The 72,089-nt window shown below is 37.7% G+C and overlaps 4 protein-coding genes, 2 long non-coding RNA genes and 1 pseudogene across 6 annotated transcripts in view; 3 read left to right on the top strand and 4 right to left on the bottom strand.

Annotated features, from left to right (window-relative positions):
• The first annotated feature begins 7,460 nt into the window (after positions 1-7,460).
• Positions 7,461-10,442, top strand: LOC142526291 (putative disease resistance protein At1g58390; annotated as a pseudogene).
• Positions 10,443-11,589: 1,147 nt separating this feature from the next.
• On the top strand, positions 11,590-12,085 carry LOC142526292 (uncharacterized). The gene is made up of 2 exons (XR_012815217.1): positions 11,590-11,675; positions 11,959-12,085. It is a non-coding gene; the product is annotated as an uncharacterized LOC142526292 (long non-coding RNA).
• Positions 12,086-33,358: 21,273 nt separating this feature from the next.
• On the top strand, positions 33,359-34,872 carry LOC142527320 (uncharacterized). The gene is made up of 4 exons (XR_012815445.1): positions 33,359-33,457; positions 33,555-33,610; positions 34,380-34,610; positions 34,758-34,872. It is a non-coding gene; the product is annotated as an uncharacterized LOC142527320 (long non-coding RNA).
• A 15,759-nt stretch (positions 34,873-50,631) lies between these two features.
• LOC142527166 (uncharacterized) lies at positions 50,632-52,381 on the bottom strand. The gene is made up of 2 exons (XM_075631892.1): positions 51,349-52,381; positions 50,632-51,236 (listed from the first exon to the last, which is right to left on the bottom strand). Exons 1-2 carry the CDS (start codon positions 52,379-52,381, stop codon positions 50,632-50,634), a joined length of 1,638 nt encoding a protein of 545 aa, XP_075488007.1.
• Positions 52,382-53,982: 1,601 nt separating this feature from the next.
• On the bottom strand, positions 53,983-55,149 carry LOC142527165 (uncharacterized). The gene has a single exon (XM_075631891.1). It carries the CDS (start codon positions 55,147-55,149, stop codon positions 53,983-53,985), a length of 1,167 nt encoding a protein of 388 aa, XP_075488006.1.
• Positions 55,150-59,597: 4,448 nt separating this feature from the next.
• On the bottom strand, positions 59,598-60,830 carry LOC142527164 (uncharacterized). The gene has a single exon (XM_075631890.1). The coding sequence runs from the start codon at positions 60,828-60,830 to the stop codon at positions 59,598-59,600; it is 1,233 nt and encodes a 410-aa protein (XP_075488005.1).
• Positions 60,831-69,505: 8,675 nt separating this feature from the next.
• The window catches only part of LOC142528001 (root phototropism protein 3-like), a 3,009-nt gene continuing 425 nt past the window's right edge, over positions 69,506-72,089 (bottom strand). The window contains exons 2-4 of the mRNA XM_075633031.1: positions 71,931-72,000; positions 70,572-71,837; positions 69,506-70,323 (exon numbers count right to left, since the gene is read on the bottom strand). Of these exons, the coding sequence (XP_075489146.1) occupies positions 69,778-70,323; positions 70,572-71,837; positions 71,931-72,000 (1,882 nt within the window). The 3' untranslated portion in view covers positions 69,506-69,777. The remainder of the gene's footprint in view (positions 70,324-70,571; positions 71,838-71,930; positions 72,001-72,089) is intronic.

Here is a 72,089-nt window from a genome sequence, read left to right as displayed (position 1 = left end):
ATATTTTATCTAAGAAAATCAATTATTATGATTCAGGTAATTTGAATCAGTTTTTTTATCAACCAATAATGATTCCTCACGCGATATTGTATTGTTTTTTCAAATTTTTCCAAACAATTAAACTTTAACATGTGTTAAAATTATCTCCCCGAGATTGTATATGTAAAATTGTTTAATTTATTTTCAATTATCATTGTGTTATATTGATATTATTTAAAAAAACTATATATGACTCTTATAGTTTTTCTATGTTTCAACTTTTTATTAGATTTCAAATCATATTTTTTTCTTTTTCATTCAATCAGAAATGTATACATAATGATTATCATTTATTATTATTAAACAATTATACGATTGAATTAAATATAGAATTGTTAATAGATTTTTTTTAATATCGTTGATTTGATAAAAATATTGAGAAAATGTGATGTATTTGAAAAAATAAAAATATAGTTATTTATTGATTCTTAATTATCTTCGTTCCTTCCTTTTTTCCTCTCATTTTATTTTCAAACATGATTGTCAATCAAATTTCGTAACGATGAATACTTGGACTGTGACGTCGAAGTGAATTTCGTTTTGTGTGAGTTTTCATTGTTTATTTACTAAATTGTCCTTGTGTCATATGTGCTAACTATTAGTGTCACGCCCCGAAACTCGGGATTTGACACCGGCGTTGTTCATCAATCGCACAATCGAAAAACAACCAGCCTCGTAGCACAGTATAAACCGAAACCAGTTTATTTCATAAATTCGCAAAAACAATCATTGTCTTTACAACTGAATAAATTGAATAAATTGCGGAAGCGTTTACAATTAAAATAAACCTACTAAAATTCTTAAATTCTTGCAGCAAAATTCTCGAAATTTAAATAATTTCACCAGCCCCAAAATTGATCCGACTCTTCTTCCTCAACATGTTCCTCTGTTTTATCTTCGGATTTATCTGGGAAGGTTGTAAGGGGTGAGTATTTTGGTAAATACTCAGCAAGTGGGGGCCGTTCGAGTACACAACAACATGCATATAAAATTCGAAATACGTACACACACACACCATGCATAAATTGACTCATACCACATTCGTATCCTTGACCTGACACTGAGATTTCTCTACTTTCAATGGTTTACTGACGTCAGTCCCTAATTTTTATTCCTCTAAGGGGGCGAGGCCGGATCGGTTATATCCCCACCGTATGAGGGTCATATCATAGTTGGGATTCCCTCCCATATCAATTTGAATCCTCACAGTGTCAACATAAAACTCATGCACAAATCGTAGCCAGAAGGGGTAGAAGAAGAATTGTACTCGACCGAAATTTCGAAAATACGAAAATGCATACACCGAAATTGCACATTTAAAACAAGCCCACTTACCTTAGATATCGTAGAAAACGTGAATAGAGGGAATTCCTACACTGGAATTTCGAACCCTAGCTTCGGGGTTGGACTGCAGCAGCGCTTCGCTTCTTCGCACACTGAGAGAGCAAGCTCTCGAAAATCCTAAGAAAACTAGGAGAGAAACTCGAAAAACTGGAGTAGAAAATGGTGTGAATTTTCGAGTTATAGGCCCTCCTATTTATAGGGGTTGGCTGCTATCTCGATAGATGTCATCCGCGCATTTAAACTTGAATCAAATCTCCATCCAAAATCGTAATCAAATCTAAATTTTATTCTTTATCCTAGACCTAAATTTCGAAATTCATGTATGTATCCCAAGGATAAATTTCGAAATTTATGCTTTGCCCAGCCTGCAAAGTTTCAACTTTTTGTGTCTAATTCCCAATATTCGGTAGACTTTTTATTTCCTAAAATAATAAAAATTATATTTCTTAAATCCCACAAATTTGCTGACTTAAACCCGAAATTTAGTAGTATTTTTCCCAAATAAGATTTTGATTATTTTCCTAAAATCCTGGTAGTTAAATCTTTCCCAAGCTGCATTTATCGTGTAAACTTTTCCCTTTATCTATGATTTTCGAAAATTCCCTAATATTCTTTCAATATTATTTTCGAAAATCCCATGATAAAATCCTCAAGATTTTTAGTTCCAAGATTGGGTTATCTTCTTGCTTAAATCTTTATCCATGTATATCAAATCTTAGATCTATATCCGGTAAAATTCTGCATATCTCAAATTCCGAAAAAAAATACACGATATTATTTAAATTCTTGAGTTCCAAAAAATGCCACATCACAAATTCCGAAAATCTCGCAAATCTTGGTACAAAATATTATCATGATAAAAATCTAAAATCCTGGATTTTACAATTAGAGGTATGAATATATTTGCCTTTTGGTATACAATTAATGTTGGATGTTTGTCCATATATATTCCACATCTACGATTATTTATCATCTTTTATCTTTAATTATTATTATTATTATTATAAAAGTGTGAGTTTTCATTGTTTATTTACTAAATTGTCCTTGTGTCATATGTGCTAATTATTAGAGGTATGAATATATTTGCCTTTTGGTATACAATTAATGTTGGATGTTTGTCCATATATATTCCACATCTACTATTATTTATCATCTTTTATCTTTAATTACAATTAAAAATACGAGCAAATCAAACTATATTGGATAAGAGACAGTTCATGGATTTAGGGATTGAAATTTAATTTTTAGAAATACTGCTAATTATTAGAGGTATGAATATATTTGTCTTTTGGTATACAATTAATGTTGGATGTTTGTCCATATATATTCCACATCTACTATTATTTATCATCTTTTATCTTTAATTACAATTAAAAATACGGGCAAATCAAACTATATTGGATAATAGACAGATTCATGGATTATATTTGGATTTTTTAGAAAAACAACAAATTTATTTATCACCATATGAATTATTGGATTAATGTGTTATACACTGTTATACCATACTTTAATAATTTTTCTATTTTTCGGATATTAAAATTTGCATTTTCTTCTTTCTTCATTTTTGGTTGGACGATTTAATTCCATAATTACATCTCAAATCTCGAGGTTCAATAGATTTCTTCATTTTTGGTTGGAACGATTAAAATTCATTATGTTTAAAAAAAAATCACATTTATACAATGTATAGTTTCAATTTACAGCTTTAACTTAAATAAATTTTATAGACAATGATCATTATTTATTACAAAGAGCAAATCAAACTATATTGGATAAGAGACAGTTCATGGATTTAGGGATTGGAATTTTAGTTTTTAGAAATACAACAAATATATATATTTATCCCCATATGAATTATTCGATTAATGTGATATATACACGTGCGTAAACATGCTTAGAATACAATGTGCATAATTTTTTTCTTTTTCTTATTTTTTTTTGTTTTTTGTTTTTGTAAATTCGACGTGTACCTAAATTATTGAAGAAAATGTAATAAATAATTAAAAAGTTATTGAAATGCATGGTAACGAGGGATTGATGAATTATTAACGAATAATTTATATTTCTCTAACCCAAAAGTTTTTGGGATGCCGCTATAACCAACGGATGACAAATGTTTTTTCTTGTACAGGATCCTATTTCAATGGAAACATGATGAGTCGATCCACTTACACATTATTTTTACTGTTATATCGTACTTTTGTAATTTTTCTATTTTTCAGATATTAAAATTTGAATTTTCTTCTTTTTTCATATTTCGTTGGATGATTTAATTCCATAATTACATCTCGAATCTCGATGTTCAATCTCTTTATTTATCTATTGCTTTGGAGACTTGGAAGTTTTCCGATTTTCGTTATGTTTAAAAAAACTCACATTTATACAATTTATAATTTTAATTTACAGCTTTAACTTAAATAAATTTTTGTAGACAATGATCATTATTTTCATTCTCAAGTGAAGGTGTTGAGTTTTTTTGATCCAAATGAGTTAATATACTTCGATTTCACAAAACAATCAAAATGGACGAAATCATATTAGTGTTAATATAAAGTTTATTACTTTGATTGATCTATGTATAATTAATGTGTGTTCTTCAGTTTTTAATCTAAAATGTATTACACATATTACTTTTACTGCTATATCTTTTGTAATTTTTCTATTTGTCGGACATTAAAATTTAAATTTTCTTCTATCTTCATTTTTTGTTGGAGATTTAATTCTATAATTACATCTCGAATCTTGGTGTTCAATTTCTTTATTATATCCGTTGTTTTGGAGACTCGGAAGTTTTCCGACTTTGGTTATGTTTTAAAAAAATACTCACTTTTAAATAATGTATAGTTTCAATTTACAGATTTAATTTAAATATATTTGTGTAGACAATTATCACTATTTTCATTCTCATGTGAAGTCTTGAGTTTTTTTTTTTTTTTAGCCAAATGAGTTAATGTAATTCGATTTCACAAAATAATCAAAATGGATGAAATCATATTAGTGTATATCTAAACTTTGATTAATATATGTATAATTAATATGTGTTCTTCAGTTTTTACTCATCTACTTTTTATTTGTTAGATATATAAATTTTTATATTAGTAAATATAGTTTAAATTTTTCGTACAAAATTTGAATTAGGAAGTTGCATTCATATGCATTAGATTCTGCTATATTTCTCATCAATAATAAATTTATCCCTATATATGTCTTCTATTATTTTAGTTTGTGTATTTTTTTTTAAATGTTTAAGAATTCAATCTCTAATATTGTCCTTTAGATTCAAGTAAGTTGAAATATAATGTCATTTAAATTAAAACATATTCAATGTAAATTATTTATCACAAAAATTATTATCTTCGTAATTATTGGATTATAATGATTTATATTACTTCATTTCACAAAAATTGTAATTAACACATTTAATTAGCGATAAATTTTTTTTAAAATCATATTTTAATTTCATTTGGATATGTAATACTTTATCAATAAAAATTTTTTGGTTTTTTATTCAACTATAATGCATGTTCTTCTTCTTATTATTCTTATAACGTAGATATATTCGTTCATGTTTTTTCTACTTTATAATAATTTCATTTTCGATTCATTTAATTTGAATCAGTTTTCTTTTGTCAACCAATAATGAATCCTCAAAGAGAAATTGTATTGTTTCTTCAATTTTTTCGAACAATTAAACTTTATATAACACGTGTTAAAAATTTTTCCCCGAGATTTTATATGGAAAATTGTTTAATTTATTTTCAATTATCATTTTGTTATGTTGATATTACTTAAAAAAACTATATATGATTATTTTGGTTTTCTATATTTTAACTTTTTTTTAGACTTCAAATCATTTTTTTAAAATTCAAATATAAATGTATATATAATGATGTTAAGTGCAATAATTGTCCCTGCTTGGTAGAGCGATCGAACCGTGGTGCTTGTGCAGTTTAAAAGATTTGGGTTGCACCATTACCACTAGATATAGCTTTTGGTAAAGCGGTAAGCACTCGATCCTACAATTGATATCAGAGCCAAGGTCACGGGTTCGATTCCCATTGATTGCAAGGAGTGCAATTATTGGGAGAGAGATTGTTTGGTGCAATAATTGTCCCTGCTTGGTAGAGCGATCGAACCATGATGCTTGTGCTGCTGAGCGGTTTAAAAGATTTGAGTTGCACCATTACCACTAGCTATAACTTTTGGTAAAGCGGTAAACACTCGATCCTACAAATGATTATCCTATATTATTAATAATAAATTATACGATTGACTGAAATATTGAGTTGCTAATTGATAGATTTTTTAATATCATTGATTCGATAAAAAATGTTGAGAAAATGTGATGTATTTAAAAAAATAAAAATATAGTTATTTCTTCATTCTTAATTTTTTTCATTCCTTTTTTTTTTCTCTAATTTTGTTTTCAAACATGATTGTAAATCAAATTTGTACCTATGAATAATTGGACTATAACGTCGAAATGAATGTCATTTTTTAAAAATAAAAAATATACAAGTAAAAAAAGTTAATTTACATTTTAGATTTGATTATGTGTTTATCTTTCTCACTTTTTATTTTTTGTATTTAGACATAAGATGATGGACTTCTATAATTATATTTTAAATACTTGATTTGTTTGTTTCGTTTATGATGATTTATTGTTTATTTATTCACATTTTTATTATTGTAAGACATGATTATCCAACATCTTTTTTTAGGAAAAACTTAAATTACTATTATTTGATTTAGAGTGATGCATAACCTAAAATACAATGCAATGTAAACCAATTTTGAGGTTGTAGTGTTTGTCATTTGTCTTTTGAAAGAACAATTAAATATGGAAATAACATGTTTTTTGGGTGGAATATAAATATGTTAGGGTATGAAATAAATTAGAGTTGTGTGAGCATAATATTTGACTGAAATGTTTTTATTATTGTAAATTGTTTGTATGTATTAAAAAGATAGAGCTGAAAACTTATTCAAACATGAGTTGAGTTAATTTACAGAGAAAATATATTTCTAAACATAAAGAGAGCCTAATTAGAGAACTAAACAAGAAACATCACAAGTTTCATTTTAAATTAAAACTATTGAGAACAATAATAATGTGTTGTCAATGATGTTGAAAAACCAAGTGAGACTTAAAAAAAAGAAAATAAAATGAAGTAAAATCTGAAGCGTGAACGACTCAAATAAACAAAATATAAAGTCCATAAGAAAAAGAAACAAAGCAAGTATTAAATATATTAATCAACATCCAATCCGATAATGAAAAAGAAACATGTAAATCAGATGTGATGATTTAATTGCTAAATTTAATCGAACGAAGAAGCAAGAAAAATAAAAAATAAAAAGATAGAAAAAATATTGAATGATTCAAAAATCAAACTAGGAGATTATTGAAGAAATTAAACTATGGCTTTTTGAAATGATAGATAAACCGTGAAATAACATTTGTTCTCGAACAATATGTGAAAAGATTACGTGTCTACACTAATTTACAAATTTACAACCAATATTCGTAGTGCACTCAAATTCATTACTCACGTACAACACACGTAATTTGTTACTAGTACGATGAGAAGTATAAGTATGTCACGATATTTTATACGATATACAGTGTAATGATATTCATAATGAGTTGTTAACATTTAGTTGACTATGCTTTACAGGTTGTAACTTCAAATAAAAAACAGGAGCCAGCTAGCTTTTTTAGTATATTTTATGGAAAAGATTCTTTCGGATCATGTGTTGCATTTTATTCGTATTTTAATTTTATTTTAATTTCTAAAAGGCCAATTGTTTAATTATTTTGTAACTATCACATGGGAAGTAGTCATAATTTTGTAAAATAATTTGATATTTTATACTATATACTGCTAGTTTTTTTAACTAAAAAAACGCATTTTAATCTTATAATAATAATAAAATACAAATAAGTCACTCATTATACATGTATATATTTTTTACATTTTTCGACTTTTCGTTTGATTCTTATCCTTCTCAATTGCAAAAAATGCAGAGTCAAAAATGGACAAGGTCATGTGCTCGTTTATAAAAAAATTCAGAGTCAAAAGAAGGTTAAATACTAAAATTTTTCTGTCAAAAATACCACGTGATATACTATCTTCTTCCAAAAACTCTTGACTAAAGGATGGTTGACGCTGCTGCAACAATGGCTTTGGAAACGCTGCGTGATCTATTGATTGAAGAGGTGAAGTTTTTATCAGGTGTCGAAGGTCAGGTAGAGGATGTCGGAAGGGATCTTCAAAGCATGCGCGATTTCTTGAAAGATGCCGACAAGTGGCCGGACAGACACGACTCTGCCATCGTGCGTGATTGGGTTTCAGAACTTATGGATCTGGCAACAAGGGCTGAGGATGTTCTTGAAAAATATGCTGTTGAAGTTGCATCAAAAAGAGGAGCCAGGAACTTGAAAAAAAGGCTCAAAAGATTCACTTGCATATTGGGTGAGTGTTTGGCTCTTCACGAGATAGGGAAGGAAACTGCAGGTATTATGTCTCTCATGGCTGAACTCACTAAAAAATTGGAGTCTAAAACTAAAGGGGAGGGCTCGTCAAGTTTCGGATGCAATGATGATCAACGATTGCTAAGGCAGACATACGGTCATGGGATTGAAGAGCATTTTGTTGGGATGAAGAATGACATAGATCGTCTTGTGTTGCCTATGAAAAATATGGACGATAGATCATCTCGAGTGATTTCTATATGTGGGATGGGTGGTTTGGGGAAGACCACTCTTGCCAGCAAAATTTACCAAGACAAGGATATACTATTCTGTTTTGAAGCTCGTGCTTGGGTTTGCATCACGCAGAAACTTCAAGCAAAAGCTATTTTGCAGGAAATATTGAGGCAACTTCTTCCAGGAGAAAACAATGACGGACAGACAATCGAATTTATGGTGACAAAACTATTCAATGTACAGAAAGAGAAAAAGTGTCTGGTGGTTCTTGACGATATATGGGAAATTGATCATTGGAATATCTTAAAGAATGCATTTCCGCTTGAAGAATCGAAATCCAAAATTTTGCTCACTACTCGAAACCAAAGGGTTGCAGAGACGGGATTTGTCCACAAACTAGATTTATTGACGGAGGATGAAAGTTGGGATCTGCTCCAAAAGATAGCTCTTCCCATCCATCAATCTGAAGGTTAGTTTTATTCTGTTGGTTTACCGATACTTATAATAACCAAAATCCAAGTCCAACAAAATAGATCTCTCTTATATATTTTTTTTATTTGTTTAGTCAAGAATCACGTTGGGAAACTAATTGCTTCCTTAAATATTGAGATTTTGACAATATTTTGTAGCACAAGACTTTTTCTTTTCTTTACACGGCTCACCCTTCAATTTTTGACAATATTTTATAGCCAACTCGAAACAGTTTGAAGCTATAGGAAGGGAATTGGTAGGCAAATGTGGGTGTCTACCCCTAGCAGTATCCGCTATTGGTGGAATTTTGCGAGGACAACAAAATCCAGGGGACTGGAATGAGGTCCTCAAGAATATGGATTCGTACCTGAAGCACGGGGAAGGTGTTGATGCCAATGATAAAAGGGTAGAACAGGTGCTAAACTTGAGTTACAATGTATTGCCTTACTACCTAAAATTATGTTTCCTGTATTTAGGATGTTTTCGAGAGGACGAGGATATTGAGGTGGATGATGTATATTTGATATGGATGGCAGAAGGATTGATTTCATCAGACGAAAAAGGACGAAATGAAACTCTTTGGAATGTTGCTGAGCGTTATTTAAATGAGCTAGCAAGCAAATGCATTGTTCAGGTGAAAATGAATGGGAGATTTAAATCATGCCGTCTTCATGATTTGGTGAGAGATCTATGTTTGTTAAAGGGAAAAGAAGAGAAGTTTTTTGAGGATTCTTAAGGAAAAATTCGAAGATTGGCAATCAATTTGGGCGATGACGACGCACAGTTTAAAAATGCAAACTTACGATCTCTTCTATTGCTATCCAAATCGAGATCTCATTATCATGATATTGCTAACATTTGGAAAAATCTACTCAGCAACGCATTGCTCAGATCTCTTAAAGTTTTGGTATTGGAAAACTGCATATTTGAGGATGACAAGTTACCTCGTGCCGTGAGAAAACTAGTGATGCTCAAGCATCTGAGTATAAGAGATAGCATAGTCGTGGAGTTGCCAGAATTTGTGTGCAAACTACCATGTTTACAATCAATGGATCTGCGAGTGGCAAGAGAGATTACATTACCAAGTTTGATTGAATATATGGGACGATTGAGGCATCTCTTTCTGAATCGGAGAGGAACAACGACAATTGATGGTGGGAGACTGAGACTCGATTGCTTAACGGAGTTGGAGACATTTATTGGGTTCAGTAATAAGCTCTTTGATACTAACCATCTCCTCAAATTAACCAACCTCCGACGTTTTGATGGGATTGTTGAGGATATAGAAAGCTTATTTGTGGTTGTTGATCACATCATTAAACTCAAGGATCAGCTTCGGGAGGCAAGTTTAGAAATTAATGTGTATCATGATTTATGTTCCGAACAAGGTTCACTTGTCATTGATTCGTTAATGCATTGCCCACTCAATCATTTGAAAACTTATGGGCTATTGAGGAGATTGCCGACTTGGGACCCTCAGTTACTCCAGAATCTTGTTTCCTTGTCGCTTTCTAATTGTGAAATTGTGGAAGATCCGATAGAAACACTACAACATCTTCCCACGCTACAAAGCCTTTCGTTGGTCGAATATGCATTTGCTGGCTCGGAAATGGTCTGTAAGAGTAAAGGATTTCCTCAGCTCAAGAATCTTACACTTTGGGGATTGAGGAATTTAGTAGGATGGAGAGTGGAAGAAGAGGCAATGCCAAATCTTTCGGATCTCTCGATCACTAATTGTCAAAAACTGGAGAGGATCCCAGAAAGAATAATTTCCACGGCTTCCATCACAAGCCTGATCATATCTAACATCAGGGACGGATCCAGAAATAAAAGTTGGGGGGGGGGCTTGAAGTCAATATGATAAGTTATATATTATTTAAAAAAAATTTACATTATATCGTTCAACGAAGTTGTGCCCTACGAGATTTTAAAACATAAAATTCATCAATAATAGAATTTACATCAATATGTTTAGCTAAATCTCGTTCAATATAGAGTGTCAAACAATCGGCAATAAAGTCATCCTCCATTTTATTGCGAAGTGCCGTCTTCACATGCTTCATAGCTGAAAAAGCCCGCTCAGTAGTGGCAGTAGACACAGGTAATGTCAAAACAAGATGAATCAATCTAGTCAACATAACATAAACACTTGACCGTCCACTCTCGGTCAATTGCTGACACAACTCAACAAGTGTAGAAACCTTTAAATTCTGCATCACATCGTTACCTCTAAAAGCACAACCTTGAAGTGCTAGCCAACGAACATCTACAATTGAGGTGCTCAAACGCAGACGATTTTTCTCTTTTTCCTCTTTAGATTGTGCATGCATCACTTTATCAATATGTTGTGAGGGCCTCATCAAATTTTCAGCCCTTCTCTCACACATAGTATGAGGTGAAGAAGCTGCAGAACCAATATGGGCAAGAAAAGCACATGTTTTTCCTTGGTTTACCCTTTTCCAATTGTCAAATCCTTCATTGACCAATGCCGAGATATTAGATGAATTAACATCATTCAGGAAAAGAAAACAATAGAAACAATATGCCTTATTTGTTGAAGGCGAATACTCCAACCAATAAAATTTCTGAAATCATTTTTTCTGAAAACGACGATTCTGGCTTCCAAATTTTGTACCTGGATACTCCAACATATCTGGTTGATAAGGCCCCATATTTAGATATGAACGTCTTATCTCATCTCGTACATTAACATGATATTCACATATCTGTTTTCTTTTTCCCGGATCTCGTTCAATAAAAGTAGACGAAGACTGATGATCGTCTCTAGGGAGAGAAACATGAAGGAATTTGGATATTGAGAAAAAGAAGACTTTCACTGGATTGATGTTGCATTGTAAGGACCGTAGGAATTGAAGTATCTTCACTAGCTTGACGATCTCTCTTCTTAAAGAAAGAGGATATCAATGTTTTTCCTTTCTTTGCAGCAGATTGATATTCCATTTTGAAATAGTTCAATTTATAATCCTAAACAAGAATAAAATAATTATTAAACAAATAAACAAGTAATAGTCAATCAACAACTCAACAACAAACAATCAAGAAAACACAAATCACACACAGAGAAGCTATAAAAAACAAAATAAAAAATGTATAGCCGATTCTTACCTGGATTGTTGCCTTGCCGATGAGCAATTCGATTTCTTCGGGAGTCCGCAATTCTATTCTGTCGCTAAAGGGCTTGGGACTTGGGAGAGAAATTTTGTAGAATTGAGGTGGGGCGGATCAGAGGATATGGGATGAATTTGGTCTCATCCTTGTAAATGGACGGGACTTGATTGGACTAAGACATTGATGTACGACGGTTTTTGAAACAACAGTCGCTATTAGCAACGGTTTTTCAAAAAACAGTCGCTAATAGCGACTGTTATTAGCGACTGTTTGAATAAACCGTCACTAGTAGCGACGGTATAATTAAAACCGTCGCCGATCCACATCGGCGACGGTTTTACTAAAACCGTCGCAAATATTAGCGACGGTTTTTCAAAAACCGTCGTTAAATTATTAAAAAAGTGGGCTGTAGCTCTAGAATACATCCGTCTCTGTCTAACATGTCCTCTAAATTCATGGAGCGGTTGAGAATTGGAGGAGAAGATTACCCTAAAATCAGTCATATACCATTCCTTCGTTTCATTTGAAGGATTCGTAGCTGCATGCTTAGATTCAATGTCCAAGTAATTTTGGTTTGCTTCTTTCCTTTATAAGTGGTTTGAAAGCTTTTTGTTAGATAATTTTTTTTAAAAAGAAGTTACAAACTTTCCAAATAAGTTGTTTGATAGCTTATAAGCTTACAAAATTTGTTTTATAGTTTTTTTTTTTTAAAAAAGAACTTTTAAGGTATCAAAATGAGTTGTTTGACCACTTATGATAAGCTTTTAAAAAAAAAAATAAAATAAAATTGGCGACCCCAACTTATTTAAAAATGTCTTATTTCAATATTTCAACGGATCAAATTATCTTTAACAATTTAATCATATCTCAAATTTATCATCGTATAATATGTCATGCATTTTAATTTCAAAAACTAATGTAGTAATAATAATTATTAATATTATAACTATTATAATCTTTATAATAATAATTTATGAAGAATAACTTCGTATTATTTTCAAAATGATATCATTTTTGGTAATTATAATATAGAAAAGATTTTTATAATTCCAATATCTAAATATTTTAAAAATTATTTTTAAAATAAGACATCATATCTTTTAAACTCCTAAAATAACTCATAAGATATAAGAGTTTATAAGTTATTTCAAGTAAGTTTAGCAGTACATAGAGGTGAATACAAAAAATTCTTCAATTTTAAATGACAACATTTCAGAGGATTAATTGTTAATTCGAATGCTTGATACAACTACACATAATTGATTGACTTTGGATATAATGATTTATGTTTAAAATAAAAATTCAAGAAATACTTTTCAAAAGATTTAATTTCGAGAGAACTTGAAATTCGTTATATGCTAGATATGACTCAATAAATTGATATGAAAAAAAATGAAATATATCTAATAAAAAAAATCCAAACTGATTGAACTTAAAGCCCAACTTTAAAATCGTTTTATTTCAAATACTTCGATATACTAATGTGCTTCACATGGATTTGGATTGAAGTTGAAGAGAAATATAATTTCCATATGAAATATATTTCTCAAGATATATTCTTCCTTGTTGATGTGATATTTAATATTTAATTATGGTTTTGCCTTTCTAGATAATTATGTTAAGATTTTGTTGTGATATAATATCTTCCTTAAATCTAATTTCATTCTTGATAAGATTATGTGGAATATTGGGTTTGCCTTTTCTAAATATTATATTTATGATAAAGATCTTGAAGATATGATATTATTGATTTAACTCTTGATTTCTTTATTTTGTAGATTTCCTTGTGAGATGAAGTGAATTATAAATAAGAGAGATGGAGATTAAAAAGAATTGAGAGAGAGACGAAAAAAAATTCAGAGAGTTTTAGTGGAAGAGATTTTCGTGGAGATAGTTTTTCGTGGAGGTGATTTTCGTGGGAGTTCTTCGTGGGAGATTTTCGTGGTGGTCTTCTCTCTCGGTCAATATTCACTCACGTGTTCACGTTCAGGAATTCAGAGAAAACCTCATTCAAGAGACGTGCTGTGAAGAGTGTGATAGAGTGTTGCTGTGAATGTTGAGAACATCTGCGGACAACATCTGGGAAGAAGTTGGCCGAAGATTGCTTCTCGTGGATCTACTTTTTAGCAACACGTTTTTGCTTTCTTGTTTTAGTTTTATTCTGGTTATTTGTTTTTAGAAATCATTTGTTTTCTCAACTTGTTGAGGAAATTGATTTTTGTCATAATCACTAGTGTTAGGTTTTTGTGAACGATTGATTTTTCTATTGATTAATTTTTGCCATAAGGCACCGCACAAGTATTTATACTTGTGCATATTTAATCTCGTCCATGTATTTAATTGAAGTCAATTTGTGTTACAAAATATAATATTCCGCTGCATGTTGTCCGAGATGTTGTAACATCTGGCACAACACTTAATTCTGATAAAACACAAATTCACGATTTTACATCCTATTCTGATATTGTTATTACCTTGAGCATCTGTCGGACAAAATGATTCCTAACAAGTGGTATCAGAGCCTACTCTTGATATACTAAGTGCTGATTCTGGTTTTTGTTTTGTTTGACAGAAAATAAATCAAATGGACACCTCACTTGCAAGCGCAGCACTTCGACCACCAGTCCTAGATGGTACCAATTACAGCCTATGGAAGGTCAAAATCAGATACTACATAAAATCCATAGATGAACGGGCATGGCAGCGTGTCATCAATGGATGGACTTCACCAAGCATGACAGACCGAGATGGTGACAGCTTGCCAAAACCTTAAACTGACTGGACTACTGATGAAGTGCAAAGTTCGAACTACAATTCAAAGGCCTTAAATGATATCTTTACGTCTGTTGACGTGAATATGTTCAGTTTGATCACAAACTGTACTTCTGCTAAAAGTGCATGGGATATCCTCCAAAGACACTGTGAAGGTTCTGAAAGTGTGCGACGAACCAGATTAAGGATGCTCACTTCCAAATTTGAGATGATGAGGATGGAAGAATCTGAAAACATACTAGACTATGATCGTCGCCTACGGGAAATGGATAATGAGGCGTTCAGCCTTGGAGACCCTATATCCAATGAACGTTTGGTTAGCAAGGTTCTTCGCTCCCTGCCCGAAAGATTCAACATAAAAATCTGCGCAATAGATGAGGCTAAGAACACTTCTCAAATGCCTTTGGAAGATCTTATTAGTTCACTTCATACATTCGAAATGAACATGGACATGCAAAAGAAGGACAAGGGGAAGACAATTGCATTAAAAGCCTCGAATGACTCATACAATGAACTCCTTCAAATTTCCAAAGAAGTCAATGATTCTGATCTTTGCGAAGACTCTTATCTCCTTTATCAGAAAGAAATTCGGTGATTACTTGAAAAGAATCCGAGACAAGAAGAAGGATGCAAAACCATCGAAATTTCCAAGTCTTCCACCCCTTGAAAGGCCACAAAGGTTTCCTGTCAAGCAACAATTTCAACCAAGGAATGATGGCAAGGGACAATCTAATGCAAGGAAGTATGATTCGGTGCAGTGTAGAGAGTGCCAAGGTTTCGGTCACTATGCTAATGAATGTGCCAACAGATTATGCAAGAACAAAGGCTACAATGTTTCCTTAAGCGATGAAGAATCTGATGAGGAGGAGAAATCCAATAATGAAGATAACCACACCTCCTTGAATGCACTGTTGACAGAAAGACAATGCCTGCAGGTGAATCCTTTAGGTGTTGCCCTAGGTGTTGCCACACCTGGCCGCAACATCTGCGAAAAATCAATCTGTCTGAAATCTACAGCTTCTGAAAATTCAAGTGGAGATGATGAATTAGAAGATGATGAAGAAATCACTCTCGAGAGTGTTCAAAAACTTTATGAAGAGCTATTTGAAAATTGAACCAAAAGAAACAAGCTAAATTCAACTCTTACGAAGGAGAACGTCGATCTAAAAGCCGTGGTTGCCAAACTTGAAGTAATTTTGAGCAAAAAGGACTTAGAACTTGGCAAGACCAAAGAAGAGCTTCACAAGGCAACAGAAACTTTGTCCAAATTCAATTCAAGCACATCCAAGCTTGAATCCATACTTTTGATGGGAAGAGATGACAAGAAAGGCTTAGGCTTCAAAGAAAGTGTGTTTGAAATAGGTGAATCTTCCAAGTCTACTGTTTTTGTGAAAGAAAAAGCTGATACATCTCCACAACCACAATCCAAGTCACCAATCAAAAGCTCTCCATAAAAAAGACAACCTTCTGCACCCATTCCTAAGAAGAAACGCAGGTATGTATGCCATTACCGTTTTAAGCCTGGTCATATCAAGCCCTACTGTTTTAAACTCAGGAATGACTGCTGGAATCGAAAGACTAATCGGATGTTGCCCCGAATGTTTTCCAACACTTTCCGCAACACCTCCCACCATCGACCTACTGTAAGACAAATTTGGGTCCCAAAGGCAAAAACTCACTGTAAAATTGTCTATACTTCATTGAAAACTAATACTGCAGGTCATTGGTACTTTGATAGTGGAAGCTCACGCCACATGACGGGATCACGAGAATATCTCACCGATTATGTTGAGCAAAAATGTGGTAGAGTGACATATGGAGGGGGAGCTAAAGGAAAAATTGTTGGAAAGGGTACTTTGAAGGTTGAAGGACTGCAAAGCTCCACAATGTGCTTCATGTTGAAGGATTAAATTCAAATCTTATAAGCATAAGCCAATTGTGTGATGATAATTTGCTTGTTAAGTTTGATAAACATAATTGTGAAGTTTTTGATAAAGCTAACATGTGCATTATGACAGGTACAAGGTCCTCAGACAATTGCTACCAAATAGGTGAAGAACATTCATGCAAACATGTGCAAATCACCGAACTTGACCTTTGGCATCAAAAACTTGGCCATGCAAACTTCAAAACCTTAAAGAACCTGAGTAAGTACGATGCAGTTAGAGGTATGCCTAATCTCTCTTCTGGTGTATCATATGTGTGCGGATATTGTCAAAAAGGAAAACAGACTCGCGTGTCACACCCAGTGTTGCCAACATCTGGGACAACATGCTGTCTGGAATTGCTACACATGGATCTTATGGGTCCTATGGAAGTGGAAAGCTTTGGAGGTAAGAAGTATTATTTTGTGTGTGTTGATGATTTCTCACGGTTTTCATGGGTAAGTTTCATTAGGGAGAAATCGGATACTGTGATAATTCGAGTGCAATTGATATTTCAAAAAAATCCAGTACAACACTCTCGAACAAAAACACATTGACATTAGACATCACTTCATTCTAGATTTAGTAGAAAAAGGATTGATTCGGATGGAATTTTTTGATACAAATAACCAACTGGCTGACATATTCACAAAAACATTAAACTTTGAGAGATTCTCCAACCTTAGGAAATCTCTCAGCATGTGTTCTGTTTGATCATACAAAGATGTTGTCTCAGATGTTACAACATCTCGGACAACATCTAACATGCATGTGCATTTCTAGGATTTAGACATACTGCATTTTCATGCATTCTGTGATATGATGTGTTGGAATGATGTTGCTTAATCTTTTGTTACACTTACAATTCCTTATTCTATCTTAATTGACACACTTGAATATGGTTAACAATCTGATTAAATCACAAAGTAGCTGAAAAATGATCATGTCTCCATGACATTGTCCCATACGAAAAGTGACTTGAAAAGATTGAGTAAAAAGCAAAAGCAATCATTAATATGCTCTGTATCGGAAGAAAAGATGGAAAAAGCTACCTAAAAGAGTCCAATGAAGACTGTACTTTTAGTGTGGGAGCTACCTCTTCTGAATTCAATACATAAAGGAAAATAGAAGAAAATGGAAAAAGCTACCTAGAGGAGTCCAAAAGAAGACCGTTCTTCTAGTGTGAGAGCTACGACTTCTATGGTCAGAAAAATAAAAAAATCTCCAAGTGTGCAGAAAAATCAAAATTACTTTCTGGAATTGGACGTGTTGTCAGAAGATGCTACCAACATTTGTGACAACACCTCATCTGTAAACATACCTGATATTTGTTTTCATGTTTCCATTTCTGTTACATTATGTTATTAGGCATAAATAGGTCATGTGATAGGATCGATTAACGTATCAAGAGTGTTTAGAAGGGGGGGTTGAATAAACACTCACAGTTAAAACTGGTCTTTTCTAATTTTGAGTTCAGTTTGGTGACAAACTGATTCTCGGAATCTTGTTGGTCAATGACAATCGGTTAAACTAAAGTAGTTGTGGAAAATAACTGACTGAAAGATAGAATACGAAACTGAAATAAAGTAGGCAAGGGTTGTTTCTGGATGTTCGGAGAATTTAATTACTCCTACGTCACCCCTTCTATCTCAAGGATAGGATATCCACTAAAAGACTTTGATCAAATACAAGAATTGTACTGACCCACTTCAGTTTGGACTTATCACTGCCAAAGACTGAAACTCTTAGTATTACAGAATGTTCTCAGTGCGTAACTGATCTTAGCACTATCGAATTTCAACGATTATTACAACTTTCTAGTGAGCTCAAATTGTAGCCTTAACTGCTACGAATATATCAAGTAAGAGTGAGCTGAGATTTTGACAGAGTGACAGCAAGCTTTTGAATAGTGTTCGCTCCTTTTTTCTTTCAACTGTTCTTCTGTCATATTTATAAGCTTCTTTTCTCCAACGGTAACTTGAGATGAATTTGAATCTTTGTTTCCGTTGATTTCTACTTGATTATTCCTTGGACATTGTTTGCTTCATTTATTGTGATGTGGCGTCTTAATTGCTTTCGCCGAAATGCATTTTTCTAAGCTGTATTGATTGAAGTGCGGCGTTGCAATCTTCTATGTCTCTTGACGGTTGATTGTTCTTTCCCGAGATATGTTCAGTTGAAGGGTGCTTAACATACGGCTGAATATATCAACTGATCAGTCGGTTGATCAGTTTCCAACTGATCAGTCAGTTGATTTCAGTTATTAAGTCCAGTTGCTGAGTTCAGTTTACTCGATCAGTTGGTTCGTATTTTCAGTTGATTCATATTTTGTCAAACGCCGGAATTTAGTTTTCAACAATTTTCCCCTTTATGGTGTTTGACAAAACTAAGTAAATAATAACTGAACATCTGAGCTCATTATAGATAAAATAAGAGATTGAATTTCTTGAACTGAAAGAGATCTTGATTTAATAACAGCTGAATCTAATAATCTGATTAACTGCTTCTGCTCTTTTCTGCTGTTTTTCAAGATGCTCTTTGATCTTTGATTTCTTCCCCCTTTTTGTCAAACAAATCCATCTTCTCAGATAATTTTCGAACGTCAGTGGAAATAATTTTGACATCTGCGGAGATACTTGAGACAGCAGTTTGTAAATATTAGTATAGTGGATGATCAAGATTGTAAACAAGTCTGCAGCAATTCCATTTTATTAGAAACAGAAGTTTCCAATCGCTCAACTCGTTGACTGATTATATCCTGAGTTGTATAGAGACTTTGAGCTAGACCTCTGTTATTCTTCATCTCAAGTACAGTTCGGGCAAGAGACTCCATGTTTGCTTGAATGGCTTTCAGTTTTGCAGAGTCATATTCAATTGAAGAATCCAATTTGACAGTGTGAGAGAATTGTGTAGATTGAATTTTCTTGATTTCAGTAATCATCTGCTGCATATTGTGCTGCATATTCTGGATTTCTTCAAGAACAAGATCCATTTCTGTGGATTGAAGAGGAGGTGACTGATTAGATGTTCTTGGTTCATGTGAGACTTGATCAAAGACCACCATGGTCCTATAAGATAATATCGTTTCAGAGACAGTCTGTGCTGGAACATCTGTTTCGGTTACTGCTACTTGGACTGGAGGAGATGAAGATTGATGTTGATCAACAATTGGGCTTTTCTGCTGAATAAGATTTTCAGTGAAATGGTCATGAACTAATACCAATGCCTCCATATTTTCAGCAATATGTTGATTTGGTGATTGAGTAGGCACCACTGTTTGCTCCTTTAGTTCAGAAACAGCAGGCTGAACTGGTGTTTCTGTTGAGATAGAAACCTCTTGAGTGATTTGATCAGTTGAGTGATCAACTTCTTCAGAAATGAGTTCATTATTCATAGATTCTGTCACTGCTGCTTGAATAATTTCATCAATGTTGGCAAAATTCAACTCAGCTTCAGAGTACAGCTGATGTTCCACAGCAGATGATTGTGGCAAATCCTGAACTGGTTCATCAGTTATAACAATAATTTGCTCTGAGGATGGATATTTCTGCTGAGAGAAGGGGTCTTCTTCTTCTTCTTCTTCTTCTTCATCTTCAGAGGCTTCCTCAGGAAGAACTAACTCCTGATCTATTTCCCACATTTTTATCTGAGCTTGCAAGCTAGTAAGATCTGTATCTAGCTGAGTGATCACAGCTCGATCATTATAGGCAGTTGGATTGATGGGAATGTAGTTTGCCTTTAATTTCTCAAGCAGTTGAGATAGCTTCTTAGCTCGAATTTGATCAAAAAAATAGGTTTTCCTTTCCAAAGCCTGAACAATTGTGGCAGCTTTGACCATCTTGAGGACAATTGCTTCCAGTTTGATAAATTTGTTCAGCTGGGATTTCTTTTTCAGCTGCTTAGAAAAAATTTGAGTTCTGTAGGCGGTCCAGTCATCATAGATTTTAAGTTTTGATGCTGCGAAATTATTAACCTGTTCCCAAACAAGGTCAATATGAGTTTGAATTGAATTGGATGGCCTGGGCTCTTCAATCAATTTGCCTTTGCCTTTTTCAGTACTGAGGATGTGTAGAATTTCCAATCCAGTACGAGTAGTATCCACCAGTTCTATAATCTTTATACCTTTGGGTCTGGCAGGTGCTAGAACGGTAGGACGATTGATGTGGATTAGAGGAGCTTTGATTCTAACTGTTTCCTTTGTTGCACCAGCTGAGATTTCTGGTGGAATAATCTTCAGAGGAACTGCTTTGATAGGCTGTTGGGCATCTGAAGATATCAGTCTTTCAGTAGAAATTGATTCTACTGTGGTTGGTAATTTTGTCCTTTGTGTTCTTGGTTTCTTGGCAATTTTTGGAGAGGGCGTCTTCTCAGAATCGGATTCACTAATAATCAGTTTTCTTTTAACTGTCTTCAGTTGAGCCAATATCTTCCCCTGTTTAACTGATTTGGGAGCAGCCTGTTGTGTCCCAATCTCCTTCTTGATCTTCACGAACTGATCAGGAGAGATATCTAGTTTAGTCTTGGGTGGCAGAATATTCTTCCCATTGAAAATTTTGAATTTAGATAATCGCTCCGAATCATCAGCCACCAACCCTTTGTCTTTCATCAAATAGCTTAGCGGCACTGCAAATCCTTTGGATTGCTTGGTGGAGGAAAACATGTTCTTCAAGATACTAAAAATAAGTTGCTTCCAGTTGAATTTTCTTCCAGCCATAATGATCGTAATAGCTTGAAACTTCTCCAAAGTCAGGGCAGCATACGATCCTGCCTTTGCCAATAGCCCTTTGGCTATGATATCAGCCAGCAACTGAACCTCATGCTTCAGTTCCTTCTTAGGATCGGAAACTTTGATTTTCCGCCCATCAGCAGAGAGTGCAGTTTGCATTTCTTCAATATCTGATGCTTTAACATCAACAAGGTGTACTAATCCATCAGAGGGTAATGAAAATATTTCTCCGAAAGAATATTCAGAAATGGTCACCGACTGACCATTAATAGTGGCAATGATGTTTCCATCAGAGTTGATATATCCATTTGAGTAGAGGTCTTGGAGTTCTTTTGGGTAAATCTCCTGCGAGTATTGTCCCAAAAACATTCTGAGACCAGCAGATTCAATCTTCAGAAAGACGTTCTTAATTTCAGCTTCGTGAACTGATAAAACTGAGTCAAAATCAATGGCCATAGCGTTCAACATGTGAGCTGGGATTTGATTCGCCATTGCTGAGAGTAAGGAAACCTGAAATTTTGCGAAATACAAGCTCTGAGTGTATGAGTTTGCTCTGAGAGATGATGTACGCGTAAGAAAGAAAACTGAATTGAAGCGGTAAATTATTTATATGTTTGTGACTGTTTAAATTCTGGACACGTGTCAGTCCATCAAAATTTTGAATAAAAACGTGTGTACGTGTGCTATAAGCGTGTGTACAATTTAAGCGGTTCAAATGCTTCCACGTTTTTCAAAATGAGATTCATCATTAAATAATAGACAGTCATGTCACTTGATTTGGAATATAATATGTTTTAATTAGTTAACTTATATGAGAAGATTAGTGAAATACCCAACTGAACGATCAGTTGTAAGACTGTGTCCTTTCAGTTGAGAGTTTACTAACATTTGTCTTCTCAGTTAACCTCTTAAAACCATTATTTCCCCTTAATTAGTGCATAAAATAATCAAAGCGAATAAATTTAAAGGTCAGAAAGATTATCATTTGCTGAAACGTTGACGACCCTTCAGCTTCCTTGATATTCTGCTATAAATAGAAGTAACACGGTTAGTTTCAGTCATATTGGTGAAAATATTCAAGACGAAAGAATGGCAGATGCGAGTAGCTCGAGTGCTTTGCCATTTTCTCTGGAAGCTAGGAAGGCTGTTATAGAAGACGAAGTCTTCTACAAGAGTCTTCCCTACTGGGAAAAGCTACAGCAGCTTGCGTTCCTGTATAATTCTGGAGAGGCTACCACTCCCGAACTGATGGCAGAGTTAAGAGAAGTGCGGGAGCACTTGAATATAGCTGTGTGGGTGGATATCTTCACAGATGGTCATATCTATCAGCTGATGCTTCGAAAGGAGCTGAAGATCCTTAGGCGCATAGCTGGTTCACACAGCTTTTCAAAGATATCTACTGGACCTTTATCTGCTTGGTTGAAGATGTGGATAATTGTTGTAGAAGAGAAATATAATGATGTAATCCAAGCAAATATTTATGGTTGAATGAAACATTTATTTTGGCTTAACTTTGTTTTTCTTTTTCCTGCAAATAATAAGTTTCATTAGTTATTATATATGAATTACGATTATAAACAGATGAACTGATGACTGGTTAAGCGTTAAGTAATAAATGTCAAACTGATATCAGTTGATAATGAACAAATGATAGTTAAGAAGCCTCGGTAAATTAGAAAGACGCTTCGGTTGATTTGAGTCTCTTCAGTTTCTTCAACATTTAAATTTCATCTGTCTATAAATAAGATGATAGAATGTGAGACAATAACAGTTCAATATGTCGGATTCAAGTAACTCTGATGCATGCAGTAGTTCGCATATTCAAGTTAATGAGCAATTAAGTCCTTATTTAGAAGAATTGAAGAAGACAATGGAAGAATATGTCTTGATGAAAGTGATGTCAACATGGTTCAAGATTCATGATTTGCAGAGGGTAAGTAGTAGTGGTACTGTTCCTACTCGTGCTCAAGCAGCAACAGCAAGAAAATACATTGATCGTTTTGAAGTTAGGCATGTTACAGATCTGATTGATGACAAATGTCTGTTAGAATCAATGTTATGGAAGGAATGGCATGTGGTTGAGAAGATTTCTACAACTAGGTCATTTTCTAAAATCCAAATTTATGAGTTGAATGATTGGATTAGAGAATGGCAGGATTCAGTTGGTTCTATGATATCTTCTGTAAACTGAGATCGATGGTATTCTTAATAAAGTATTATTTTCAATTTGTTGTGTTCTTATTTTCTGCAGATAATTCTATTAGTAAAGCAACATTAGTAATAATTTTAAGACAGATCAATTAAACCAAGAATATTGCGAAAGTAAGAAAACTTAGTCTCGGGTAATGGTTTAGTGAAGATGTCAGCTGCTTGTTGCTCAGTTGATATATACTCCAGTCTAATGTCCTTCTTCAAAGCATGATCTCCAATGAAGTGGTGTCTGACATCTATATGCTTTGTCCTTGAGTGAAGAACTGGATTATAGGTGATGACAATTGTACTCGTATTGTCACAAAATATGGGCGAATTATTTGTAATTACTCCATAATCTCTCAGTTGTTGCTGGATCCAGCTCATTTGTGCACAGCAACTACCAACAGCAAGGTATTCTGCTTCAGTTGTTGAGGTAGCTATAGATGTCTGCTTCTTGCTGAACCAAGATATCAGCCTGTCTCCTAGAAACTGACAAGATCCACTTGTACTTTTACGATCAAGCTTACATCCTGCATAATCTGCATCTGAATATCCAACTAAATTGAAAGTAGAGTCTTTAGAATACCATAACCCAACATTTTGTGTACCCTTAAGATATTTCAAAATTCTTTTAGCAGCTGAGAAATGTGATTGCATAGGATTTGCTTGAAATCTAGCACACATACACACATCAAATACAATATCAGGACGATTGGCAGTTAGGTATAACAATGACCCTATTAAACCTCGATATAATGTCGCCTCAACTGATATTCCCCCTTGATCAGTGTCCAATTTTACTGATGAGCTCATGGGAGTATTCGCAGCTGAACATGATTCCATGCCAAATTTCTTCAACAGCTCCTTTGTATATTTAATCTAACTGATGAATGTACCAGTTTCCAGTTGCTTCACTTGCAGTCCAAGAAAGAATGTCAGTTCACCCATCATGCTCATTTCAAACTTATCCTGCATTAGCTTAGCAAATTTCTCGCATAATTTGGGGTTAGTTGACCCAAATATGATATCATCAACATAAATTTGAACTAATAAAATGTGATCATTCTTAGTAAATTTGAACAAGGTCTTATCAACTGATCCAACAGAAAAATCATGATCAGTTAGGAATTTTGAAAGAGTTTCGTACCAAGCTCTGGGAGCTTGTTTAAGACCATATAAGGCTTTGTTCAAATGATATACATGATCAGGAAAGTTGTGATTTACAAAACCTGGGGGTTCTTCAACATGTACTTCCTCTTGTAGTTGACCATTTAGGAATGCACTTTTGACATCCATTTGATAGACTTTGAAGTTCTTGTATGATGCATAAGCAAGAAACATTCTGATTGCTTCCAGTCTTGCAACTGGAGCATATGTCTCATCATAGTCAATTCCTTCCTCTTGCCTATATCCTTGTGCTACTAGTCTCGCTTTATTGCGCACAACTGAACCATCCTCGTTCAGTTTATTCATGTACACCCATTTTGTACCTATAACAGTTTTTGAAACTGATTTTGGAACTAAGTTCCAGACATTGTTATGAGTGAACTGATTTAGCTCTTCTTGCATTGCATTTACCCAGATAGGATCAGCAAGAGCTTCATCAGTTTTCTTTGGTTCTAGTTGTGAGACAAAAGCTGAATAGATAAATAAATTTAGCATTTGATTGCGAGTTCTTGCTGGATCAGATGGATTTCCTATTACCAGCTCAGGTGGATGTGATTTTCTCCATCTGTACTCAGTATTTGTTGTATCAGCAATTTCTTCAGTTGGTAACTGAACACAGTTTTCAGTCTCAGTTGGTGCTTCGTCAACTGGTATTTGAATGTTATCATTATGCTCTCTCAACTGATCATTAGGAATGGCTTCTGGTTCAGCTGATTGATCTGACACTTCTGGTTCGGGTGTTTGGAGATTGTTTTGATTAATATGATTGTCTTTTTCATCATCATCCTCCAAACTGATATCTGTAAATCGATCAACTAGCTCAACTTGATAAGTTGGCTTATTAGTTAGTTCAGTTTCATCGAAATCAACATGAGCAGATTCTTCAGCATTTAGGGTTTTCTTGTTGAAGACTCTATAAGCTATACTAACTGATGAGTATCCAAGAAATATTCCCTCTGCAGATTTAGCATCAAACGCTTTTAGATAATTTTTACCATTATCAAGGATAAAACATCTGCAGCCGAATATTTTGAAATAAGTAATTATACTTTTTCTTCCATGCCAGATCTCATATGGTGTTTTCATATGATTCTTATTAATCATTGGTCTGTTCTGAGTATAACACGCAATGTTTACTGCCTCTGCCCAAAACCTTGAGAAATACCAGAATCAGCAAGCATTGTTCTAGCAGCTTCTTTAAGGGTCCGATTTTTTCTCTCAGCTACACCATTTTGCTGAGGAGTTCTGGCTGCTGAGAGCTCATGCTTAATTCCAGCATTCTCTAGAAAATTTGAAAGGGTTTGATTGATGAATTCAGTTCCTCGATCTGATCTGATTCGATCAATTCCAACTGATTTTTCATTTAAAAGTCTTTTGAAGAGCTTTATCAGTTGTGAAGCAGTATGGTCTTTAGATTTGAGAAAAATAACCCAAGTAAATCTTGAAAAATCATCTACGACTATCAAGGTGTATTTCATTCCCCCTAAGCTCATGATTGGTATAGGACCAAAGAGATCCAAGTGCAACAGTTCTAAGCATCGGGATGAAGATTTACAACCCTTGTTTTTAAAAGAAGATCGTACTTGTTTACCATACTGACATGCTGAGCAAAGTTTTTCTTTTGAAAATTCTATTTTGGGCAAACCAGTTACAAGATCATGTTTACTCAGATAGGCAATGGATTTAAAATTTAGATGACTTAGTCTCTTGTGCCACAACCAGTTTTTAGATGATTTGGAAGCAATAAAACAAACTGGTGCATAAGTTTGATCATTCCAACTGACTTTATATGTGTTTCCACAACGTTTGCCAGTTAGTATGATTTCATCAGTTGAAGTTTTGACTGAACATGAGTTTTTGTCAAAATGTACTGAGAATCCACTGTCGCAAACTGACTGATGCTGATCAAGTTATACTTTAGGTTTTCTACTAATAGAACATCTTTAAAATTAAAGTTATCATGGATAAACTTACCCTTACCCACAGTTCTACCTTTGGAATTGTCCCCAAAACTGATATTTGGATCACTGTATTTGATCAGTTGAGATAGCACACTTGCATCTCCTGTCATATGTCGCGAACATCCACTGTCCAAATACCATATTGAGTTCTTGTTTGTACCTGTTACCTGCAGTCACACACATAATATAATTTGGTACCCATATCTATTTGGGTCCTGAACTGATTAGTCATTTAGGAACCCATACTTGGATTAGTCTAACAGACTTTCCAGTAGCTGTATTCCAAATGGTCTTTCTCGGCTTTTGTGTGCTTGTGTAGTGTACGGATGATACAATATGTGTTTTAGCTTTATTCAACTGATTGTTCAGTCTATATATCTTCTAAACTGGCTTGCAGTTATAGTAATTGGAATAGCCATTCGAATAGCTTTTGAAAAATCTCTTTGATGACTGACTTTGTGAATCAGTTGAGAATTTTTGACTATAACCAATCCCATATCTTCTAGCCTTGTTCATATTCTCAGTAGGTTGCTCAATCAGTTTACTGGACTCAATTTGTTCTTGTACCACTGCTGATTTGACAAAGTGAATGTATTTCCCTTTGTCTATTGTTAGCTTTGGTTGAGTATCATTTGGATATGTTTCTCCTTGAGTGTTGAACCCTAAACCAGTTTTATCAGAAACTGATTTTTGTGAATTCTGCATCTCATTTAGTACAGTTGATGACTTGTTCCAAGACTGAATGAGCTCAATCTGTTTTGAGTTTTCAAGCATCAACTTCTGGATTAATGACTGATTTTTATTTCTCTCTGCTTTTAACTCAGCAATCTCCCTTTTTAGACTCAACCCATCAACTGATTCATTAGTTTTGGTTTTATTGTCTGTGGGATCAGTTTGCTTTGCTTTGATTTTTTCAAATGATGATGCAAGTTTTTGATACTCATTTACCATGTCATGTAGTGTTAAAATGAGTTCTTCTCGTGTAAAATCAGTTGAACTGAAATCAAATACCTGTTGGCTAGATGACTCTTCTTCTGCATCATTAGCCATCAAACACTTGACTTCCTCATCATCACTGGAGCTGTATGAGCTTTCTGGTTCTGACTCCTCACTGTCAGTTTCTCCCCATTTGGATTTGTTTTCTTCAGCTATGAGTACTTCATGTTTCTTTCTGAAGACCTTCTTATCTTCCTTGGGTCTTCTTTTGTGTTCATATGATTTCTTTCTTCTATCAGTTGAGCCTTGAGTGTCCTTCTTGGGTTTAGGACAATCAGCAATAAAGTGACCTGATTTGCCACAGTTATAGCAGGCATTTGGTTCATCTTTGGAATTGTTCCTTTGGTATGGCTTCTGGAAGTTCCCTTGATTCTTTCTCATGAACCTTCCAAATTTTTTGATGAACAATGACATAGCATCATTACTCAACTGATCAACATATTTTTCGACTGAACTGATTGGTTCAGTTCTTACAGCAGCTAGAGCAGTTGTGGCTGCAGGGGTGGATGGTTCTCCTTCTCTGGTCTGCAGATCGAACTCGTAAGCCTTTAAACAGCAAATTAATCATGAAGTTCAATCTGGTTTAGATCTTTGGACTCCCTCATTGCCATGGTTTTGACATCTCATTCCTTGGGGAGACCTCTCATTATCGTTAGTGCAATCTCTTTGTTGGTATACACTTTTCCAAGTGCATTTAACTCATTGATCACACTGCTTACTCTTTCATCATACTCGTGCATTGATTCTCCTGCTTTCATTTTGATGTTATCAAAATTTTGAACAGCAACAGAAAGTTTATTTTCTTTGGTTTGATCATTTCCTTCACACAGCTGGATCAGCATTTCCCAAATTTCTTTGGCTGTTTTACACATCTTTATTTTGCTGAAAGTTACTTTGTCCAGCGTTTTGTACAGAATTTCTTTAGCCACATTGTCAAGATTTGCTTTTCTTTTGTCTTCAGTTGTCCATTCATCTCTGGGCTTTTCCATTCTTTGTGGTGCCCCTTCTGTTATGACAACTGCTGTATTTGCTTTTAGAATCTTCATGGGTCCATCAGTTATGACATATCACATGTCATCATCTTGTGCAGCCAAATGAGCCTGCATTCTGATTTTCCAATCATCAAATTCTTCTCTGGAGAACATGGGAATTTTGTTGAATGAAGTCATGCTGGCAAGTTTATAGATCAAAAGTATTCAAGAACAAGATTCAACTGCTCTGATACCACTTGATAGGATCGATTAACGTATCAAGAGTGTTTGGAAGGGGAGGTTGAATAAACACTCACAGTTAAAACTGGTCTTTTTTCTAATTTTGAGTTCCATTTGGTGACAAACTGATTCTCGGAATCTTGTTGGTCAATGACAATCAGTTAAACTAAAGTATTTGCGGAAAATAACTGACTGAAAGATAGAATTACGAAACTGAAATAAAGTAGGCAAGGGTTGTTTCTGGATGTTCGGAGAATTTAATTACTCCTACGTCACCCCTTCTATCTCAAGGATAGGATATCCACTAAAAGACTTTGATCAAATACAAGAATTGTACTGACCCACTTCAGTTTGGACTTATCACTGCCAAAGACTGAAAGTCTTAGTATTACATAATGTTCTCAGTGCGTAACTGATCTTAGCACTATCGAATTTAACGATTATTACAACTTGCTAGTGAGCTCAAATTGTAGCCTTAACTGCTACGAATATATCAAGTAAGAGTGAGCTGAGATTTTGACAGAGTGACAGCAAGCTTTTGAATAATGTTCGCCCATTTTTTCTTTCAGCTAGTTCTTCTGTCATATTTATAAGCTTCTTTTCTCCAACGGTAACTTGAGATGAATTTGAATCTTTGTATCCGTTGATTTCTACTTGATTATTTCTTGGACATTGTTTGCTTCATTTATTGTGATGCGGCGTCTTAATTGCTTTCGCCGAAATGCGTTTTTTTAAGCTGTATTGATTGAAGTGCGGCGTTGCAATCTTCTATGTCTCTTGACGGTTGATTATTTTTTCCCGAGATATGTTCAGTTGAAGGGTGCTTAGCATACGGCTGAATATATCAACTGATCAGTTTTGAACTGATCAGTCAGTTGATTTCAGTTATTAAGTCCAGTTGCTGAGTTCAGTTTACTCGATCAGTTGGTTCGTATTTTCAGTTGATTCATATTTTGTCAAACGCCGGAATTTAGTTTCCAACATCATGCATAAACATAACATTGTGAATATTGTTGTGTCATGAGGTATGAGTATTTCAACAGAGAAAATTCGTTGAAAATCCAGATTTTACGAAAAATTGAATATGTGTGATTTTTGATGGTTCTGTGGTGTAAAATCGATGTGGGTTTCAATTCTGGAAATTATTTTTGAAATTATTTTTGACGCAATTATCTCAGTAATGTTGGATAGTGATTATGAGCTAAAGCTGATCTTGTCTCCTATGAGAACTTAGTTCCTGACTATCGTCTGGCTCTGAAGGTAGATGTTCATTCTGGACAAAAAGGGGGAGAAGATGCGACTCAAACTCAAGGGAGTGTGAATTGAAAGGATCAAATGATACCATCTATCTGATAGCTTTGCTTGATTTCGTTTTTAATGTTGTGCTTTGTTAAGATTCAGCTTTCCTGATATGTTTCTGTTTTAATGAACTGCTAATGATTTTTTCAAGTATTGTCTCAGGTGTTGCCAACACAACGACCAACACCCGTACTAACTTGATTTTATCTAGGGGGAGAAAAATTCTCATATTAAGGGGGAGTTAATTGGAGTTTAACTGAGAAATTGAGTTTGATTTTATTTTGTCCAGAAAGGCAAAAAGGGGGAGATTGAAGGGAAATATAATTTCCATATGAAATATATTTCTCAAGATATATTCTTCCTTGTTGATGTGATATTTAATATTTAATTATGGTTTTGCCTTTCTAGATAATCATGTTAAGATTTTGTTGTGATATAATATCTTTCTTAAATCTAATTTCATTCTGGATAAGATTATGTGGAATATTGGGTTTGCCTTTTCTAGATATTATATTTATGATAAAGATCTTGAAGATATGATATTATTGATTTAACTCTTGATTTCTTTATTTTGTAGATTTCCTTGTGAGATGAAGTGAATTATAAATAAGAGAGATGGAGATTAAAAAGAATTGAGAGAGAGAGAGACGAAGAAAAATTCAGAGAGTTTTAGTGGAAGAGATTTTTCGTGGAAGAGATTTTCGTGGAGATAGTTTTTCGTGGAGGTGATTTTCGTGGGAGTTCTTCGTGGGAGATTTTCGTGGTGGTCTTCTCTCTCGATCAATATTTACTCACGTGTACACGTTCAGGAATTCAAATAAAACCTTATTCAAGAGACGTGCTGTGAAGAGTGTGATAGAGTGTTGCTGTGAATGTTGAGAACATTTGCGGACAACATCTGAGAAGAAGTTAGCCGAAGATTGCTTCTCGTGGATCTACTTTTTAGCAACACGTTTTTGCTTCTTGTTTTAGTTTTATTCTGGTTATTTGTTTTTAGAAAGCATTTGTTTTCTCAACTTGTTGAGGAAATTAATTTTTGTCATAATCACTAGTGTTGGGTTTTTGTGAACGATTGATTTTTTTAGTGATTAATTTTTGTCATAATTGTCCATGTATTTAATTGAAGTCAATTTGTGTTACAAAATATAATATTCCGCTGCATGTTGTCCAAGATGTTGTAACATCTGGCACAACACTTAATTCTGATGAAACACAAATTCACGATTTTACATCATATTCTGATATTGTTATTATCTTGATCATCTGTCGGACAAAATGATTCCTAACAGAAGTAATTCAATTCCCTGCTCCAAATTTATTTTGTTTGTTTTAGTATTTTTGAATTCTTTAGATTTCAAATAATCCATTTATAGTTTTATCTTAAACAACTATCATGAGAATCAAAATGTATTTGCTTGGTAACAACAACAAGTTTATCATCAAAAAAAGAAAAAGGAAAAAATGGTATATGTTTTTCGACTTATAGCTGGTTGAGCCAAAAACGATGTGTGGCCGACTGTTTAAAAAATTAATACACTAGTAGCGTGGAAGCAGTTGAAATCTTTGAACATCCATAAACATATTGTTAGACTTAATTTAATTGTGGTGATGAGAATCAAAACCAGTAGGCCGTTATAGCTAATCAGTAGTCAAGTATAAAAGCAAAAGCCCTCGTATCGCTTTAACAAAAGCAGAACTCGACTTAAAAAACCAGAAGCAGAACATAGATTTAAAAGCAGAACTTGGCTTAAGAAGAAGTAACTTATCGTCTTTTACTTGATCGTTACAGTCTTAAATGTTACCGTTACTTTACCTAGTACTAGCATTAATTGCACCATTAATGTTGTACAAAGACATTTAACGCTCCTTACTAGTTTTGGTATGAAACAAGACTGATTACTCTGAAACTTTCTGCAGGACCCTTTTTAGGTATTAAAGCTGATTTTACTCAGAAGCCTCAGAAGCTGTTTTTGATTATAGACGTTAGACTCAAGTTTTCTATATATATAGAGGTCAATCCTTTATAGAAAACAACGTTATCATCATTATCAACGCAACGATTATTCCAATGCTAGTATAGATATATATTCATCTTTTTCATCCTTTATTATTTGTATTTAGACATCACAAGTTTCATTTCAAATTAGACAAAGTAGTTACTAAGAACAATAATATGTTGTCATTGGTATTGAAAGATGTGGATAAACCAAGTGAGATTTCAAAAAAACAAGAGAGAATAAAATAAAGCAAGATCCGAAATGTGAACGACTAAAATAAAAAAAACACGAAGTCCATAAAAAAAAAACAAAGGCAAGTATTAAAGATATTAATTAACATCGAATCTGATAATGAAAAAGAAAAATGAAAAATCAGATATTATGATGTGATTGCTGAATTTAATCGAACAAAGAAGCATGAAAAATAATAAAAAATTTAAAAAAGGCGAAAAAGATATTGAATGATTTAAAAATCAAACAAGAAAAATATTGAAAAAAAATTAAATTCTGGATGTTTGAAATGATAGATAAACCGTGAAATAACATTTGTTATTGAACAATTTGTGAAAAAATTATGTGTTTATATTGATTTACAAATTTACGACAAATATTAGTGCACTCAAGTTCATTACTGCACGTGCTTTGCTACTAGTACATATAAATATATGACTTCTAATTATGAATTTTCTAAACACACGATTTAATGCCCAAAAATGAATCGGAGCGTGAAGTTTACAAGATATTATCGGGTGGCCTTGAAGTCCAACACATAATCACAGGCCCGAGTCATATACCATGTTAAGATTGAAATTTGGACTTATCTAGATCCAAAAGCTAGCTCAATGTAAAGAATTGTACAAGTTCATACATTCAACTCTCAAGTACTTGACATCAAACAACCAATCCCTAAATAGAAACTGAACAACATTCATGTTTGATTGACGAAATATTTCGTGATGCAACTCATGAAAAGAATGTCTACTACATGTGCTGAGTACCTTCTGTTAAGGAAATTATCTAAGAGTTTTGGTGATCGACAAAATCAAAACAACACTTAACTATTTCAGGAAACAACTGCAATATTTTTGTGTATAATAGGAACCAGCTCAACCGCTTGGTTTTCAACCGCCTAGTCTTCAATCGCTTGGGGAATTTTTTTTAAAATATTATAAATTTAAAAAATCATTATAAAAATGTTGCAAAATGGGAGGGTTTACAAAATTAGTACACTCCGCAATTTTCACTGCACCGGATTCAGAGTTATTTTAATAAAAAAAATTAAAAAAAGAGCACGGATTCTAAGAATCCGTGTCCGCTCCGTGTTTTCCCCACTTTAAATATGCTCCTCTCCTTCAAATAGCTTGTATTCCTCTTCCATTTCATCTACGAAAATATTTGTTCTTCACGCAGTTTCGTGTATCCGATTCATATGCGCAAAATCATCTTTCTACTTCGACTTCTATTAATATTATTTGTTGATTTTATCATCCTTTTCATTTGAAGATATATCAAGAGGTAATGTTTAATTTCGTTGATAATATTATAATTATATATTAAGAAGTAATATTTTCTTTTGTGTAATTTTTTTTATAATACTTGTCATTTATTTCAGATATTAGCATCGTTCGTTGATATTATTACAAGTTCCGTATAATTACGTTTGAGAAGGTAATTTAAGTAATTTTTTTAATATTTTTTTTGTATTATTTATATTATATTAATGTCATTATAATTTTGTTCACTAACATTATATGATTAAGTATAATTTAGTTATATATTTTTAATATTAATCGCGATATTAAAAAACAGTTGGAATATTAAAAAAATAATAAATATGATATTGTGATTTTTGAAATATTTCAAGGTTAGTATTTATAATATAATTAATTTAATTTAATATAAGAATGAGTTAATATTATTGTACTTAATACTAATGAAATTATAAAGTATTTTGTTAAGTTTTTTAAATAAATTTATAAAAATTTATATATGAAATAGTGTTTAGTTACTCTATAACTTTGGTCACTTTAATATAATTTATATAATATTATAAATATGTTTATGTTAATGCAAAGTAATATAAGAAATTGATAATTCTAATTAAAATATTTTTATCCAACTATATATTTTGAAAATAACTTACTTAAAAGTTTAATATACGTAAAGTATATTAATTTTTATTGTCAAATTAATTTGTGTGGTTATATACAAAACAATTTAGAAAAATATGTAATAAAATTGCACCGAGTATTTGGCGAATTCAGCAGTCCTTCAGCGTTTTCGGCATTCTTCTTGTGCAGCTCTTTTTTTTCTTCACTCCGTGGTATTTTTTGTTAGTTATAAAGAATCCTGTGATTCTCCTCACTTTATAAATTGCGTGGATCGTGTGAGTATTGGAATTCCTAATTTGATTTGATAGTTTTCTGTCGAATATTAGAATTTTAGAGAATTGCGCCGAGTCTCAGCAATTCAGAATTTGATTTGGGAGCATTGTGCCGAGTAACAGAATTTGGGAGAATTGCGCCGAGTCTAAGTCGAATCCATGTTTTTTCTTTCTATATTGAATTGTTTTATGTATATTATATCTGATGATGTTTGTAATTTATTGCAGATATTAAACTCCGGTAGCTCATATAATTACAAATTCCGTACAACGACATTTGAAAAGGTAATTTCAATAATTTCTTATATTTTAATTGTATTATTTATGTTGTATTAATGTAATTATAATTTTTTTCGGTTGCATTATACTATTTTATATAACTTTGTTATATTTTATATTTTTAATATTAATTATGTTTTATATTTGTCACAGACATGGATACTGTCAGGGCCTTACTTTACGTAGGTGGCTATGTCATTATTGAAGATGGTAGGGTTGGATATATTATCCCCGCGACCAGGTCCATTAAAATCCCTCGCTCTACTACTCATCAAAATTCTGCATCAAATTGTCAACGAAATATTGTTATAGCTCGTTGTCTCGTTACATTGAAGAGTATGTCTATATCACAGATGATGATAGTCTACAATTTATGTTTGAGTTGCCGACACTGGATTGCATGTACTTGTATGTTGATTCATCACCAGTGTTACAGAACGTAAGTGATTACGATTTTGATGCAGTCATGCCAATAATAACGCAAGGTTTGGGAACAGTAGGTTTGAATGAAGCGGGACCTTCTATGTATCACGTCGATGAACAATCAGCTCATACATACTCTGGGATCGACACTGGTCCTTGGGATCACCATATCACGGCTCACACTGAAGAATACTATGCGTGGGGGATGAATACAACACGAGAACGGGATTATACTTCAGGGGGTTGGGATCATCATATCACGGGTCCATCAGGAGTTGATGTCGCATGGGGTTCTAGTATAACAGGTCAATTGAATTTAAATTCATGGGTTGATGAGGAAAATACCAAAAATGTTAGACATTTTGATAGTTCTACTATGGATGCAAATTTTCCCACCCCAATTACAGAACACATGCCTGAGCAAGATGATTTATTTGGGGACAGTTCGCATCATGTCATGAATAGCAATGATGATTTGTATGCTACATCAAGTGACGGAGAAGATTATCATCATGTTGACAATGCAAGTAAAGGGACATCGGCGCGTGTGTTAATGTCTGGAGCAAAATGACAGAGAACATTCCTATTGCACCGGAGCAACATTTACTTGAAATTCCCCAATTTTTCAATGAAGTCTACGACGAACAAATTCCAGATTCATTTGGTATTCCTTCTGCATCACGAACAAACTTTTACAATCCTGAAAGGCCAGAGCTCGGTGTAAAAATGGTGTTTAAGAGCAAAAACGATTTAATAGCTTCAGTGAAGGATTTTTCTGTTCGGGTTTTGAGACGTGAATATATCATTGTCCAAAGTTCTCCGACAATTTGGAAGGTCAAATGCAAGAACTGGTCTGAAGGTGGCAATTGTGGGTGGGGACTTTGAGCATCGTTGAAAAAAAGTTTAGGCTACTTCATGATCACGAAATATGGTGATGATCACACATGCATGTCTACCCAAGTCGGTATAGATCACCACAACCTTGACGTAAATATGATAGCCAGTACACTTGGGAATCGTGCGTTGTGATCCTGCATACGAAATCAAATATGTGCGAGAAAGTATTAAAGAAAAATATGGGCATGATGTATCGTATGCTAAGGCATGACAGAGTTTGAAACGCGCGGTGGAGGTAGTTTATGGCACATGGGAAAGCTCTGTAATTTTGCTTCCTAAATATATAGGAGCTTTGTCGAAGTACAATCCAGGAACTGTTGTAGAATGGAAGCATCTTCGACCGTATGACCATCCACATAAAGTTTTGAACTTTGTGTTTTGGGCATTCAGACCATGTATAGATGGTTTTCGACATTGTCGCAACGTAATCAGTGTAGACGGTACCCATATGTACACTAAATATAAGCACAAACTACTCATAGCTGTAACATTGGATGCCAATAACCAGGTTTTGCCGCTAGCATTTGCGCTTGTTGATGAAGAAAATTACGAGTCTTGGCATTGGTTCCTCGGTAATGTTGCACGACATGTTACCAGAGGGTGTAGTGGTGTGTGCCTTATATATGATAGACATGCGGGTATAACAAGTGCAGTTCAAGATCTCCCTAACTTCAAGCCTCCTCGTGGTGTTCATCGTTTCTGTTTGAGGCATGTTTGCTCTAATTTCAACAGCAAGTTCAAAAACATTCATTTAAAAGACTTATATTGGGAAGCAAGGATACAACACCAAATAGCAAAATTTAATGTGACAATGGAGGCAATTAGAACAAAGAATGCAGCAGCTTTCACGTATTTGCCAAACATTCAAAAAGAAAAATGGTCATTGGCTCATGATGGTGGATGGAGACGAGGGATAATGACGACGAACATGTCTGAGTGTACTAATGGTGTGTTGAAAGGGGTGCGACGTCTTCCAATAACTGCAATAGTGAAGATGACCTTACAGCGTTGCGTGCACTATTTCATTCAACGGCGAGCGCGAAGTGATAAGATGCTGGAAAAAAATCAACCATGGACCGACTATGCATACTCTAAATTTGATATGTGGTCAAAAAAGTCAATTGAACATCGAGTAGTAAGATTTGACCAAAAGGATAAAATAGCATCCGTCGCGACAGGAGGAAGACCGGGCTGACAACATCACATACAAGCTGTGAACATTTCTACGCATGAATGCACATGTGGTAAATTTACAATATTTGGAATTCCTTGTTCACATGTTATATGTGCAGCGAAATGGTTTGGTTTGAATCCCGCACAGCTTGTACAACCATGGTTTACATTGAGTGAATATGTGAACACATACGATGGAAGATTCTACCCTATTCATGATGAACAATATTGGGATGAACTTACATTCCAATTACAACACAATGGTGTTCGTCGACAAAGAAGGCAGGCTGGTAGAGATCGCACGACACGCTATAAGAAACGAGATGGATCAGCCATCAACGAGGGAGAGACAACGTGGGAGATAAAAGATCTACAATAACGTATTGTACCTTATTTTTAAACCATAACATGTGAAGTTATTAATGTAATTACAAAATTGTGTATTAAAATTTTGTATTTATTAATAATTCTTGTTCATTGCAGGTAGGTGCGGGTGAGAAGATCGAGTTATGGTGCCAAATAATTATGTTTGTGACGTAGATTTTACAATTTAATATTGTATTGTTATGACAATTCAGTGTTGTATTGTTATGAAGATTTTTTAATATGTAGTTTGGTGACTTATTTTACTTGATTTAGCAATTACACTTATGTTTTTTCATTAATATAAATTTATCCATAATTTTATTCGTAAAAGAATAATAAATCACAATCAATACATTCCACAATTTTAAAAAGTCAATAATACAAAAATTGTATACGAATGTTGAAAAAATATATTGCAGCAACAACTTGTAATTAAAATAAAAAAAAATTGAAAAACATACAACAATACGATGTAAGTAATTGTGCATATCTAAATAAATAGTTAATGTCGATGGTAACGATGCCCCCTAGTGCCACACGGTGGTCTCCTGATTACTCTACGTCCACGACCTAACATCTGTTCATCATCTCCTTGCGTACTTGTTTGTGATGCAAATGTACTGGTATCGGCAATGTTACCACCAACCTCATACCCTTCTGTATCAGAATATTGTTGAAATGGTATGAGCGACGTGTTAAAAGTAGGGCTACTCTCATTCATATCCGGTCGAAAGTCACTTTGTTAAAATTGTGTAAAACTACCAGCAAATGGAGTGTAGTAACCATTGTCATACGATGGAAAGCTTGAAACCACTGGCGGAGTAGTGTATGCCATATTTGAAGATGATGGTCCGGGTTAAAACTCATTTCCTGTCCACATAGGTGGATATTGCACCGGAGCTGGGCGTGTCTGTGACATAGACGCATATGTTATGTAACATATTAATACAATATATTAAATTGACGTACATATGTAGATAAATAGAACATGTCTGATGATAAATTGTCGGTAGTTTGCATCAACAGGATGGTAGCCCATGATGTTCGAAGGTACCACTGGCGGCGAGAGCACTATCTGTGAAATGCGATGATACCAACCAACATAGTCCACTGTGATGGCGGGTGTATCAGGTATGACATAATCCCCACCAATCACAAAATTATATCTGTCATTCCACATTTCTACAAAATCTTTGTGATATGTCGGCAAATCAAAGTTGTTCCGGCTTTGTCGAGTCAGTTTATGAAAATTGTCGAAGTTAGTAGCAGGTGGCGGAATACCCTGACGCATTCCAAACTGTCAGAGACACCGCTCTAGTCTATGCATCTCAACTATATGAAAATTAATCAATGCGCATGCCGACTGACATAGATGAATTCTATTTCCATCAAGAATTCTGCCAACCTCCGGGGACTCCATATCATAAACTGTCCATAGAAACTGAAGCAAATAAAATAAAAAAAGATTAGCAATTTGATAATATATAATTCAGACTGAATTTGTAAAAAAGTTTCAAACTCTAAACAACTAATTTATATATCTATCTGCCCTTCTACCATTCTTTCAAGCATATCTCTCATTATACGGACCGAATGATGGGCCGTGTGTGTCCAAGAAAATCCGCGTCTCCACCTGCAATTTATAAAAGTACACAATATTTTCATTTAAAGAAAATAACAAAATAATAATAATAAATGTTAATTATTTCTTATTTGTACTGTGCTCCGTATGGTGGGAATGGTAGACCCTGAAGCACATCCGCAGCCTGCTCTTCTGAAATAGATACCTGTTGAGCTCTATCAGGGCAAAGAAGAGTAATTCTAGACCACACCCAAATCTGCAATAACATACAACAAAAATAGTCAAATCATAAAAAAAAATAAGTACAACAAATATAATGACCGCAGAAGTGTACAAATACCCGCAATATCTGAAATGGGCCACACAAATCGACCTTTAATCTCATTGATGTGTCGCACAACTCTCTATAAAGATATGCCAACACAGCAGAACCCCAGCTATACGTATTCACTAATTCTATGTCCTCAAGGAACTGCAAATACATAAGTTTCACAGCAGCACCTTCCGAGTCCGGAAACATACATCCACCAATGATCATTAATGCAACACAACGAGAATATTGTGCCACGTCCTCTTCAGTGCTTTGATCATTAATCATATTATTTAGGCAATGGTCTAGCAAAGCGGTCAAATAAAGATGTGCACCTTTAATCTGAGAAGATGTGGGCGTAAAACCCAACCAAGTAGCGCATCGCTGTTGTAAAGTATGTTTGTTGTACGCGGTATCTACACCAGTGATGGGAATTCCATCAATATTCAACCCCCAAATAAGGGCAACGTCCTGTAGGGTGATTGTTGCCTCGCCCACGGTAAGGTGAAATGTGTGTGTCTCACGTCGCCATCTCTCAACAATGGCTGTAAGCAAATGATTATCATAATATTTAATAGGACCACACTAAATGACACCATAGAAGCCCATGCGTGCAAGACATAGGCGGACACGGAGGTGAATCCCAGCATTAAGCAATCTCCAAAGACATTTGTCAGACTGACGTGGCGGAATTAATGCATCCATGTTCTCAGCGTTGATACTATTTGATATGTGTCTACCCCGCAAATACAACACATTATCCGTATTTTCAGCCATCTTGCAAACAAAAAAATCATTAGTTAACAAATATTATATTTTTAATCAACAAAATTTAACTACATTTTTAAAATTAAATGAAAATTATTTGAAATTTCCGGCTCGAAAAAATAAAACGTATTTGTTGATGACAAATTGGTAATAAAAATAATTAATGTAGATTAAATAATTTCTTTTAAAAAACAATAATACTTCATAATACGTAACATTTAATTATAATAAATACATTCGTAATAATATACTTATAATAAATACATTATTAATAAGAATAAGGACAATTCTATCTTAATCCGGGAGATTTACTACATGTTATTAAATAATATATACGTGTCATTTTTTTATAAATTTACTATTAATTTTAGTTTGGTTATTAGCTAATTCCTGCCACTAATAATTATTTTTGCCACTAGATCATTTTTTCTTAAAATATATAACTCATTAAAATAAATCAAAACGTATATATAAAACAAATTGAGAATAAGTTTTAAAATTTCACGTAATTTTAACCTACGTAATTTATAACACAATTAATATTATAATTATAAATATAATATACATAAAATTCCACGTAAATATAAAATCCGTAATTTATACACATATTCTAATTCCAATAATACAATTAAATATAATTAATATTCACGTAAATATAATTATTTTAAATACAATTAAATAAAATTAATAATTCACGTAAATAATTATTAATAATAATTAACAATTAAATATAATTAACAATTAAATAATTAAAAATTAAATATAATTAACAATTCATGTAAATAATTATTCCAATAATAATTAATATTCACGTAAATATAATTATTGTGATTATTGTAATATTATATCACGTAATATAATTATTGTAATTAATTTCACGTAAATTAAATATAATTATTGTAATTATTGTAGATATAAGATTATATCACGTAAATATAATTATTGTAATTAAATTAAGTATAATTATTAATTATTGTAATTATTGTAGATATAATGTTATATCACGTAAATTAAATATAATTATTGTAGATATAAGATTATATCACGTAAATATAATTATCTTAATTAAATTACGTGTTGTTATTATTATTCCAAAATTTCGAAATCACAGTATTAAAATTGCAATAATACAATTAATATTATAATTATTGTTATTACTTAAAACTAGTATAACGATCGAACAATAATAAATATAATAAACAAAAAAATATTCTGAAAAATGCCGAAGACTTACGTTAATAAATAAATTGAAAAGTCTGAAAACCGGTGCTGGAAAGAGTGCTCGATGCTCGGTGATCGAAAGAAATAAGAAACTTGCTCCTAAGGTTTGCTCGGCTTCGATGAGAAAATGAAGAGGAGGGCACCGCATTTAAATAAGCGGAAAAGTCACGGATTGACAAAAGTCACGGGTGAAAGTTCACGGGTGGGAAGGTAACGGATATTGAATCCGTGACCTTCTGCCACGGATTCTAAGAATCCATGACCCCGTGAATTTTTTTTTTTTTAAATTTAGAATCCGGTGCAGCATTGCACGGATCATAGTATTTTTACAAAACCTCCCACTTTGCAACATTTTTAAAATGCTTTTATTAATTTATAATATTTTTAAAAAAACCCAATCGCTTGGATTTCAGACCACTTAACATTCAACCGTTTGAAGCAGAAGAATTCAATCTTCCCAACCGACTTTTTAAAGACTTTATGACGAGTCATTAAAGAGCTATTTATTGCTCAATTAATGAAAGACATTCTCTTACTGGTTCAGAACATTCAAATGGTTTTGCACCGCTACAAGTCAATCACGTTCTGCACCAGTCTCGATATTGATATGCATTTATGTTACTATCCCAAAAAAAGAAAGATTAATTATATCCTACAAGTTCTGATGGTAAAAACAGTTTCCAGAAAAGGATACTCAGCAGTAACTCTTCAAGGAACGAGATTCAAAGCTGTGCTAGTAAATAGAACATCAAATGTTTTGCCGAAGAATATTTAATGTCTTTGCAACTGATAGTGACACATCATTCCAAGGTTACAGGTTAACGTTACTCATCTCTTTCCGACCGTTGGAATGACAACTTATATAAAAGAGCTGGAAGTATGCAACAACAACACAACAACGAGATACATAATCATCAAGCTTTCAACAGTTCGATTAGTACAAGCCTGCATACTTAAAGAATTTGAGCGCAGTCAAAGATCATATATCTCATCGCCCATCAAGCACGCACTCAACAGAAAGTTATCTGATCATTCAAGGATCATATTCATGCTACTAAACAAATTGTTTACTTACATCAGTAACCTTTTGGTTATTTGATTAATAGTGGTGTCTGGTGAACCGAGAGTTCTTAAAATCCAGAAGTGTAAAGTGATCATAACGAGTTCCAAAACAGACACTGTGATAAGTCCTGATTGGAATGAGCTATTGCTAAAGAGTTTTGTAAAGTCAAAGTCTTTTAGTGGAATCCTTTCTACAGAGGAAGAAGGGGTGACGTATGAGTGTTTTCTCCGAACATCCATAAAAATCTCGTGTCTTTACTTTTCGTAAGATTTTACATTTCAAACCATATCTTGTTGATTAGAGTGTCAACCGGTTGAAACTATCATTAGAAATATTGAACCTTTTCTGCACTTTTCAAGTGGTTCATATTTCTAACTGTTTGAGGAAAATTTCAACTGTCTAAAACGGTTGAAAACATTTTAAAAACAAATATTTTTCAAAGAGTTTATTCACCTCTCTCTAAACTCTTCCCGATCTCAACACCTTCTATATTCAGACATAATTTCTTGGATCATGAATGCCGTCGATGTATTGCTTTTTATTACTGAGAACCTGAGGTGCATCAATATGATTGAATATAATGTACATTCAGCACCCTTATTTCTTCGGTTGCATTCATCTCTCAAAAATTCTAACTAAGCAAACGAAGATGAATTAGGTAATGGGTCGATACGCCTGGTGCCAAAACGTTGAAATTCAATGTCATGAAAATTATGTGCCGAACCAGATATGATTATTTGCAACTAAAAACTAAGGTGTATTTCTTTATTTTGAGTAAAAGCCATGAGAAGAAGAGCACACTTATTTTGGTCGGTAACAAAGTGATGCGATCCGGGTGAAATGAGTGAGCAGGGTCGGGTGCTCCACCGGATCTGCTATCAAAATGATGAAGGAAATAAGAGAAATGTAGATATCTGAACCAGAAGCTTCATTCCCGGGCGAAGAGGATTTCCTGCACTCAAGAAGGTAACCACGTGAATGGGCGCCGGAGGGTTGTTCGGCGTGGCCACTCCGATGTTTAAGTCATTGAATGATTCAAGCCAAGAACCAATGTAACCAAGTGATGGTTGTGATATTGGTGTGAATGAATGAATTTAAATGTAAAGAGAGAACCTGGTATTTATAGTAGGAGAAATAATGATGACCTCGTTCTCCGTGCTATCTACTAATTATAGTAGGACAGCTGAGCACACCCTATATTCTGACATGTCAAATCTCATACTGGTCACATCCAGCCCATCTGATTTTGTCAACCCATCGGCCTGGTGTCAGAGATGGGACAGCCGCCCACATCCTATTCTGCTAGTATACTCGAGTGCGGTGCTCATATCAAGGTGGCCCGTGTAGAAAGTTCCCGGGAGCTTGAACGAGAGCCCGAGCGTCCGGTGGCCTGGGGAGGAGACGTCCCGAGCATTCACCCGCTCGGCTCCTGATGAACCCTTCCTGCCGACTTGTCCTGATTCTGGCCATCCATCCAGTATCCTGGGTCGTCCATGCCCCGAGCACAAGAATCGTCCATGATACACTCGGGCACAACCCTGGCTATCCTGAGGGTATCATCACTCCTTCCTTAAATAGTCGGGCTAGAGTCATACTCGCTGTCCCGATTAGTCTTGTGTGCCCGATCATGGAAAATATTTAGTTTGTCTGTAAAAGCATCGGGGGCTTCATGTATCCCAGAGATGGGATGAGGTGCTGGGAACTTATGTCTCCCGGGCTTGATGAATGATCGAAGTGCGGAGCCCCGAGCCAGGGTACGGATCACTAGGCCAAGGTACAGGTCCCTGGACTTAATAGATAACCAGGGTGCGGAGCCCTGGCCTTCATACATGGTCGAGGTACGGAGCCCTGAGCCAGGGTACGGATCCTTGGACTTAATAGATAACCAGGGTGCGGAGCCCTGGCCTTCATAAATGGTCGAGGTACGGAGCCCTGAGCCAGGGTACGGATCCTTGGATTTAATAGATAACCAAGGTGCGGAGCCCTGGCCTTCATAAATGGTTGAGGTACGGAGCCCCTGGCCAGGGTACGGATCCCTGGACTTAAAAGATAACCAGGGTGAGGAGCCCTGACCTTCATGAATGCTCGAGGTACGGAGCCCCGAGCCAGGGTACAGATCCCTGGACTTAATAGATAACCATGGTGCGGAGCCCTGGCCTTCATGAATGGTCGAGGTACGGAGCCTCGAGCCAGGGTACGGATCCCTGGACTTAATAGATAACCAGGGTGTGGAGCCCTGGCCTTCATAAATGGTCGAGGTACGGATTCCCGAGCCAGGGTACGGACCCCTGGACTTAATAGATAACCAGGGTGCGGATCCCTGGCCTTCATAAATGGTCGAGATACGGAGCCCCGAGCCAGGTTTGAGAACCCTGGGCTTATAAATAACCAAGGTGCGGAGCTTTGGGCCGGGGAGCATATCTCGGGACTTGGGAATGGTCGAGGTGCAGAGCCCCGAGCCAGGTTTGAGAACCCTGGGCTTATAAATAACCAAGGTGCGGAGCCTTGGGCCGGGGAGCATGTCCCGGGAGTTGGGAATGGTCGAGGTGCGGAGCCCCGAGCCAGGTTTGAGAACCCTGAGCTTATAAATAACCAAGGTGCGGAGCCTTGGGCCGGGGAGCATGTCTCGGGACTTGGGAATGGTCGAGGTGCGGAGCCCCGAGCCAGGTTTGAGAACCCTGGGCTTATAAATAACCAAGGTGAATAGCCTTGGGCCGGAGAGCATGTCCCGGGACTTGGGAATGGTCGAGGTGTGGAGCCCCGAGCCAGGTTTGAGAAACCTGGGCTTAGATAATGTGCCAGGGCCTCGTGTCTCCCGGACTTAAGATAATGTGCCGGGGCCTCGTGTCTCCCGGACTTTAGATAATGTGCCGGGGCCTCATACCTCCCGGGCTTAAGAGAATGTGCCGGGACCTCATACCTCCCGGACTTAAGATAATGTGTCGGTGCCTCATACCTCCCGAACTTTCAAGAATGTGTCGGGGCCTCATATTTTCCGGGCTTCCAAGAATGTGCCGGGGCCTCATATCTCCCGGACTTTAAATAGGATGCCGGGGCCTCATACCTCCCGGGCTTTCAACTTTTTTGTTCCTCCTGCTATATTTGTTTTATTAAAAATCAAATCACTAACCTGGAAATATTGAATCCGAATTCATTTTCGGTAGAGTGATACTTCTCTGGTTGAGCTAAATTAGGTGACTAATATAGCTGTATGCTACTGAGTGCATAGAAAATGCTCTTCATGCCAATCCGGGATAGCTGCTGAGCTTTGAGCCCATATGAAATCCACATATAAGATCTGAGTGCCAAGCTGGTCGGGCTTGTATGTTTGCCAAGCAGAGTTGGGCTTATTTTTGAATGGAAAGCATATCTACGTCCACAGACAGCGCCAATGATGCAACCCGGGCAAAATGGACGAGTCGGGTCGAGTACTCTGCCGGATTTGCTATCAAGATGTTACAGGAAACATGAGTTGAACGTATAAACTGAACTTCTTTCCTTCCTGAGCGATTTGAGAGATCAATGAACAAGAAAAGAAGCACGTGAATGGGCGCCGTAGGGGGTGTCCGGCGTGACCACTCCGATGCTTAAGTTAGTGAGGAACTCAAGCAAGAAAACCAATGTAGCCAAGTGATGGTTGTGTGATTGGTGTGGAGAGTGGGAGTAAATGAACAATATATGAGAGTATTCAATGTGTGAATTAATATCTGAATAGAGAATAAATGCAAGTAAAGAACCTGGAATTTATAGTAGAGGATGCAATGATGACCTCGTTCTTTGTGTTGAGTATTAATTATAGTAGGGTGGCTGATTATACCCTATTGTTCTGACATGTCAAATCTCATACTAGTCACATCCAGCCCACCTGATTTTGTCAACCATTTATATTAATGTCAGAGATAGGTCGGCTGCACACACCCTACTATGTCGGCGTAATTAAATGCAGCGCTATTATCGAAGTGGCCCGGGTAGAAGGCTTCTCGGGGAATTATATAGGAGCCCGGGCATACAACGCCCCGGGCAGATTATGTTCCGGTTGCTCCTATGGCCCGGCCTCCTTACTGACTGCCCTACTCCATGAATTCTTCAAGTCTCTCTCCACGTCCCGGGTAGTCCTATGACTCGGGTGTTGATCCAGACCCGGGCACTCTCCTTGGACAGGCTCCCTGGCCCGGGACGTCAAGGGCATCATCCGTGATCCGGGACATCCCGGGGTATCATCACTCCCTCCTTAAATAGTCGGGCTAGAGTCCACTCGTTGTCCTGATTAGTTCCGTGTGTCCGGTCAGGAAAATCAATTTGTCATTTAGTCTCCCCGAGACGATAAGGATGATGTCATCATATCAATGCTGACGTAAGCCCTAGCATAAAGTTGTCAGAGCCTTTCCGTATTCCGAGAAGATAAATCATCATGACGTCTCGAACTTCGCGCCTGTCTTTTCAAATATCCCGCCCAATCATGCCGCCCAATTTCTTAGGTCAATCTCATTCGTCCGATTCTTCTTAGATCAACGATGTGGATCCATTCTTTCCTCCTATATATAGTAGCATAAGAATTTTTCAAAAATCATTTGCAAATTTGAACTAGCGGCCAAACCCTGCCAAAATTTCCTCTCAAGCTTTCCGACGTGCGAATCTTGTTCCGGCGACTTCTCCGTTCATCAACTAGTTATTTTCAACTCGTAAGTTTTCTTCCTCCTTTGCACCTATCTTCCTCTTCATTTTGCTTTAGCAGTCATGTCCAATTCCACTTCTTCTACATCTGGTAAAAACGTGAGGGGTCAGTCAGAGGATAACTCCCCGACCCCTTCTGAAACTTCCACCCATATTCCTCTAGGTATTCATATTCTTTTCTCCCAAGCCCCTTCAAAATAACAGGCCAAAGCTTTTTCCTCCCGACCTACTGGAGTCTCTGGCATGGGGAAAGACTAGGTAGCAGGGCCCTTGTGGTTCTCTACTGTAACCTCTACCCTTCGCCCGGGTAGTATAGAAGAGATTATGTCTTTAGGTTCCATCCCCTCCACTTACAAAATACTAATCCCTAAGCCCAATGAACACCGAGACACCCCGCCCCCGGGCTTTCAAACCTTCTTTGTGGAACAACTCAAGAGCGGGCTTCGTTTCCCGATTCACCACTTTTTTGAAGGGGTGGCCTGGTTCTTTGATCTCTCCATTAATCATCTCCACCCTAACGCTTTTCGCATTATGGCTGCCACTTTCATTTTGTTTCGCATGAAATCCCTTCTGATCAACTCTTCTATTTTCTATTATTTTTATTCTTGCCGGTTCAATAACGGGGTCTTTTCTTTCATGACCCGAATGCATTACCGGTTCTTGACTGACATCCCTTCATCTTTGAAGGGGTGGAAGAATAAATTTTTCTTTTTACAACTTCCGACTCTTCCAACCTGTGCCCTGGGTTTTCTACCTTCCCTTCCCAAGTAGCCTGAACTTCCCCGAGACTTCAAACTTCTTCCCCCCTTCACCCAAGCCTGGGATACTTTTGAAAAGCAGTTCTTCCTATCCTCGGTGTTAATTGGGGGGAACAATCTGGTACATTATGGGATTGGGTCCCGACCTGAAGACCCTGTGGACCAGATAATAGATGAATTCGACCAGGCCGAGTCGCAGGCTGGTAAATTATTCTCCTTAGTTTCCCTTTTCATGCACCATGTATTAATCATCTAACTGCTTTATCTTTGGTGCAGCCGAAGAAGATATGATTAGGGCGAGTCTTCTTGAAGCAGCTGCCAAAAGAAAGGCCGAGTAGAAGAAAGCCCGGGCTGAGAAGAGGGCCCGAGAGGCTCAAGAGCAAGAAGAGCGCCAAGCCCGGGCGGAGGCTGAGGCCCGGGAAATTGAGGGACGCCGGGTCGAAGCAGAAGCTAAGGCCCGGGAAGAGATGGCCCCTCCCCGGGAGGAGACTACCTCCTTGGCCGATGAGGAGGACCCGGCTCCTTTAAATTCGCCCAAAAGGAAGGCCGTGACCGAAACGGTCATCGAAACGGTGGTGGCGGATGATGTTCCCGAGGAGATAATCCGTTCTCCCCCTCTCATTGGGTCATCTGCCGGTCCCTCAGGTGGAAGGCCCTGGGTCCTCCCCAATATCTTTGGGGATGATATCAGCTCGGATCTTGTAAAGATGATCCGGGGTCTTCTGCGCACGGATGAGGTGGTACATTTGCAGGGGCTCCATCCCAACGAGATGCTATGTGAAGGAGTGGCCCGGTATTTCTCCGTAAGTCTTCTTATTCTTGTTATTTAATCCATCTATCAAATCTGACCTTTCCTATATATTTACAGGGCTTGCAAATGCTTATGGCCTCCTTTGAGCAAGTGGCTCAGGCTGCAAAAAGGGCCAACACACAGGCCACCTCTGCTCAGGAGACGCGTGCCAAACTCCAAGAGGAGGTAGGCCGATTTAATGAGCTCCATGAGCATGTCGTAGCCCGGGAGAGAGCCTGTTGGCAGCAGCAAATGGACCTGGCCCAGGCGGAGCTTGCTGAGGCCCGGGCAGAGGCGAAGGCAGCTAGGGCAGAGGCAGAGTCCTCCCGAGTCCGACCCGAGGATTTCCAGGCTGCTGTAAACCTTGTAAAGACTGCCTAGGAGGAACAAATGGCTCAATTCTTAAAGTCTCATGAGTTCAAGAAGATGGTGGCTGACAAAGACTTCCCTTACTTCAAATAGGGCTTCAATAAGTGCCTAGAGCAGTTTGAAGAGGCGGGCCTTGTCCCAGCAGATCGGGAAGACTTCCCGGACTTGGAGAAGGCTGTTGCATCTCTCCCGGAGGATGAGGAGGAGAAGGCGGAAGACCCCCCATTAGATTGGGTTTTTTCTGTTATTTCTGTATTTTTATTTTTATTCCCAGCACCCTGTAAATTATTTCCAGTATTAATGAAATATCCTCTTTTATGGCATTTGACAACTGCTTTAAAATATTTCCAAGTAGCATAAAACTCTGCTTCAAATACCCTTGTAGATTTTAATCAAACTTCACCAAGCACTTTTAAGTTGGGGGCATGATCCCTTAAACAACTGATCTTGATAAATATTTAGGATGCGAGTCCCTTAACGTAGGAGATAACTGGGGTAAATTTTCCGGGCCAGGGTACGGGTCCCTAGACTTAGTAGAGAATCGGGATGCGGGTCCCCGGGTCAGGGTACGGTCCCTGGCCTTAGTATATAACCTGGGTGCGGGTCCCCGGGCCAAGGTACGGGTCCCTGGCCTTAGTATATAACCGAGGTGCGGGTCCACGGGCCAGGGTACGGGTCCTTGGACTTTGGAGATAACCGGGGTGCGGATCCCCGGGCCAGGATACGGGTCCCTGTACTTTGTAGATAACCAGGGTACGGGTCCCTGGACTTAGGGAATAACCGGGGTGCGAGTCCCCGGGCCAGGGTACGGGTCCCTGGACTTAGTATATAACCGGGGTGCGGGTCCCCGGGCCAGGTATATAACCGGGGTACGGGTCACCGGGCCGAGATACAGGTCCCTGGACTTTGGAGATAATCGAGGTGCGGATCCCCGGGCCAGAGTACGGGTCCCTGGACTTAGGCGATAACCGGGGTGCGGGTCCCCGGACCAGGGTATGAGTCCCTGGACTTAGAATATAACCGGGGTGCGGATCCCCTGGCCAGGGTACGAGTCCCTGGACTTAGTATATAACCGAGGTGCGGGTCCTCGGGCCAGGGTACGGGTCCCTGGACTTTGGAGATAACCGGGGTACGGATCCTCGGGCCAGGGTACGGGTCCCTGGACTTAAAATATGACTGGGGTACGGGTCCCCGGGCCAGGGTACGGGTCCCTGAACTTAGTATATAACCGGTGTGCGGGTCTCCGGGCCAAAGTAAGGGTCCCTGGACTTAAAATATGATCGGGGTGCGGGTCCCTGGTCCAGGGTACGGGTCCCTGGAATTTGTAGATAACCAGGGTGCGGGTCCCTGGGCCAGGGTATGGGTCCCTGGACTTAGTAGACACTTCCTTGAACAATTCCTTTATTTGATATATAAGCAACAGATACAAAAGCTATAAACATAATATTTCTTCAAATGAAATGTATTTCATGGTCTCTTAAGAGTGTGTCCCTGAGAATCTTCGATATAATAAGCTGCCCCCGAGCTGACTCTTCGAACTATTTTGAAAGGTCCTTCCCACCGTGCTTCTAACCTTCCCCACATCACCCACTGGTTTGACATTTTTCATGACTAGGTCCCCAACCTGAAAATCTCATGATCGGACGTGTTTGTTGTAGGATTTCATTACCCGGCTGCGATAAGCTTCCATTCGAATGGCTGCCCGATCTCTCCTTTCTTCAACTAGATCAAGTTCAATGGCCCGAGACTGATCATTTTTGCTCGGATAAGATTCTATTCGAGTAGAAGTTTGCCCAATTTCCACAGATAGGACTGCTTCTGAATCATAGACTACGCTGTAGGGAGTTTCCCGAGTAGATGTTTGTGGTGTAGTTCGATATGCCCATAATACACTTGGTAATTCCTCCACCCAATCTTTACCTTTCCCATGGAGTCGGGCCTTTAATGCTTGAACAATGATTCTGTTGGTTACTTCCGTTTGGCCATTAGCTTGAGGGTAAGCCACTGAGGTGAAAGATTGAATGATCTTCATTTCCTGACACCACGAGGTGATCTTCTTTCCCTGGAATTGCCTCCCATTATCTGAAATCAATTTTCTTGGTATGCCATATTTGCAAACAATATTTTTCCAAAGAAATTTCATGACCTCCTCCTCAGTAATTTTGGCTAATGGCTCGGCTTCTACCCACTTGGAGAAATAATCCACAACCACAAGAAGGAATTTCTTCTGTGCTCGGGCTATGGGGAAGGGACCCACAATCCAACCCCCATTGATCAAAAGGGCATGATGTTGAGATCGGTTGCATGTTAGCAGCGGGGCGATGATGAAAATTAGAATGGTGTTGGCAACCCTGGCATTTTTGAACAAGTCGGGCAGCATCTTGATTCATTTGGGGCCACCAAAATCCGGCCAATATAGCTTTCCGGGACAGGACATTCCCACCGAGGTGTTCGCCACAGCACCCCTCGTGTATTTCCCGGAGGACATACTCTACCTCATTCTCTGATACCCATTTTAGCAATGGGCCTTGATATGATCGCCTGTATAAAACATCATTCAAAAAGACGAACCTGGGTGCTTGTTTTTTGATTTTTACGGCTCGGGCCCGATCTTCTGGGAGCTTGCCATGGACTACATATCCAATGAGAGGAGTCATCCACGAGCTTCTCTGAGTCGGGGGTGCTTCTTCGTCAACAGAAAGCACCAACCGGATGAAACAGAGGACTTCCCGGGTGCTTATGTCCGACATGGAGGCAGCCAATTTGGCTAAGATATCAGCTTCTTCATTTTTCTCCCTAGGAATTTTTTCAATGCTCCAATCGGAAAAAAGGGAAGCCCGGGTTGTGATGAGTCCCAAATACTTGAGCATTTTCTCATTCTTGGCCTCATATGTTCCCTTGATTTGCTGTGTGACCAATTGAGAGTCAGAATAAATAATGACCCGGGAAGCACCGACTTCCCGGGCAGCTTGCAACCCTGCTAGAACAGCTTCATACTCTGCTTCATTATTGGTGACCCTGGAGTCGATCCTTAGAGCCAGCTTGATCTTCACTCCTGATGGGGCAATCAGGACCACCCCCACTCCACATCCTGATAAATTCGATGCACCATCAACAAAAATTCTCCATACCTCTTCTTCTCCCGGTTGAATCATTTCTATTAGGAAGTCTGTCAATGCTTGGGCTTTTATAGCAACTCGAGGTTTATATTCGATGTCATACTCCCCGAGCTCTACAGTCCATTTAACCATTCTTCCTGAGACTTCGGCGTGTGTCATGATCCTCCCGAGTGGAGAATTGGTGAGGACCACAATGGGATGGGAGAGGAAATAAGGCATGAGTTTTCGGACCGTCATCACCAGGGCTAGTGATATTTTTTCCATTTAACTATATTTCAATTCCGCTCCTCGAAGGGCATGACTGACATAGTATATTGGCTTCTGGTCGGCTCCTTCTTCCCTGACAAGCACGTAACTAACGGCGAACTCAGTGGCGGATAAATAGATCCATAATTTCTCCCCGGGCTCGGGTTTTGCCAGAATAGGCAACTCAGCCAGATGCTTCTTCAAGTCTTGAAAAGCTTGCTCACATTTATCATCCCAGCCAAATTTTTGTGCTTTTCTCAAAACTTGGAAGAATGGATAGCTTCTATGAGCAGACCGAGAGATGAAGCGTGACAGAGCCGCGATCCTCCCAGTTAATTTTTGCACATCCAGGACAGATTGAGGGGAAGACATGTCCATTATTGCTTTGATTTTTTCGGGTTGACCTCGATTCCCCGATCAGTTACCAAGAAACCCAAAAAATTCCCACTTCTCACCCCTAAGACACATTTAATCGGGTTGAGCTTTATTCCATACTTTTTCAAAGTGGTGAAGGTCTCGGCCAGGTCATCAATAAAGCGAGAGACCTCCCGGGTCTTGATTAGAATGTCGTCCACGTATACCTCAATATTCCGGCCTATCTTCCTTTGGAAGACATGATTCATCAAGCGTTGGTATGTAGCCCCAGCATTCTTCAATCCGAAGGGCATAACAACGTAGCAGAAGGTGCCCCCGGAAGTGATAAAACTGGCTTTATCTTGATCTTCAAGAGCCAAGGGGATTTGGTGGTACCCCTGATAGGCATCCAGAAAGCTTAATAACTCGCATCCAGAGATAGAATCCACCAGCTGATCAATCCAGGGGAGTGGATAATAGTCCTTGGGGCAGGCTTTATTCAGGTCCCTGAAATCGACACACATTCTCCACTTGCCGGTGGATTTTGGAATGAGGACCACATTTGAGAACCAAGTAGGGAATTGAACTTCTCTTATATGGCCGGCCCGCAACAGCTCTCCCACTTGCTCTTCGATGACTTTATCTTTTTCAGGGCTGAAGTGCCTCTTCTTCTACTTCACAGGCCGGGATCCCGGGAGGATATTTAATTTATGCTCAGCCACTTGGGGTGAGATCCCGGCTAGTTCCTGTTGAGACCAGGCGAAAACACCAATGTTAGTTTTTAAACAATTTAAGAGATGTACCCGGGTGGACGTGTTGATGTCTCGGGCCACCCGGACGTGCTTTCCCGGTTCAATTTCCACCACTTCTTGCTCCTCTTCCGCAAAATGTACTTCTCTCTCTCTGGTCACCTCCTCTTGATTCTCCTTCCCCTTCCCCTCCCTTCTCGCCTTCTTCTGGTCTACCCGAACGGTCTTCCCATAACACTTTCAAGAAGAGGGTTGATCTTCCTTGACTTCCCCGACCCGTCCTTGTACTGGAAATTTAATTTTTTGGTGATAAGTGGAGGCCACATCTCTCATCTCATTCATGGCTGGCCTCCCCAAGATGATGTTGTATGAGGACGGGGCGTCCACCACTGTAAAGACTGTCATCATAGTTTTCCTCAAGTCCCCGGTTCCCAGGGTCAGTGGCAGGGTGATTTCCCCCTCAGGGTACACGGCATGTCCAGCAAAACCAAACAGGGCAGTCTCAACCGCCTCTAATTAATATTCATGCAAATCCATTTGGACCAGTGCCTCTTTAAAGATGACATTGACAGAGCTGCCATTGTCCACAAATACTCTCAAGACATCATAATTAGCCACTCGCGCTTGGATAACAAGGGCATCATTGTGGGGTAGACTGACTCCCCTGAGGTCTTCTGGGCCAAAGCTAATAACTGGCTCATTTCTCCCACTTCCATCAACCTCCAAGCACTCCCTTCTACTTCTTGCCTTCCGAGCCCGATTGGAATCGCCATCGGTTGACCCTCCCGAAATCATTTTTATTACTCCTCGGCTCGGGGAAGGGTCCTTCCTTTCAGTTTGTTTGCTTCTTTCTTCCCGGGAGCTCCCTTCTGCTCTTCTGCTTCCACTCGGGATGTTTGCTGGTCTCTTGGGAGCACTGGATCCGGGTCGCCGAGATAACCAAGGTGGTGATCGAGGCTCATCTCGGGAAGGACGAGACTCTGGTACAGAGCGCCTATTGAATTCTTTTCTCAAAGTTCGGCATTCATTAGTACTGTGAGAACATTCTTTGTGAAGGCTACAAAACCCTTTCTTCTCTGATCTGGGTGGTTGGGCTGCTGAACTCGGTCGAGGAATCATGTCCGAGCTGCATTCTTGGATTTCCTGACCTCGGGCAATTCTCAGAAGGACATGGGAGAAATGTCCCAGACCACTTTTCTTGTAAGCTCTCTCCTCGAGCTTGACAACCCGGTCTCCTCTGGCTCTTTTCAAAGCTTCTCTTTTTTGGTTATGCGCCTCTTCCATATTAATATATTTCTCCGCCCAGGACAAGAGATCTTCGAAGTTCTCGGGCAAGTTTTTGGTCAGGGATCGAAAGAAATCCCCTTCCCACAGTCCTTGCATGAACGCGGTAGTTTTTGTCTCGGGTGCACAGGCTGGGACATTCAGAGCCACCTGGTTGAATCTTTTGATATACGCCCTTAAGGTTTCGTCTTGTCCCTGCTTCATCTCAAACAGGCTGAAAGCACTCTTTTTGTATTTCTTGCTACTACTGAATTGATGCAAGAATACTTTTTGAAAATCTTCAAAACAATGAATACTCTGTGGTGCCAGCCCTTCGAACCATCTTTGTGCAGAATCGACAAGGGTAGTTAAAAACACTTTACACTTGATCTGGTCTCCATAGCAATGTAACATGGCCATATTTTCAAAGAGAGCAAGATGCTCCTCGGGGTCAGAACTCTCATCATAATCTTTGATCTTGGCTGATTTGAAGTGCCCGGGCAGTGGTTTCCGGACAATGATCGGAGAATGGACAGCCCTTTACAACTTGGGCATTGCTCTTAGAACCAACTTGTCCTTCTAACTCCCTCACCTTCCTCCTTAATTCTTCTAACTCCTCGGCCACAGTAGGAGATTTAGAACCCGCACTTGACTCTCTCTCCTCCTCCCTCCTCTCTTCCTCATGCGGCTGCTCACGCTGATGCTCAGGGTGACTGGAATGATGAGTGGTGGTCTTATTTGCCATGGCTGTCTTAACAGCATCAGTTATAATCTTATTCAACTCCTCGGGTGTTAAATGGATGGTGGGCGGAGGACCATTAGGTGGGGGGCCACCTGCAGAGAGACGAGTATTGTTCTCTTCCTGAATCCGAGAAGTGTCTTGTTTTGTTCTTCTGGTAGGAGCCATATCAACGCCTTAGAACTCAAATTTCCCACAGACGGCGCCAATGATGCAACCCTCAGGATAGCCAGGGTTGTGCCCGAGTGTACCATGGATGATTCTTGTGCCCGGGGCATGGACGACCCAGGATACTGGATGGATGGCCAGAATCAGGACAAGTCGGCAGGAAGGGTTCATCAGGAGCCGGGCGGGTGAATGCCCGAGACGTCTCCTCCCCGGGCCACCAGACGCCCGGGCTCTCGTTCAAGCTCCCGAGAAGCCTTCTACCCGGGCCACTTCGATATCAGCGCTGCATTTAATTACGCCGACACAGTAGGGTGTATGCAGCCGACCTATCTCTGACATTAATATAAATGATTGACAAAATCAGGTGGGTTGGATGTGACTACTATGAGATTTGACATGTCAGAAAAATATGATATAATCAGCCGCCCTACTATAATTAATGCTCAACACAAAGAACGAGGTCATCATTGCATCATCTACTATAAATTACAGGTTCTTTACTTGCATTTATTCTCTATTTAGGTATTAATTCACACATTGAATACTCTCATTTATTGTTTATTTACTCCTACTCTCCACACCAATCACACAGCCATCACTTAGCTACATTGGTTTTCTTGCTTGAGTTCCTCACTAACTTAAGCATCGGAGTGGTCACGCCGAACACCCCCTCCGGCGCGGATGTGACCAGTATGAGATTTGACATGTCAGAATATAGGGTGTGCTCAGCTATCCTACTATAATTAGTAGGTAGCACGGAGAACGAGGTCATCATTACTTCTTCTACTATAAATACCAGGTTCTCTCTTTACATTTACATTCATTCATTCACACCAATATCACAACCATCACTTGGTTACATTGGGTCTTGGCTTGAATCATTCACTGACTTAAGCATCGGAGTGGCCACGCCGGACACCCCTCCGGCGCCCATTCACGTGGTTACCTTCTTGAGTGCAGGAAATCCTCTCCGCCCGGGAAAGAAGCTTCTGGTTCAGATATCTACATTGCTCTTATTTCCTTCATCATTTTGATAGCAAATCCGGTGGAGTACCCGACCCGACTCGTCCATTTCGCCCGGGTTGCATCACTAAGTGTCATGGCATTCACTCAAAATAAAGAATCAAGCACCACACTTACTTTATTTGGTAACAAAGTGTCATACGATACAAGATCTTCACATCCCATAGAGGGAATCGAGGAAAGAAAAGAAACAACTAATTCCTTAAGTTGGGGATTTATACAATTCTATCAACCAACAAAATGAATCTAAGATTATCTACCACACTTTAATCTGCCTACATTAAGTCACAGATGTTCTTCGTGTCATTTCTAAGATGATTTTTTAGTCACTTCACGTTAGAGACCAAGGGAAAAGGATATGCCACACCGGGGGTGAAATTCACTATCCACCGTTAAGTGTGTGGGCCCCACACCAATCCAAAGGCCATGGAGAATCCACCGAGCCAAAGTGCCTCGAAACTTGGAAATGGTTGATCTTTATGAGGGCCAAAGCAGCCTGGCACGATATTATCAGCACTGCCATCAACAGCATGTGCAAAGTTTTATCGCTCGTGTGCTGTAACTTTTACTACTCTGAACCAACCCCCCCCCCCCCCCCCCCCCCCCCGACCCCCACCCCTCAATTTATGCATTCTTTATGATTTTATGGCATCACATTATTAAGACAGAATAAGGAACACATTTGAAACCAATATGTGGTGATCATCATGTAATCTGTTTGAATGATATTTGCCCCCATGGTCTCATGTGACACATATATTGATAGCAAGGTCGGCGCCGCTTGACTACTGAGTAATATAATTTGAATAGAAATATTAATCAAAACCAGCTCAAATAATTCATATCCATAATGCAAATCATAATGGAATGAAAAGTTTGGTGAAAGAATGAGTTAATGAATTTTGGGACAGATACATATATGCTGTAGTGTATTGGTTTGATAGTGGCTCGTAAAGAAAGTTGTGTCAGCGAAGCGACAGCCAGCTTGAACTGGTGCTGGACCATGCACTACAAGTACAAGCTGGATTACCCAAAACAGATTTTAGAATAAGGATCACAGGCAAAACTAAGCATTTTTAAAAACAATTACACGAGAAATTTGGATTATTCTTCTTTTTTTTGGAGAGCTGACACTCAACGGCAGTACTTTGCTTTGCCACGGACATAAGACAAATTCAACTGACTTAATTGTGTCGCCAATGATTGATGCAGAGAGCCAGAGTATGAAGGATCAAAAACAACATGCATATCTTCTGGTCTCAGGACCGTGTACGCTTAACCGTCGCAGCCGCGGATCGACTGTTAGAACAGCGATATCTACTGCAACAAAATTTTGTGACTGAAATGGGTGAGTTACTACCGGGTAGTTTTTATTTTAAATATTTTCTCATTTTGTTTAAATTTTCATAAGATATCTTTCAAAATTTTTATTAAAAAGTTCCACGACAATCATCTGTGTTCGTTCCGTGAAATGTTCATGCAACTGAAACAATAGACTCCTCGACAGCCCCACGACCGTTATGATGAACAGTACTCAGATTTTTACCAACACAAATTTGGAGCCGAAACAAACTATTCTAGAGCGGAGGCGAGACAAGACAAGGCATTTAAGCAATCAAAAGTCGACACACTTCCCTGTGAAATGTGAATCCATTTGTAACTGTAATAATATATTTATTAGCACAGCCATATAGTTGTTTGGTAATCAACATTCAACAACCTGATCAACTGCCTTTATAGGTCAAGCTGGAATAAGGTGAAGTAGATTCAAGAAAAATAAATGCTCAACGGGTGGGAGGATTTCCATATTCAAGAATCCATAATTTTCAACTATATAAACCCTCACCCAATCCTTACATTCTTGCATCATTCCACTAATCCACTCAAACACTCATCCATGGCTGCATGCAAAATTTTCTGCTTATTATTCCTCATTTCCATGTCGTTTTCAGGCATGGAGAAAGCCTCAGCAGCTTGTCGTCTCCTGACAACCCCGATTTTTTCGGGAATCAATCCCACTCTTCCGTTCCCTTCGATCCCAACATTCGGAACTCCGGGATCGTTTCCACCATTGGTTCCATCTCCTTACACCAATCCAACGACACCCTCGATCCCCAATTTCCCACATTTCCCACCAACTACTACATTCCCCGGTGTTCCAAACTTTCCTACTGCTCCATTCACTCCAACTGTCCCGACTCCAGAAACTACCACTACTCCTTAAGAGTAATCAGATGCCATGCGTTTGCATTAAGCAAAAGTAACAATAAGTGTGGAGATTCAAGGAGAAGGGCTATTATTGTGCTTTATAGAATGTTTTTGTACTACCTACTGTTATCAGTTACCTATGTATCCCGTGTGATCTGGTTTTAGATATAGTTTACAATGTTTATTTACGTTCAACCACTTGTTTTAGGGGTCGAGAATGATCTATCTTTGATATTGTCTACACAAATAAATATGTAGTACTGCTTTTGGTTTTTGTTAAATGAGTTCTCCCCTGTCCAGAGCTGCATTTCTTAACTAAAAGCTAGAAGCAAACCAACAGGGTCAGACCAGGAGAAGCAAGCAAGCGACAACCCACCGTAAAAGAATCTTCAAATTTGAGACTTCATTATTTTGAAAAAATAAGTTCTTCCCTTGATTCCAACTTCGAAATATGCTAAGCTGCGGCTTCATCAAACTCGATAAATTATACCTTTAATAAAATAGCAAAAATAAAGAATAGAACGATCGTGATGATATACCAACAACCCACTTTTATTTCTTTCATTCATTCTCTGTCATAATGCATTTACTTCACAATACGAACACAAGAAAACAATTATGAGGAGAAAGAACAAAAAGATCGAACTTCTTATAGCATATGTGCCATGAAATATGTCAAGAAAAAGTATCACAAATAATTGAGAAACCACTGTTCTCCCTTACATCACAATTAGCTCCACCATTGGTGTACTGCAATCCCCTCATCCTTCACTTGACCATACAATGCTAAACACTGCCAATATGCCCTCTTGCTCCCATTCACTCCTCCATCTTGCCATTGATTCTTGCACTCCAAGAACAATTCATCCACAAGATACAATGTCCTATCTCTGAGCATCTCCTCCACCAAATCTGCCTCGGCTTTCATCACGACGTAGTCCTCGCGTTCTATGTTCTTCGTTAACCAGGTTGATACCTCCGTTCCTTGAATGAGTACACCTTCAGCTAATTCACTGTTACTCACTATATCCAAGTCATAAACTTCGAATTCTTGATCCCTCATGGGATAGTTCTTGTAAAACCAGTCAAGTGCACTTGAGTCATCCGAGATGAAGACTCGACGGGGGTATTTATCCAACGAATCCTTCAAAAGATCAGGAAGGAACTTGATTTTTCGTGATGTAAAGCTTGATTTTCTTGTCAAGGCTTCCTGCCTAGGAGGTTCGAGATATGCATCCTCCAACCCCTTCAATGCAGCTTTCTTTTCATCCACTATAACGCCACATAACACTTGATCCACAGGGGGATTTTCCCTTCCATTCCGCGATCCCCGGTTTTTCCTCATCGCAGCCACAGTGTTCTCGAACCTTTTTAGATAAACAATCTTGTAATTTCTTAGAAATCTTAGCTTGCTGGAGTAGTCATCGCCCAATGGCGATATCACCAATCCGCCATCCTTTACAACACCATCAAACACCTGGATCACATCAAAACTCAAGGCGAATGCGAAATCAAACAACCTGTTTTCAACAACCTTTTTGAGCTGCAGATTAAATCCGGTGAACAAATCAATGCCAGCATCCTTCAAGAACTCCAAATCATCTTCAGTTTCACCCATGCCAGCCCCCAAAATAAAACCTTTGTGGCCTTTCTTGATCAGGCCTTCGTCCAACAAATCACGGAACAAAATAGGCAGAATTTTGAACCCACCACCGATGACTGAATCGCCACCCTTGTCGTACAGAGCGCCATTGGACGAGGTTCTGATCATAGAGCCAATCGTGGGCAATGCCAGAATAACCATAGCCACGAACATAGATCTTGACATGATACGCAAAACCCGCGATTCAGGTAGCCTGATTACCAAAAGGGTTGGAGAATTCAACCCAAATCCAACCCCATTCAGCTCATTCGAAGCATACCCCATATTCTTAGCTCGGTACCCTCGACCCAATTTATTCATCTCTGGATTAAATTGTATCAAAGAAAGAATTTTTCTAGGCTGACTTCTGAAATGCTTTTGTACAACAGAAACAAAGATGAAATCAAAGAATCAACTGCGAAAGAGATTGAAAAAACTAGCACCACAATGAAGTAAACAATCTTAGCGAGAGCAAAATCTGGCAGCCGTGTGGTTTCCACCCTTTAGAGCAACACGAGTACTTCGGATTCTACACCATAGAACCATCAATTGCCTAATTCTTGCTAATTCCATACTTGTCCTATTTCAATCCCCCACCTTTACTTGAACAAATCCATTCAAAGGGTGCTTTCTATTCACATTTCGAGCACAAGAAACCAGAAACACTGTCTGAAACTCAAACAACACCAATAATAGAGATAAAGAAATGTGATGGTTGAAAAGAAAGACGGGTTGGTGTGGAAAAGAGAGAAAAAACAAGAAAAAGCACTGTGGTGCAATGAATGTAACGTGAAAAGGGATAAATTTTCTTGATGGGATTTGCGTGGGAACTGTATGTTCATATATATCGTGGAACGGAGGGCTGTGAACTGAATGAGCGTTCGTTTTTCCTTGCGTGTCGGGACCGTGGGGACTCGAGGGTCATTCCATTATTCATTGTTTGTTTAAGGTTTATTGTATTAAGGCGACTGTACAATGATTAAGGGGTTAACGAAACACGAAGGGTGCCGCGATAGTTCAGGATTTTGCTTGGTAAAAATTGATTCTTTTACTGTGTGTGGGTGAGGAGAAAGGTGAGGTGTTCAAGGAACTGTTCGTGTTATAACCGTGTCTTGAGTTTAAGGTTTGATCTAAAAACTGACATTTGAATCTTATCGTCTTATTCATATCTCTTTGTTAAATTTATATAATGTATAATTAATTTACATGTTGTTGGATGGAATAATTTTCTTTGCTTGGTAGAACGATCGAATCGTGGTGTTTGAGCTGCTATGTGGTTAAAAGATTTGAGTTGCACCATTACTACTAGCTATAGCTTTTGGTAAAGCGACAAACGTTCGGTCCTACATATTGGTCCCACGTGCGGAATTTGAGATAATAAAACCCGAAAATAAAGAATAAAATGGACACCGAGATTTACGTGGAAAACCCCTAAAAATAATTAGGGTAAAAACCACGGGCAAGATGAAAAGAATTCCACGTAAATCTCGGTGTCCATTTTATTCTTTATTTTCGGGTTTTATTATCTCAAATTCCGCACGTGGGACCAACAAGTGGTATCAGAGCCTTGGTTTAAAATTTCTTAAAATTCTGAGTATGCTCTGTGGTTGCAGCCTAGACTGATCTTCCACATCAGAAAAGATTTTTTAAGATTTTTTATTTAAGGCGGGATTATTTTGTCCGGTCTACTAAAATTGTTGTAGACATAATGGCAGGAAGGTACGAGATAGCAAAATTCAACGGAAGCAATTTTATGCTGTGGAAAATAAAGATACAAGCAGTTTTAAGAAAGGAAAATTGCTTGGCGGCTATTGGAGATAGACCGGTGGAGATTACAGATGATGGAAAGTGGAACAAGATGAATGATAATGCTGTTGCCAATTTACACTTGGCTATAGCAGACGAAGTTTTGTCAAGTATCTCTGAGATAAAAACAGCCAAAGTTATCTGGGATACTCTGACAAAGATGTACGAGGTCAAGTCGCTACACAACATGATTTTCCTAAAGAGAAGGCTTTATACTCTTCGGATGGCGGAATCTTCATCGATGACCGACCATATCAACACACTAAATACTCTATTTGCCCAACTCACTTCCATGGGGCATAAAATAGGGAAAAATGAACGTGCGGAGCTTCTACTTCAAAGTCTACCAGATTCATACGATCAACTTATCATCAACATTACCAACAATATTCTGATGGGCTTTCTAAGATTCGACGATGCCTTAACTGCGGTTCTCGGAGAAGAAAGCCGGCGCAAGAATAAGGAAGATAGGTTGGTAACATCGAAGCAAGCAGAGGCTTTACCGATGATAAGAGGAAGATTTATGGATCGTGACTCCAGTGGGAGCCAAAGGCGAGGTAGATCAAAGTCGAGAAGTAAGAAGAAAAATATTTACTGCTTTAAATGTGGCGGTAAAGGGCACTTCAAGAAAGAGTGTACGAGTATCGATAAAAGCTCTCAAAGAAATGTGGCCAGTACTTCAGGCAGTGGTGAAATATTATTCAGCGAAGCAGCAACTGTTGCAGAAGGCAGGCACAAATTTTGTGATACATGGATTATGGATTCAGGAGCGACGTGGCACATGACGTCTCGGAGAGAATGGTTTGATCATTATGAACCAGTCTCAGGAGGATCTGTATTCATGGGAAATGACCATGCCTTGGAAATCGCTGGGGTCGGTACTATCAAAATTAAAATGTTTGATGGCACCATTCGCACCATACAGGAGGTACGACATGTGAAAGGACTGACGAAAAATATTTTGTCCTTGGGGCAATTGGATGACATCGGGTGCAAAACTCGGATCGAGAACGGGATCATGAAAATTGTGAAGGGCGCGCTTGTGGTTATGAAGGCGGAAAAGGTTGCTGCAAATCTGTATGTACTTTTGGGAGAAACACATAAAGAGGCAGAACTAGCTGTTGCATCAATTGGTTCAGGAGAAGAATTAACAGTGTTATGGCATAGAAAGCTCGGGCATATGTCAGAACGGGGGTTGAAAATTCTCTCAGAACGGAAGCTGCTGCCGGGACTTACAAAAGTGTCACTACCCTTTTGTGAGCACTGTGTTACCAGTAAACAACAAAGATTAAAGTTTGGCACTTCTACTGCCAGGAGCAAAAGCATATTGGAGCTGATTCATTCAGATGTTTGGCAAGCACCGGTTGTATCCCTAGGAGGAGCGAGATACTTTGTCTCGTTCATTGATGATTTCTCTAGGAGATGTTGGGTGTATCCAATCAAGAAGAAATCAGATGTTTTCCAGAGCTTCAAAGATTTCAAAGCGCGGGTTGAACTTGATTCTAAAAAGAAAATCAAGTGTCTGAGGACTGACAATGGAGGAGAATATACCAGTGACGAGTTTGATGCATATTGTCAACATGAGGGCATCAAGAGACAATTCACGACAGCTTACACACCTCAACAGAATGGAGTGGCGGAGCGGATGAACAGAACCTTGTTAGACAGAACAAGAGCTATGTTGAGGACTGCAGGTCTAGAAAAGTCATTTTGGGCAGAAGCAGTCAAAACCGCTTGTTATATTATCAATCGTTCTCCTTCAGTGGCGATTGATCTGAAGACTCCGATGGAGATGTGGACCGGGAAGCCGACAGATTATTCTCATTTGCATACATTTGGAAGTCCGGTGTACGTTCTGTACAATGAGCAAGAAAGATCAAAGTTGGATTCGAAATCCAGAAAATGTATCTTCTTGGGTTATGCTGATGGAGTAAAGGGGTTTCGCTTGTGGGATCCTACTGTTCACAAGCTTGTCATCAGCAGGGATGTTATCTTCGAGGAAGATAAAGTAAAGGGAGACAAAGGCACACCGAATTCAGAAACTACTATTTTTCAGGTGGAAAATAAGACGGACGATGGTCAAGTTTCTTGTGAAGCAGTACCAGAGCACGAAGAACAAGAACATGTTGAGTCTGAAGTTTCCAATGTGAGGCAGTCAACTCAAGACAGAAGACCACCAGGTTGGCTTTCAGATTATGTCACTGAAAGCAACATTGCATATTGTCTATTACCAGAGGATGGTGAGCCATCGAGTTTCCACGAGGCTACTCAAAGCTCGGATGTATCTTTGTGGATGATAGCAATGCAAGAAGAATTGGAGGCATTAGACAGGAATAAAACTTGGGATCTTGTTACACTACCACGAGGGAGGAAAGCCATCGGTAACAGATGGGTCTATAAGATCAAGCGAGATGGAAATAACCAAGTGGAGCGGTATCGTGCTAGATTGGTGGTAAAAGGGTATGCTCAGAAAGAAGGCATTGACTTCAATGAGATATTTTCTCCTGTGGTTCGGCTTACAACAGTCAGATTAGTGTTGACATTGTGTGCGGTGTTTGACCTACATCTGGAACAGCTAGATGTGAAAACGGCATTTCTTCATGGAGATCTTGAAGAAGAAATCTATATGCTCCAGCCAGAAGGTTTTGCGGAAAAAGGCAAAGAGAACTTGGTTTGCAGGTTGAACAAATCTCTGTACGGTCTCAAACAGGCGCCGAGATGTTGGTATAAGAGATTTGATTCCTATATCATGAGCCTTGGATACAACAGATTGAATGCAGACCCTTGTACGTATTTCAAGAGGTCTGGTGATGATTATATTATTTTGTTGTTGTATGTGGACGACATGTTGGTAGTAGGCCCCAACAAAGATCATGTCCAAGGATTGAAGGCACCGTTGGCTAGGGAATTTGATATGAAGGACTTGGGACCAGCAAACAAGATTCTAGGGATGCAAGTTCACCGAGATAGAAGTAACAGAAAGATTTGGCTTTCACAGAGAAATTATTTGAAGAAAGTCTTGCAACGCTTCAACATGCAAGATGATAGTAAGCCAATCTCGACCCCTCTTCCTGTTAACTTCAAGTTATCCTCCGAGATGTGTCCTAGCAGTGAAGCAGAGAAGATGGAGATGTCTCGAGTACCGTATGCATCAGCAGTGGGAAGTTTGATGTTCGCTATGATCTGTACAAGACCGAACATTGCTCAAGCAGTGGGAGTAGTTAGTCGGTATATGGCGAATCCTGGAAGAGAGCATTGGAGCACTGTTAAGAGGATCCTTAGATACATTAACGGTACCTCGAATTCTGCATTATGTTATGGAGGATCGGATTTTACACTCAGGGGCTATGTCGATTCAGATTATGCAGGTGATCCTGATAAGAGAAAATCTACTACTGGTTATGTGTTTACACTTGCAGAAGGAGCAGTAAGCTGGGTTTCAAAACTGCAAACAGTTGTGGCGTTATCTACGACGGAGGCAGAATATATGGCAGCTACTCAAGCTTGCAAGGAGGCAATATGGATTAAAAGGTTATTGGAAGAGATCGGGCACAAACAAGAAAATGTTTCTTTGTTTTGTGACAGTTAGAGTGCATTGCACATCGCAAGGAATCCAGCCTTTCATTCCAGGACTAAACACATTGGAGTCCAATTTCACTTTGTGCGGGAAGTAGTAGAGGAAGGAAGCGTGGATATGCAGAAAATCCATACAAAAGATAACATAGCTGATTTTCTGATCAAGCCTGTGAACACTGATAAGTTTGAGTGGTGTAGATCCTCAAGTGGTCTAGCGGAAACGTAAGCAGCAGGGAATGGCAAGATTGAAAGGATGTGTGGAGATGTGTTTGATTCTCAATCAAATCTCCAAGTGGGAGAAATGTCGGCAAAGTCAATTGTGGCTAGAAGCAAAACATTAAATGCACAAGGCTGGCAGCAAAATTTGAAACGGAATAGGTACGCGTTTTAAACGCGGTTTCACACTGACAGAAGGCTCTATAAATAGAGCTCTCCCCTTCATTTAGAAATTATCCCTTCTTCGAGTTTTCTCTCATCTTATAAGCATTTGAGTGCTTAGTTCTATAATATTTGTGAGGTGTTTTGTTCTCCTGTATTAAGAGAGTGTGTGTTCTCTTTGAAAACACAGTGAGTGAGTTGTACACCACAAAATATTATAGTGGAATTCTTTTCATCTTGCCCGTGGTTTTTACCCTAATTATTTTTAGGGGTTTTCCACGTAAATCTCGGTGCCCATTTTATTCTTTATTTTCGGATTTTATTATCTCAAATTCCGCACGTGGGACCAACACTACACATGCATATCAAGATGCAACCATCATATATGACTTTGGTAATTGAATCATATTCCCACTAAAAAAATTTCGAATTTATCACCCTCATGAAATTAGCTAGAGACATTGGAAACTTCATCAGTGGTTTCATAGAGGCTGACCTGAATAACTTCACTGGTACATGGTGTTCTTATTTACGGATCAGGGTTTCATTGGATATTAGAAAACCTTTAAAAAGAAGGATGAAGATTATGAAATTAGGGGAGATAGAGAGCTGGATCAATTTAAAATATGAAAATTTTCATACTTTTTTGCTTTTTCTGTGGTATTATTGGACATTCGAATAATTTATGCGAAAAATTCTTTTATTATACAAAGAAAAATGTTGAAAAACTATTTGGTGTTTGGCTTCGTGCATCTTCTAGAATACCTACAAATATGAGTGGTGAACATTGGTTAAGATCGAACTTTCCGATGGGCTTCTCAAGATTTTGTTGAAAATTTGAATCAAATTTAGAGTTTGAATAAAAATTATGTCTCATGAATGTGAGAGTGTCTTTTGACTCTCCACATTCTTGAGCTAGTCGGCTCATTATTGTGGAAGTGTCTTTTGACTTTCCACATTCTTGAGTTAATTGAAGAGTTTTGGCTCTTCATATTCTTGAGTTAATGTGAAGATTAATTGAGTTAATTAATCTTACATGACTCTTGGTGTGCATTTTTGGGCTTATAAATATTGTTTATTTCCTCATTCCATATGCATAAAAATGGTTTTTACAAACACTCAAGATCTCTTTCAAACATTCTCTTGCATTTTATATTGTTAGCTTTCCATTTGGCCTCCATTAAATTTCGGTGATAAAGTGAAGGTATGCTTTCGGTTCGTCGTTGTAATTCCCATTCATATGAAATTATATTTTAAAGAAATATTTAAATCTAATATTGACTTGAGCGTCAGAGTCATTTCGCTCTTTTTCGTTGTTGCGGAGATACATTTTGGTGGCGATCATTAAGCAGAAACAATTTGATATGATGGTATTTTGAGATTTTGAGATTTTGAGAAAGTGATTTTTTGGAGAGCATCATAATTTATATTCATAATATTATTAATAAAAATAAAATCAACAAACTAAATGAAATAATTTAATTTTATTTATAGTTAAATAAATATGTAATTAATTAATAAAATTATTATTCCACTCTCAATCATATCATTAATAAAAAGATAAAAATAGCAGATTAAATAAAATAATTTAATTTAATTTTAAATAATTTTGTAAAATCTCTATTCACTTAATATATTTTTAAGTTCAAGCGCTTATAATTAGGACAAAAGTTATAATTGTTAGTAAAAACGTAATTTTATTTTTTTTATATTTGTAGCAGCATAGAGTACACCACTTGAGTGTTAATGAGTCAAACTGTTAGGCTGATAGAGACTGGTCTTACTCTTTTCTTATTATCGGCCATGTCCGCAACAGAGATATGATCACCGTTAATATGTGTTGTCACTCTTTTACACTCTACCTAGCCAACCAGATTAAGCAGTACAATGTCAGCAACTTGATGTACGAGAACTTCAAAGGAGGTCACTCGTCCTAACTACTTTCACTCATGCATGATTAACCCAACACTCCCAAGAAGTATAGGAGATTTGAACTCATTATCTCTCTTTGATACTAATTGTTATGATCAAGCGATTGTCATTAGGCCAAAAATTATAGTTATTAACTAAGGTGCAATTTTATTTCCTTATATTTGTGATAACACATAGCCCCATACTTAGTGGCGGGAAAATGAGGGGCTACACCTACTTGGGTACCGATGGTCGGGCTGTTAGACTCATGAGACCGAGGAGGACGTGACTATCTGCTGGTGTTATCTCATATCCCTAAGAGATCAGACTTAACTTTTTTCTACCGCTAATCATGTCCCCAACAGATATAGTATATTTGTTAAGATTTGACGTCATTTTTTTGGCTCATCAATCCCATAAGATTAAGCGGCGCAACATCAGAAGCTTAATGAATGAGAATTTCTAAGGAGATCACTCATCCATGCACTACTCACACTCATACATTCTTAGTCCGACATTCTCCCCATAAGAAGTATAGAAATATGTATCTTGGAGAACTTGAACCCATTACCTAACTCTGACACCAATTGTTAGGATCAAACGCTTATCATTAAGTCAAAAGATATAGGTGTTATCCAAGCCGATGGGTCGGGATATTAGGCTCATGAGACCGGGGAGAATGTGCTTATATACTGAGGTTGTCTCATATATCTTATTTATCAATCTTATACTTTCCTTACCACCGGCCCTGTCCCCGCAGAGACAGATTAATCGTTAAGATCTGACATTGTTTTTTTATGATTCATATAGCCAACCAGATCAAACAGCACAACGTTAGCAGCACGACGTTCGAGGACTTTTAAAGATATCAAACATCTCGGTACTACTCTTACTCTTGATGCAATCAAATTTTCATGCAATTTTTTCCGCTATTAATTTGGTTTGATTAATGTGACTTGAGTTAATTTGCTTAACTTGTGAGCGATTTGATTTTAATTACTATCTGTTCTAACTTTTTAATGTATTGTATACAGTTAGTTGTTTATTGATAAAGTAGTGTTTTATATTTTTGTTCCAATACAGAGAAAAAAAATATCAATTTTGTTGGCCGTGACTCGAAAGAACACATGCTCAAGTTAATAGGCTTCCACAGATCAAATTGGAGCACAAAATCTGATTCATTCTACTCAATTTTCTTGGACAAACATAGATATCCTCGAAGGGGCTGAGCCTACACTGCACATGCAGTATCAAGCAAAAAATTTAAATATGCATCATGAAGTAAAAGCGAACCATATAAACATATAACATTGATGATGAGCAACCGAAATAAACGAATCTCACCACACCACATGCACTTCGTATGGGCCACTTTTAAACAAGTTCATAATATTTCATAAAACACAGATTCAAACATTACATTTTGATTTTGAGTAAAGGGAAAGAAGGTCCAAGCCAGAAGATTTGTTCTGTAAGCAGTTCGATTGATATAAGATATTTAGGATCACAAAAATTGTGTCCATTGTGAGTGAACATGAAAATGAAGAAAATCTTGAAATATTTTACTTTGTTTGATTACCGGCTACACAATTGTTCTTCAAGAAATCGAATTCCTCCATCTTCGTGTTGCCTTTTTAGTCTGTTCTTCATTCGGCACCTGAGACCTCGGATCATTAATTTCTGTCATCTTAGCTAACTTTCTCAGCTTCTTCCACCCTGTGGTCCAAGTTGTTGTTTGCTTCGGTTTACTCCCCTTATCGAACTTTCTTTGTAGCATTTCCATATTCTTCTCGAGTTCAAGATATTGACTCTTAACACATTCGAGTTCGAATTTTAGAGTATTTAAGTCCTTTTTCGCCGTCGCCCAGTCCTCTTGAAACGACTGTGGAGTTCCTTCGAGTAGTGTTTTTCCGTTCGAGATCATCAAGGGCTGGTAGATGTTGACTTCCGCGGATTCTTTTGAATTGTTTTTGGATACGGCGTTGCTTAGCTTCACTTGCTCGGAGAAGAGGACTTGCAGCACGACTCTGATGGGGAGTCTCTCGTTTTGCGCGGCGTGCATGCATGCATCGACGGAGAGTTTCTTGCAGTCCATTATCCGGCAGAGCCTCTTCCTTTCGTGCTCCGTCATTGTTGGATGCGCCTGTCGAATTTAGTTGCGTTCGAAATGTGTTCGAAATAAATTTTAAATCTTGTTTGTTGCTACTTTTTTATTCCTTTCATTTTATCATATACTTCAATTTAACAATTATATTTCTTTAGGAAATTTTATTTTTTCAAAATCAGAACAAAAATGGTTTTGATGACTGGAGACCAAAATTAACTGTGGGAAGAGGATAGTTAAATGATTGTAATAATTAAAATGAAAAATAAAATGCACCGAATTTTTACCTTAAGAAAGGAGTCGACTGCTCGGTACAATCCATCGTGGCACATTCTCGATGACTCGGGCAGGGCCTCGGCCAGGACCTGGAATTTGGACAGTGACAGATTCCTGTCTCTCGAGACCTCGGTGAGATAACTGTCGACGAGCTTTGCGACCCTCATCTTGGCATTATAATTACTCACTGGTCGAGCCGAATCTAAAATTTTAATTTTTGTAAACGAACCTTGATTTGGGCTTGAGCTTTCCGTCTGTTCTTGAACCAGAAAATGCTCCAAAAGCCTCCGAACAAGGTCGATATCGTATACTGTCTCATTCTTGTTGTAATAACTAGGTATCAGCAGATCGACCAATGCTGCTTCTTCGAGCTGCATACCGACACGCTTTTCCAGTTCGGTCACCAATGCCGGAGCCATGTTGGACATGTTTGCCAATTGAAGCATCCGGAGAAGGAAGCTGCAGGAAACACTGTCTCTCTGTGGTGGAATAATACTTGTCAGACTTTCAAGAATCATTCTCTGATCCTTAGCCTGACTTGGTGCTATACTGTCTTTCGAACCCGAAACTATCATGTGTAGTAGCCCGTCTTTCCAGTTGCTGCTATTGCCATTGCCCCCGGACCTCGAAATCGGATTCTCTTGAATCGTACAAGGCAGCCATTTGGCGGAATATTGCATTATAGCAGCTCCAATCAACTCATGCCTCATACCCTTTACCTTAATCGCATTTATTACACGAACAAAATGATCGATCCTCAGTATCGACACGTCCTCAATCCACCAATCCGGCGGCACTTGCGTGTTCCTACTCGGGCTCGAATTCCATCTCGGACTGGAAACTGATCTAGGATGTTTCCCGGTATACTGCCATTTAACACCTTTAGGATTTGCACAAGCTTTCCACGCGATGGATTCGCTACATCTTCGAACAATTTGGAGATTTCCGGCCCAAGGGGAGAGAATTTCGCAATTTTTCAATACTATTATTGAATCCCTCCAAGAAGATAGAACCACATAGTTGAGAAAAGCTTCGGTCTTGAATATGAGATTGCCTTCTTCCAGATCTTCTGTCATTTCTAAGTACTCGGCCGCACATCTTAGGCTGGATATATTATTCGCGGTTAAATCTACTGCTATTCCGTAGCAGAATTTTGCTGCAAGTTCGAAAGATTCAGGCCCTCCTGGAATGTCGTCAAGAACCATCTTGTTCATGGTTTCGCCGCATGATTTGTATATGATCCTGTTCATTGTCCCACTTCTTGTAATAAAAGGATACTGTGGATCAAAAACCAATATTCTCGATCAGTCTCATGATTATAAACTCAGGATTGTGATTCTAACTATGGCTTAATAACGGGTTTAAACTACCTTGTGTAAATGGAAACTGATATCTCCAATCTGGACAAAAAGATCACTGGGAATATCAGTTGCAACGTACCTAGTTGCAGACAAAATATTAAATTTCAGGACACTTACTTGAATTTCTTACGTTGTTGAAAAATGAAATCCGAGACTAACAACATAAAA

The sequence above is a fragment of the Primulina tabacum genome, chromosome 15, assembly GCF_025594145.1.
Source record: "Primulina tabacum isolate GXHZ01 chromosome 15, ASM2559414v2, whole genome shotgun sequence".
Classification (NCBI taxonomy): domain Eukaryota; kingdom Viridiplantae; phylum Streptophyta; class Magnoliopsida; order Lamiales; family Gesneriaceae; genus Primulina; species Primulina tabacum.
Note: the sequence above shows the minus strand (reverse complement) of the source record. Positions and strands in the feature narration are given on the sequence as shown.

Excerpts from the sequence above, each read along its gene's own strand:
- LOC142527166 (XM_075631892.1), bottom strand. The coding sequence starts at position 52,381 with ATGGAAAAAATATCACTAGCCCTGGTGATGACGGTCCGAAAACTCATG. Across the intron at positions 51,237-51,348 it reads ACTTGTTCAAAAATGCCAGG|CCCGAGCACAGAAGAAATTC; the intron begins GTTGCCAACACC and ends CCTTCCCCATAG.
- LOC142527165 (XM_075631891.1), bottom strand. The coding sequence starts at position 55,149 with ATGGCCATGTTACATTGCTATGGAGACCAGATCAAGTGTAAAGTGTTT.
- LOC142527164 (XM_075631890.1), bottom strand. The coding sequence starts at position 60,830 with ATGAATAAATTGGGTCGAGGGTACCGAGCTAAGAATATGGGGTATGCT.